At 35.5% G+C, this 72089-nt stretch overlaps 1 protein-coding gene across 2 annotated transcripts; it reads right to left on the bottom strand.

Moving 5' to 3' along the window:
- Positions 1 to 26733: 26733 nt before the first annotated feature.
- Positions 26734 to 60564, bottom strand: LOC136031900 (eukaryotic translation initiation factor 4E-like). Of its 2 annotated transcripts, none has more exons than XM_065711887.1 (5): positions 60428 to 60564; positions 45721 to 45902; positions 40103 to 40280; positions 29512 to 29651; positions 26734 to 26995 (listed from the first exon to the last, which is right to left on the bottom strand). In XM_065711887.1, the coding sequence occupies exons 1-5, from the start codon at positions 60533 to 60535 to the stop codon at positions 26881 to 26883; spliced, it is 723 nt and encodes a 240-aa protein (XP_065567959.1). In that variant the 5' UTR covers positions 60536 to 60564; the 3' UTR covers positions 26734 to 26880. The 2 variants fall into 2 exon arrangements, with proteins under 2 accessions (XP_065567959.1, XP_065567960.1); XM_065711888.1 differs by having other exon boundaries at positions 60439 to 60519.
- Between the last annotated feature and the right edge of the window lie 11525 nt (positions 60565 to 72089).

Genomic DNA, 72089 nt, shown 5'->3' with positions numbered 1-72089 from the left:
CTTGATGAAACTTATATATTTAAAATTAGCATTAAAATGCAATTCCTTTGATGTAACTATTGGTATCAAAATTCCATTTTTTAGAGTTTCCGTTGCTATTGAGCCGGGTCGCTCCTTAGTACAGTTCGTTACCACGAACTGTTTGATTCTGTTACTTTAAAGTATAAATGAGTTTATTTATTAATTAACAGGTATTTTATGAAATATCCAATTTGCAAATTAAAGTGAACAATCCACTACAAATTTAAGGGTACTGTAAATTACAAATTACAGGTCATGTTATTTTATGAAATCCTTGACGTTAAAAAAAATAATCTTTATATTTTATATACAGTCTTTTTAACTATTTTCTTATAGGCATTTCAGTATGCTGCCACAAGGATTTGTGTGCTGCCACTACACTCAAAAGTAACCAGCCGAAAATATACTTCCGCTTGCTCCTTAAAGTTTTTTTTAAATGAAAGTAAGGAGCGACCTTTCCTCAACGACTTTTCTTCCTCAACGCCCCGCTCTTTACGCTAAAGTTTTTTCCTTTTTTAAAAAGTAGAGCTAAGAGAAAGAGTTAAACTTTAGCGTAAAGAGCGGGGCGTTGAGGAAGAAAAGCCCCTTTCATATACGGAGTAATTTCTGTTCGTTTTAAGTTTTAATGTCGCTCCTTACTTTCATTTAAAAAAAAATTGTTTTTTTTTATTTAATTTCTGGACGTTTTTTAATTCATGCATGTTTTGATCTTGGCTCTCCGCACATAAATAATTAAAAGGAAATTTGCATATTAATTTTCTTTTTGGCTAAATGGTTTTCTCATAGTTTTAATCGGAAGATTTTGAAAAAAAGGAGAGAGGGAGGAAGCCTAGCTGCCCTCTAATTTTTTGATTACTTAAAAAGGCAACTAGAACTTTTAATTGTTTTACGAACATTTTAATTAGTAAAAAATATACGTAATTTACGAATTAACTTACTTAACGAACTTCTATATTCGTATTTTTTTATTGCGTATATGAGGGAGTTCACCCCTCGTCGATACCTCGCTCTTTACACTAAAGCTTAAATTATGTCCAATTCCTTAAGAATGACCCTTGAATCACAAAGGCCGTAGAATAAATAGTTGGAATTACTAAAAATACTTTCGCGTAAAGAGCGAGGTATTAAGAGGAGGTAAACCCCTCATATGCGCAATAATTTCTCCTCGTTTTAAGTTTTAATGCTGCTCCTCACTTTCAGTAGAAAAAACTTCTCATATTTATTTTTTCCTTGTTTTTTTAAATAATGCAAAAAATCCTGCGCCCCCTTCATTGAAAGTCTCTTCCCCCATGAGAAGTTTTTCCATGGAAAGATCCTCCTGCTTAACCCCCCCCCCACCTCAACTCTCCCTCCCAAACAAAATAATCACCCTGAAAACGTCCGTACACTTCCCAGTAACCATTACTATATGTAAACACAGGTCAAAGTTTGTAACTTGCAACCCCTCCCAGGGAGACTGCGGGGTAGTAAGTCGTCCTCAAAGACATAGTTATTAGGTTTTTTGACTATGGTGAATAAAATGGCTATCTCAGAATTTTGATCCGGTGACTTTTGGGAAAAAATGAGCGTGGGAGGGGGCATCTGATGGTGTGATTTTCGTTAAGATTGTATGACTTTTATGGGGTGTTTTCCCCCATTTTCTAAAATGAGGCAAATTTTCTCAGGCTCGTAACTTTTGATAGGTCAGACTAATCTTGATGAAAGTTATATATTTGAAATCAACATTAAAATGCGATTTTTTTTATGTAGCTATTTGTATCAAAATTCCATTTTTTAGAGTTTTAGTTACTATTGAGCCGGGTCGCTCCTTACTACAGTTCGTTACCACCAACTGTTTGATAAATGAGAACAAATTTATCTTATTTTAGATGTAATTTCTTTTTGTTTTATTTAATTGTTGATTTAAAAACTGTGTTGTGTATCTTGAATAATTGTATAGCTAATTATTTTCGTATAGTTTATTTGATGTAGTGTTGATTATTTTACACAATTCCTGTATATTTGATGAAATATTTGTACTTAATTTGTAGATAAACATCTAGTTTACATATTGTAACTAAAATATGCCACTAATGCATTAAAATACTAGTTTTCTTCATTCACCAAAGGTTATTCCTAAATAAATCGAATTTCTTAATAATTTTCAGGAATAATTGCAAACATTAAAATGGATGCAAGAAATTTTACTAATGATAGATTTATTAATCGTTGTAAGTCAGTTAGGTACTTAGAGTAGTGTTGGATAAAACATTAACTTTTAATAATGATATTAAACCAGTGTCCAGAAATCTGGATCGGAAACTAGGTGTGCAATGGGAATTTGGATATTCTTTTTTTTTTTGTACTCCCTTAACTTTATTTTTCTACTATCCATCCTTGTAGTTTGTATTACGAATCAGGATATCTTAGAACATTTCTGATACATTAGGAATCTGTTAGAGTTACCGAAAATAATGCAGTTGTCTTGTTTAATAAGTTGTAAAAGGTCCGGTAAGAAATGCTCGTGAACAAGATAAAAACTTACCATTAGCTGGCTTTATAGACTGTTATGTATTAATATTTATTTTTCAATATTATGAACTGAAATTAGCTAATTATTTTTCAGATGCCTTTCCTATGCTCAGGATAAAGACTAGTCTATAGGATAGCCTTTGTGCTCCTCGAGCCGTCACAATCTTCATTTCTATAGAGTACAGTTTTTCAAACTGGGAGGCGCACCTCCCTAGGGAGGCACAGACTAGTCTAAAGGGAGTCACAAAAATTAGTCCGAGTGAACGATTTTCAAATAATTACTGAAGTTTTGTACGTAAAAAATGAGAGAAAAAAAGAAAAAAGTACCATCGTGCTTTATCGGGTATAGTACAACTAAACATTTCGTAACTTAGCACCCCACCCCGTATCTTCATCATCATTCCTTCAAAATAAAAGTTTACCATTCCATTAAAGATAATATATACGCATAATACCCTGACACCTTTTTTGTCAGCATTCCCTTCCGGCTTCTAAAAGCCAGACGCAAGACATCACATCCTTATTACAAATTCAGATTGAAAGTTAACGAAAAATATAATGGAACTTTGCTTATATTATGGAATCACAATGAAAGTTGCCAAGCAGACAGGGTGAATTTTGTTAGTTCAAAAAATTCAATCAAGAAGAAGGATCTTGCAGTCAGACAGAAGTTTAGCCTAATTGTAACTGTACACAGAGCCGTTCATTGGGTTGGTGGTGTTTGGGAAAAAATTATTTACTGCGATATTGCAACTAGGCTATGAAAGGCAATAAAACTTATAAAATCATTTATGCCAACTATATAAATAATAGATATGCTCCTATGCCAGAGATTTAGGACTTTGATAGTCTCAAGGGAGATTAGTGGCTCTTCACAATTATGTACTTCCACCCTGACCCTCTTCAAATGGCACTGACCTTTGATAACCTTAGAAATTCTGATCTTACAATACGTTGGAGTAAAATTATGGAACACTATTCCAGGTTTTATTTTTGTTTTATATTCGATAAAGCCGAAGTCACTTATAAACTATTGGTCATCTCCCAAAAATGGCATCTGTGAGTTCGTTATCACCTCTTTCTTTCATTACATTTCTCAATACAAGGAAATACGACTTATCCTAGATATTGTTCGGATTAACTAGTATTATTAACGATACTGTAAAAAAAACAATGTGTTTATTGTGTTCCAAAATTTTGGCTGCTGATAGTATGAGACCCGGAAAATTGAAACGGCATCTTGAAACTATTTATTCTGAATACGTTGGTAAGCCCCAAGAATTAATTTTTAAAAGAAAATTTAAGGATACATCTAAAGCAAGCAAAATTTCAAAAAAAAAACTGTTCATGTTCCATCAAATGCCTTACTAGCATTGTACAGAATAGTGTTGTACGGAATAGCGCAATGTAAAAAAAAAACATACAAGAGCAGAAACCTTAGTTTTTCTAGCAGCTATTGATATGGTCAAAACAATGTTTTGCCAATCTTATTTGAATCAACTTCGAAAACACAATTGGCAAAAGAATTGATGATATATCTGAAAATCTTTTGACCTATTAGTTTCTCGGATGCGTTCTTCAAAATTCTCCATACCAGTATATGAAGCTATTGATTTGGCAAAAGACGCACATTAAATTTCATATGTTTGATATGTTAAATATACTAATATAGTTGAAGTTATCTTATTTTGCAAATCGATTCCTGATGGAGCCACATCCAGGGAAATTTTCCAACTAACTGACAGACTTTCAAAGAGAACGACAGAATGTGGAGTGATTACAATGGGCTCTGTGCTGACGGTGCACAATCAATGGCAGGACACAAAACTGATCTTCAAACACTAGTTAACTCAAGGTTGTCTGGACGAGCTGCATTTCTCACAGAGCAGCTTTCGTATCAAAAACTATAAGCGAGCAACTTAACACAACTTAACAATGTGTTACAAAGTAACTAAAGTTATAGTTTACATTAAAAACTGTCCATTAAAAGCAAGGTTGTTCGCAAAACTGTGTGAATATATGCGACGCTCGCATATCTTATTCTTATATCGTATCTTATCAAACAGTTCGTGGTAACGAACTGTAGTAAGGAGCGACCCGGCTCAATAGCAATCGAAACTCTAAAAAATGGAATTTGATACTAAAAGATAGATCAAAAGAATTGGATTTTCATGCTGATTATAAATATATATATATTTCATCAAATTTAGTCTTTGTCATCAAAAGTTACGAGCTTGAGAAAATTTGCCTTATTTTGGAAAATAGGGGCTAACATCCCCTAAAAGTCATAGAATCACACCACCACATTCAGCATATCAGAGAACCTTGTTGCAAAAGTTTCAAGCTCCTATCTACAAAAATGTGGAACTTCGTATTTTTTTTTTCCAGAAGACCAATCACAGGTGCGTGTTAATTTTTTTTCCCCAGGGGTCATCGTATCAACCAAGTGGCTCTAGAATGTCGCAAGAGGGCTCATTCTAACAGAAATAAAAAGTTCTAGTGCCCTTTTTAAGTGACCGAAGAAATTGGAGGGCACCTAAGCCCCCTCCCACGCTCATTTTTTCCCAAAGTCAACGGATTAAAATTTTGAGGTAGTCATTTTTTTCAGCATATTCGAAAACCATGAAAACTATGTTTTTGGGGATGACTTACTCCCCCAAAGTCCCAGGAGGGGCTGCAAGTTACAAACTTTGACCAGTGTTTACATACAGTAATGGTTATTGGGAAGTGTGCAGACGTTTTCAGGGGGATTTTATTTTTTTTTTTGGGGAGGGGAGGGTGTTGAGGGGAGGGGGCTATATTGAGAATCGTTCCTTGGAGTAGTATGTCAAGGGGGAAGAGAGACTCAATGAAGGGAGCGCAGGATTTCCAGCATTACTATAAAAAAACAAAGACAAAATAAACATGAAAAAAATTTTTCAACTGAAATTAAGGAGCAGTATTAAAACTTAGAAGAGACAGAGATTATTACCGCATATGAGGGGTTCTTCTCCTCCTAAATACCTCGCGTATTTAGGACCATATCGACGAGACGATATGGGTTTTATTTTCTTTTTTACGATGGACTATAGGTTTGAACTTCTGACATGATAAATAATTTTGAACTTGAGCAAGTTGATTTTCCATGACTGGATATATTTTTGTAATAGCGAATATTGTAATGGAATGGTGTTGGCATCACTTATTGTAAATAGAACTAACACTGGCACCACTAATTGGAGTGGTAATGCCTCGCAGCCACAACTATTGCAATATATATATATATATATATATATATATATATATATATATATATATATATATATATATATATATAGCGAACATTGTAATGGAATGGTGTTGGCATCACTTATTGTAAATAGAACTAACACTGGCACCACTAATTGGAGTGGTAATGCCTCGCAGCCACAACTATTGCAATATATATATATATATATATATATATATATATATATATATATATATATATATATATATATATATATATATATATATATATATATATATACCACCTCGACCATGGGTACCACTACCTGGGTCACCACTAATATCTATAGCTATCTTTTTGGAGGATAAATAGGCCCCTCTGTTAATATAATAATGACGGTATTTCTCGCAAACTCTTTTCCTACCCTGCCTGGATTCGTGGAAAATAGTCTAACACGGTTGTGGAAAATAACTGACTTGTATTCTTTCGACGTGTTCAACAAAATATGTATCTATCACTTTTAAACGAAACTCTCCACAAAGACTCTGAGCATGAATTCCATAAACGGAGTCTCAATATAGACAAAAATAAAATCACAACCTGTGTTCATAGAACTTTTTGTAGGCGTGAACCCTGGATTGACCCTAGATAATCCTATAAATGAAAGCTACAAATACAAGGCATTTTGTTTATTATTATCCTTCAATGGCCTAGATCAGGAAGACAGAAATAGAATTTAGCTTGAAAGTCTACTTATTACAAAACCACTAGCTTAGAAACGAGACTTGAACTTATCACTGAAAATTATACTATTGACAAATCTTTGCAAATATAATTACGAAAACAAAAACAGGTTATTTATCTGAAAAAAGAAAAGGAAAAAGGGATGGAACCCCAATAGCCGAAATTGCAGAATCTTAAATCCTAAATTTGACATTGTCAGTATTTGAACCAATCCCTCAGTTTTCTTATCACAGAGGATTAAAATTGTTTTTTTTTTATCCTTTTATCCTAAAGAGAATTCAATCTGAAACATTCCTCAGCCTTATTTAATTTTTGTTAAACGCTTTTCGTTTTTTGGGACCTACACAACTTCAGAATAACTGATATACAGCATAAGCTGTATATCATATAGCTATATATATATATATATATATATACTAGCTGTTGGGGTGGCGCTTCGCGCCACCCCAACATCTAGTTGGTGGGGGCGCTTCGCGCCCCCCCCCCCCAAGCCCCCCCGCGCGCGTAAGTCGTTACGCGCCATGTTAGTTACGCGCCATTGTAGTTGTGTCCCTATGTCCCACCTGTGAATATAAATAGATATATATATATATATATATATATATATATATATATATATATATATATATATATATATATATATATATATATATATATATATATATATATATATATATATATATATATGTTTTTAACTACGTAAAAACTTGCGGATATACAACATTCTTTGCTGTCCCATTGTCTGTGCATATAAATAGATTGTCAGGTTTACCGACTCTTGAACATGCAACATATAATGGTCCATGGGAAAACAATCCGTATTCAGATCTATACCTCATGATTCTAATGATTGCCCTTGAGCTTTGTTGATGGTGATTGCTAATCGACGATTCCCTGTGTCGCCGTCGTCATTTATATATCCCCGTGTGCCCCCCGGTGTCCCGGTCGTCATTTATATTCCATGTGTTCCGGTCGTCATTTATGTCCCGGTGTCCCAGTCTGTGAATTCTCTTTGAGGGTCCCGGGCGTCATTGATATTCCTTGTGTCCCGGTGTCCCGGTCGTCATTCGTGTCCCGGTGTCCCAGTCTGTACATACATTCGTTTTTGAATTGGTTTTTTTTTTTTAGGTTTTAGTTTTCTGCCTTTTTTTTAGTTTTTTTTTAGTTATACCTCATGATTCTAATGATTGCCCTTGAGCTTTGTTGATGGTGATTGCTAATCGAACATTCTCTGTGTCCCCATCGTCATTTATATATCCCCCTGTGCCCCCCGGCGCCCCCGTTGTAGTTCTGTCCCTGTGTCCCGGTCGTCATTTATATTCCCTGTGTCCCGGTCGTGATTTGTATTCCGGTGTCCCAGTCTGTATATACATTCGTTTTTGAAATGGTAAATGATGAAATAAATTTTGTATTTTTCCCCTTTTTTTCTTTTTAGTTTTTTTGGTTTTTACATTTTTTTAGTTTTTTTAGTTTTTTTTTCTTTTTTCTTTTTAGTTTTTTTTTATTTTTATTTTTTTAGTTTTGTTTTTCTCCTTCATTTTTTTGTTTCCTTTTTTTAGTTTTTTTTATTTTTTAGTTTTTTTAGTTTTTTAGCTTTTTAGTTTTTTTATTAGTTTTTAGTTTGTTTTTTTCTTTTTAGTTTTTTTGTAGTTTTTACCTTTTTTTTTAGTTTTTTTTTTTACTTATGTCCTGGTCGTCATTTATACTCCCTGTGTCCCGGTCGTCATTTGTGATGGTTTGTTGACGGTGTTTTGTTGATGGTGATTGCTAATTGAACATTCCTTGTGTCCCGGTCGTTTTCTCTTTGAGTGTCCCGGTCGTCATTTATATTCCCTATGTGCCGGTGTCCTGGTCGTCATTTGTGTCCCAATGTAATTTCGTAATTTCATCAGTCGAAAACATGACGTCAGTCAACACAGAAACATGACGTCACCTGATCCACAGACACACAGACAGACAACTTATTTTTATATATATAGATATATATATATATATATATATATATATATATATATATATATATATATATATATATATATATATATATATATATATATATATATATATATATATATATATATATATATATATATATATATATATATACATATATATATATATATATATATATATATATATATATATATATATATATATATATATATATATATATATATATATATATATATATATATATATATATTAAAATTTCAATATTTTTCAATATTATATATGAAAGTTGTCTTTCCAATATATATATACATATATATATATATATATATATATATATATATATATATATATATATATATATATATATATATATATATATATATATATATATATATATATATATATATATATATATATATATATATATATATATATATATATATATATATATATATATATATATATATATATATTGGAAAGTCTACAAAAATAATTATATATTGTGAGAAGCAACAGAATGAAGGAGCCTTTTCTAGATTTTTTTTTCGGGTTTTGGCTTCTTGTAAAAACCCCGATGACCAAAGAAAAAATTTACACGGAAGTGAAAAGATAGAAGCTATGCACTTCAGCATGTTTTTTTGCTTTTTTTTTCTTGTCTCTTAGACATTACGCAATGCCGAGAAGCAGAGCGTGATGCAACGGCGGACCATTTTGTTCTCTTGGGAAATAGGAGGGGATCAAGTTTTGATTTCTCCTAAGATTACAAAGCATAAACCTAAATGTCGGTCAGAACACTAAGTTGTGTGCCATTTTATAATTTTGACATTGTGGTAGTAGTCATAAATAAGCACGGGATGCAGTAAGTCCGGGATGCACTGCACACTTTACAATTTATGTTTACACACGGGTTAAAGTCACCGGAGTAAACAATCAGCAAAAGAAACTTTTCAGGCTTGTTAGTATCTTGCTGTCGAGGCTCTTACTTTAATTGTCCATTACCTCGAGACCCCAAGAAAAAAATAGAACTATTTGAGTAAATTTCTTCTTCTTTTTTATTTTCTCTTCTTTTTTATTTTTAAAAACTATGCTTTTTTAACAAATGAATAGACTATTTTAATAGACGATTTTTTAATAGACTCGTAATAGACGAGTTTTATGTTGCTGATTAATCCACCTCGTTTATAATAAAAACGATTGATTTATGTAAGGAAAATTAAGAATGCAAAAATCAAATACAAAAAAGGCCACAATTTTGAAAGCCGTTTTTATAAGAATAAAATAGCACTGATGGAAAATCTTCGACTGTTTTGCATTTATTGAGCTTCTTTAAACAAAATGAACGTAAAACTTCCAGCTGAATCAAGACCACATCGAAAAATAGGGTAGTATAAGTTTTAGTTCAGGGGCCTACTTGTGTTGTCGTTTTTTTTAGAGACCTTACATTTGTTTTAAGTAAGGAATGAAACTGTTTTAAAACATTTCATTACTAGATAATTCACTTAGCTTAAAATAAATCTAGAAAATTTAGGACTACAAAAATCAAATATAAAGGGATGGTCCCAATTTAGGGACCTAATTGACTACCGTTGGAGAATGAAAAATTAACAAGAAAAAAAAAAGAATAACCAAACAAAAAGACGCAAAATACATTGATACTTTCAATGATTTCATATCTGACCAGTATTTGAACCTATTTAAACCAATCTTCGATAACACTTTAGATGATTGGCTTTTCATCAAATTGGAAATTAAGGAGATGAGTGAATTTGACTTTCAGGAATATTTTATGAGCCTAAATTACGTCGTGGGAGGCCGGATATCCATTCACGAAAATGTGGGTGGGAGGAGGGTAGGGGTCAACACATATTTTTTTTTATAAATATAGGGAAGATTTTTTTCAATCTTTTCAATGACAATATTTAAAAAGATTTATTTTTCAAAATCCAGGGGGGAGGGCAGACAATTTGGGGAAGAAAAAGAGGATAAAGTTACCCCTCCCAAAATTCTGAGTTGTTTGTCTTCGTTTTGAAAATTTAAAATAAAATGTTCCATCCCACTCATCCCCACGTGTTTGGGATATGGTACCCCTGAGTATAGAAAAAAAGTTCAATTTTGCAGATAATCTTAATTAATTTCGTAAAAAATCTTAATTTTGGTCTAAGTACTTTTATTCAAATCTTGATCTCGAAAATAAAAGTCTAATGATTTGATCAAGACTTCAAATCACATTAATAATTCTGAAATTCTAATACACATTTTGAAAGACTATTTAGAACCATAAGAACCAGGATTTAACAAAGGTTCAAGGCTAAAAATATTTTTCTGCTTTCGGTCTATTTATGAAAGTTTAAATTTTATCATAGTTCGTCCCTGATCATACTAGTTTATTGTCATTTGGGGAAGCAGGAGCTGGGGATAGATGCTTCAAAAGACTTCCAAAAACACAATTAGGGCTCTGGATTCATTCTTGAAGGTTTATTTAATCCAAATCAACTGCTTTCGCAGACTTCAAAAATTCTACCATCCGGAATTTTACTCAATGTTTTGTGGCAAATTATTCATCATTTTCATAGTTTTTTAAGTGAAAAGCCATTACCTAGTTCGATTACATTTACGTCGATGTACATGATTAGAAAATATCAATGGATTTAAAAAAACCGTAAAGCTTCTAGACCGTTGATTAATAATTTCCTGAAATTTTAAACAATGGCTCCTATGTAAGATCCATAAAATTACTATAAACATACAACACCTTACTGTGCACTGGGCAGGAAACTATTATTTTCTTTGAAAAAATTGGCTGCACCTCTTTAAAATGAACAAAAGAACAATAAAAATCAGACAGCGTCTATGTTGGTTTTTCCGGCAAAAACGCCGAAAAGTATCAATATATCTCATGACGTTTTTTAAGACATTAGTAGTAAAAGTGTAAGGACTTATGTCAAAGCCCTATCCTACCATTCCCAGGAGAGCCATATCCCACAATTCCTGTGAGAGCCCTATCCCAACATTCTCGTGATATTCCCACCTTGAGAGCCCTACCGTGACCTCCTTCTTTCAGAGATTTTTCCAAGATGCAGGTGTTAATTACGTAAATTTCTTAGGGGTGCGGGTGTTTGTTGCGTAATAGAGTGTTTTTTCTTAAGAGCCCCGTGAGGGCCAGAAAAACCTTCGGGGCCCACTAGTGAGGATCCTTCAAGACATGGGACCCCAGCAAGTAATTGCACCAGGTCCCTAGGCATCCCATTCTAAAAGGGGTCCTTAGCAACCAATTCCAATATGATTTAGCATCTATTTCCATTGGGCGTCAAAGCATCCGATTTCACAGAGCCTATTAACATAACCATCGGGGCCCCTAGGATCCAATTTCACTGGGGGATCCTTAGAATCCAATTCCACTGGTTGACCCTAGCAACCAATTCCAGAGGGCAGCCCTAACATCCCAATTCCCTAACTAGGCCCCTAGTCTAACCTAACTACTGCCCCTCCCCCAGTATCCTACTTAATTGGGAACCTAGCATCCAATTCAACTGGGACCCTACAAGTTTCACCGACTAGGCGTTTTTAAAACGTTTAAAGATTTCTTAAGTTCTTAAGGAATGTTCAACAGTGTTAAGGATAACGCATTCCAACGTGAATTTTTTCTTCAGGGCCCGTGGGGAATCCCCGATTGTGAGTGAGGAGAAAAACACGTGGGACGTTACGTAATGACAATGTACAAGCGGAATGTTACATAATAATTTAAGAGATTTCATTTTCTTTCACGGCGGTTTTTTCTTTCAAGGTATTTTTTTAGATTTCATTTTCTTTGAAGACGTCTTTCTCAAGGAACCTTTATAATCTAAAAATTTTACGTCCACATTAGGATATGAAAGGGATTCCCCCTCAATGGAATGGAGCGCTTACCCCTTGGACTATGAAAGCCTTTTTAATATTAAGATTTGGAGAATAGTTTCTACTTGTTAAGCTGTAGCATGCAAGGAGAAACCCTGTTCGCGCGTATGCGTGATTAAATAAATTTCGATAAATTGATTAAATGAATTGCGTGCCCCCATATGGTTGTAATAATTGACACGCAGAGGGGAAAATTGATTACTAGAAATTGCTTACATTCGGTATGCACTTGCATGTTTAGTAATGGTTTAAAGTGTTATAAGATAATATTGGGACTTGTTCACAATATATTTTTTTTTTTAGTAATAGAGTCTTTTACTTGATTGAAACTTGAATGTGCTATCGGAGATGAAATAAAAGCGAGAGTATAATTATGGGTAGAATCTGGAACATCTTCATTCACAATCAAAAGTTTTTCTTTTCCTCTTCAAAACAAAGAATTTTAGTTTAAAATAATGATTGCATATAATCTTTGTTATTCAAACATCAACTTGTTTACTGAACGATCATTAAAAAGCGAAGATTTCTGTTAAATAAATAATACTTGTATCTTTTAAAACAGTTTTACGGTGTTTGTTAGACTCTGCTCTCTGATTCTGTGTGACTTTTTTCTTTACTTGACGCTCATTAAAAGCAAAGATATTTTGTTAAATAAATAATTTTTGTATCTTTTAAAGGGGCTTTACGAGGTTTGAGAGCCTCTGTTCTCTGATTCTATGTGGATTTTTTCTTTAATTGACGCTTATTAAAAACCCAAGACTTTTGTTAAATAAATAAATCTTGTATCTTTTAAAGAGCCTTTACACGGTTTGAGAGACACTGTTTTCTGATTCCGTGTAGTTTTTCTTTATTTGACGCTCATTTAAAAACGAAGATTTTATTAAATATACAATTCTTGTACCTTTTAAAAGGGCTTTACGAGGTTTGAGTAACATAGTGCTCTGATTCCGAGTGGTTTTTCTTTCCTTAACGCTCATTGAAAAGCGAAGATTTTTGTTAAATAAATAATTCTCTATCTTTTTAAAGGGCTTTACAAGGCTTAAAAGACTCTGTTGCCTGATTCCGTGTGGGTTTTTTCTTTACATAGCGCTCATTAAAAATTTATTTATTTATGTTAAACAATTAATTAATATATCTTTTAAAAGAGCCTTCCGGTGCTCAATAAAATATAATTTTATTTACAAATAAAAGAAACTTGTTATATTTTTGTTTCTTCTTCATGAAATATGCTACATGTCGACTTTTCTCTTCGCGAAACATGTACATTTATTTTTCCCTCGTGAAATCAGTTCTGTTCGAGGAACTTCTTGCTTGCTGAGTTTTTGGTTGTGAAACTTAATTTATCTTGATATTTTTCTTTTTAAAACTTGTTGAATGTTGATTTATTCTATCGTGAAAATCAATTCATTATAATGATTTCCCTTGTGAAACTTGTTGCATGTCGATTTTTTGTCGTGAAAAATGATGCAAGCTTTTTTTCGTGAAATTTGTTGCATGTGGATCGCTCCTTCAAGAAACTACATGTATCTTGATTTATGTCTTCGATAAACTTGTTATGTTTTTATTTTTCTTTTAGAAAGTTGTTGAATGCTGTTTTATCTCTCTGTGAAACGTGTATATTTATTTTTCTCTGTGTGAAACCAGTTTTATTCATGGAGCTTCTTGCGTGCTGAATTTGTTCGCGAAATTTAATTTATCTTGATATTTTTCTACGTGAAACTTGTTGTATGTTGATTTATTCTTTTGTGAAACTTTATTTATTATTATAATTTTCTTCGTGAAACCTGTCACATGTGGATAATTTCTTCAAGAAACTTAATGTATCTTGATTTATGTCTTCGAGAAACTTGTTTTATTTTTTTTCTTCTTCATGAATCTTGTTGCATGCTTATTTTCTCCTTTTTAAACTTGAACATTGTTTTTCTGCTCATGACACCGTTTTTTTCCTGAAACCTGTTGCATACAGGTTATTTCTTCCAGAAAATTAATGTATTTTGATATATTCTATCGTTACACTTAATTTACCATGATATTGTTCTTCACAGAACTTGCTACATGCTTGTTTTTTCTTCGTGAAACGTGATGCATGTTTTTTGTTCGTGAAACTTGTTACATGTGGATAACTTCTTATCTAACTATCCTAACCTACCGTGTGTAGGTTAGGTCGGTTATATTATGTTAGGTTAACCTAACCCAGTAGCATGTAAGAAAAAGGCGTACAAGTCTCACGAAAAATCAACATGTACTAACTTTCTTCAGGAAGAAATAAAAATATCATAAGTATCTCGAAGACATAAATCAAGATAAATTAAGTTTCTTGAAGAAATAATCCACAAGTAACAATTTTCAAGAACAAAAATCAGCATACATCATGTTTCATGATAAAAAAACCCCATGCAACAAGTTTCACGAAGACAAATTTCATGATAAATTAAGTTTCACGAACAAAAATCAGCACGTAAGAAGTTCCACGAACAAAACCAGTTTCACGATAAGAAAAAGTCATATACAAGTTTGAAGATGAGGAAAATCAAAATTCGGCAAGTTTCATGAAGAAGAAATAAAAATATAACAAATCTCTTGAATATATGAATCAAGATACATTAAATTTCTTGAAGAAATAATCCATATGGAACAAGTGTCACGAACAAAATCCGAATGCATCATGTTTCATGAAGGAAACACAGCATGAAACAAGTTTCACGACTAAAAATATCATGATAAGTTAGTATCACCGTAGAATAAATCAGGATACATTATGTTTATTAAAAAAAATAATCTACATGCATCGGGTTTTACAAACAGAAAAGGTTTCAGGGGGAGAAAAAAAATGTATACGCTTCGAAAAGAGAAAAATCAGCATACAACAAGATTCATGAAGATGAAATAAAAATATAACAAATTTCTCGAAGACATAAATCAAGTTACTTGAAGTAATAATCCACATGTAACAAGTTTCCATAAGAAAAACCAGTATTCAACATAGTTCAAGACGAAAATAACATGATAAATTAAGTTTCATGATATAATAAACCAAGATACATTATGTTTGACGGAGAAAAAGTATCAAGACAAAACAACTTTAACGAACAAAAATCAGCACGCAGCAAGTTCAACGAACAAAACTGGTTTCAAAAGGAGAAAAATCAATGTGAAAATTTCATGAAGAGAAGAATAAACGAGCAAGAAGTTTCATGAAGAAGAAATAAGAAAATAACAAGTGTCTCGAAAACCTAAATCAAGATATATTAAGTTTCTTGAAGAAATAATCCGTACGAAACAAGTTTCACGAACAAAAATCTGCATGCATCATGTTTCAAAAATAAAAAACCAACATACAACAATTTTCGTGAAGAAAAATATCATAACTAATTAAGTTTCACGAAAGAAAAAATCAACATACAATAGGTTTCACGAAGAAAAACATCAAGACAAATAAAGTTTTACGAAAAAATATCAGCAAGCAATAAGTTCCACCAACAAAATCGGTTTCATGAGTGAAAAATCAATGTTCGAATTTCACAGAGAGACAAATCAACATGAAAAAATTTCGTGAAGAAGAAATGAAAATACATCCAAGTTTCTCAGTACACAAATCGTGATACATTGAGTTTCTTGAAGAGATAATCCACGTGCAACAAGTTTCACGAGCAAAAATCAGCATGCATCATGTTTCACGAAGAAACAGAAAACCGGATGCAACAAGTTTCACGAAGGAAAATCAGCCTGTAAGAAATTTCACGAAGAAAAAATTAACATACATTATATTTCACGAAGAGCAAATCAGCATGCAAAAATTTTCACGAAAAAAAAACAACATCCAACATGTTCCACGAAGAAAATGCCACGATAAATTAGGCTTCACGAACAAAAATAAGCACGCAAGAAGTTCTACGAATGAAACCGGCTTCATGTGAAAAAAACAATGTACAAGTTTCACGAAGAGAAAAATCAACATGCAACAGGTTTCAAAAAGAAGAAATAAAAAGTATAACAGCTTTTTCGAAGACATAAATGAAGATACATGAAGCTTCTCGAAGAAATAATCCAAATGTAACAAGTTTCACGAAGGAATATTAACATGCAACTAGTTTCACGAAGAAGAATCAAAGTGCAACAAGTTTCACGGAGAAAAAAGCAACAAAGAGTGTTCCACGCTGGCGTCAATTACTAGGAGTCATCGGGAGAAAAGCTAATGGGAATTTTCCTTTAAGTTATAATATTTTATTCAAGTGTAAACGGTTATTTTTGTAGGAAAATGTCTGAAAATACTTAAGGTGTCACAATGCATGTCAGATGGTATAATAGCGACTGTGTGCCATACTGGCGTCAATTGCTAGGAGTCGTCAGAAGAAACGCTAAAGGGAAGTTTACTTTAAGATGGTTTTTAGTGTAAACGGTTATTTTTTTTGTAGAAAAATGTCTGAAAATGCATTAGGTGCGACAATGCATGCCAGTGGGTGCCATATAATAGCCATTGAGTGCCACAAACTGGGAATTGTCATGGAACATTGGAATCTAACAATCAAATGGAAAGTTGCCGTCGTTAAAATAAAAATAATGTCATTTTTAGTTTATAAAATTATTTTATGAGGAGAGAGGTTGAAAAACCCTTAGGCGTGAATAATGAGCGCTTAAGGGTATCATAGTGTGGCCCATTGATGTGAATTGACATGGTGTGTCACGGAGGGTTGAGTTGCGAAAACAGGAACTGTTGGGTTTAATGCTTGATTTTATCATGAAAATATTTGGAAAATGTCTTAGGAATGATGAGGGGCTGTCAAAGGGTGCCAGAGGTTCAGTAATAGTGTGACACGGTGGTACCAACTGAGATAGTGTATTACTGAGGGTTCGCTTACGAAAACATGAACCAATGGATGTAATGTATGATTTATAACACGAAAATATCAGAAAAAATTCTTAGGAATAATAATATGTATTACTGGGATGTTGTGGGCCAGGCACATATTGCCATGGTGGCGTGAATTGCTTGAAACAACTTCTTCTACAGCTTCAAGTTAAGGTGGGAGATGTTAAAAGAATTTTTCAGCGGAGGGAGTCTGAAATTTAACACCCGGTCAAAGAAACAAGTCATTTTCATAAAGAACTCTCAGAAATAAATTTTAATAAGGTTTAAATTTACCACTAATAACACCCCCACCCTCTGGAATTTATTGCTAAGGGTGGATCAGTCACATTTTCTCACGGTAGCGTGAATATGTATAGTCTTGAATCGAATGAAACTTGGTATTTTCACAACAAAAATCTTCGTTTTTCAATGAACGCCAAATAAGGAAAAAACACAAGGAATCAGAGAGCACAGTCTCTCAAACCCCGTAAAGCTGTCTTTAAAAGATTCAAGAAATAATTATTTAAAAGAAAATTAACGATTTTAGATGAGCGTTAAGTAAAAAAAACATACAGATTCAGACAACAGAGCTTCCAAAACCCCGTAAAGCTATTTTAAAAGATAAACAGTTATTTGTTTAACAGAAAATCATCACTTTTTAATAAGCGTTAAGTAAAGAAAAACCAAACGGAGTCAGAGAATAAAGTTACTTCACTTCGTGACGCCCTTTTAAAAGATACAAGAATCATTTATTTAACAAAAATCTTTGCTTTTTAATGAGCCTCAAATGAATAAAAAATACGGAATCAAACAACAGAGTCTATTAAACCGTTTAAGGCTCTTTTAAAAATACAAGAATTATTTATTTAAAGAAAAGTCTTCGGTTTTTAAAGAGCGTCAAGTAAAGAAAGAACCACACGGAATCAGAGAACAGAGTCTCTCAAACTCCGTAAAGCTCTTTTAATTGATACAAGAATTATTTATTTAACAGAAGTTTTCGCTTTTTTAAGCATTAAATGAAGACGTTGATGTTTGAACATGAAGAAAATATGCAATCAGTGGTTTTTCTCCTTCAAGAATATCCTTTATATAAGTGTAAAATCCTGTGTAGTGAAGAGGAAAAGAAAAACTTTTGATCATGTATGAAGGTTTACCCTATTCCACCCATAATGATACTCTCGCTTTTATTTCATCTCTGGTAGCACACTCAAATTCCAATAGAGTGAAAGACTCTATTACTAAAGAAATATATTATGAACAAGCCTCAATATTATCTGATAACACTCTAAAGCATTAATTGACATACAGGTGCATACCAAATTTAAGCAAATTTCTAGTAATCAATTTTCCCCTCTCAGTTTCAATTATTACAACCATATGGGAACACATAATTCATTTAATCATTCTATTATGCACGGAAAGGGGATTCTCCTCGTGTGCAGTCAAAACGCAGAAACTATTCACCAAACCATAATATAAGAAAGGCTTTCATACACTCTGTGGTTAGCGCTCCATTCCATTGAAGGGGAATCTCTTTTGAATCCTAATGTGGACATAAAATCTTTATATTATAAAGGTTCCCTGAGAAAAACGTCTTTAAAGAAAATGAAACCTTAAAAAGAAAAAAAAAACACCTTGAAAGAAAAAAACGCCGCAATAGAAAGTGAGATCTCTTAAGGTATTATGTAACATTCCATGTATGTATTGTCATTACTTAACATCCCACGTGTGCATTCTCCTCATTTACAAGCGGGGATTCTCACAGGCCCTAAAGATACAAGTCACGTTAGAATGCATCATCCTGACACTTGTAAACATTCTCTATTACGTAAGAACAAAAGAAACGTCCTGGAAAATGTCTTGTCGGTGCAATTAGTTGTTAGGGGGCCTCTCGACGGAATTCAATGCAAGGTTTCCGTTGGAATCGGTTGCTAGGGATCCCTGCTCAAATTGCTCGCTAGGGCCCCGTTTAAATTGGATGCTAGGGTCCCGGTATTTAGGTTAGAGGACCTGTTAAATTGGATACTTGGCCCCCCATGGAATTGGATGCTGGGGCCCAACGGTAGTTAAGCTAGGGGCCCGGTGAACTTGGATGCTACGGTTCCCTATTTGGATTGAATGCTAGGGAAGCCCAGTAAGATTGGATGCTTGGGGCCGAGGTGGTTAGTTTTAGGGGCCCAGTGAAATTGGATGCTAGGGCCCCCCAAGGAATTGGATGCTAGGGTCCCATTGGAATTGGTTGCTAGGGGCTCCCGTTGGAATTGGATGCTAGGGGGCCCGGTAGAATTACTCGCTAAGGTCACGCGCCTTGAAGGTTCCCCAGTAGCAAGCCCTGAAATTTTTTTTCTGGTCCCTGCGGGTTTTTAAGAAAACACTCTATTACATAATGTGCCCCCGCATCCCTTAGAAAATATTCCCTATTACGAAATTAACACCTCGTCTTGGAGAAATGACTGAAAGAAGGGTGTCACGGTAGGACTGTCACGGGAATGGTGGGATAGGGCTCTTACGGGATTGGCGAACAGGGCTGTCATGAAAGTCATTCTACTGTTACTACTAATATCTTAAAAACGTCCTGAAATGTCTCGAAAAACGTTTTGAAGAAAAATGTCCGGAAAATATCTTAAAATGTTTTGAAACGTCTGGAAAAATGTCCTGTAGAAAAAAAAGTCTTAAAAAACGCCTTGAAACATTTTGAAAACAACTTGAAGAAATATTTCGCATCTTCAATACGTCTTCGAATGTCTTGCAACGTCTTGAAATACATCTTAATGCAACTCCCCCCGCTTGACTACTGGACTCTAATATGTCCTATTACGTAACAGTAAAAAACTATGATGTAACAACCAAAGTAAACCCTCATTAGTATGTAATTAACACCTGCATCTTTTAGAAACGTTCTCTATTACGTAAAATGCACTTGCGCCTTAATGGTATCGCTGTTAAGCTTCTTCGTGTTTCACAGTGAAGAAGAAAAGAGTAGCTCATTTGTGCCGGTTTAAATCCAAAGGGGGATCACTACTCCCCAACTTTTGCTGAGTATAAAAATTATTGTTAACTTCACATAAAGTGTCATAAAAACTTCAATATGCATATTTCAGCCCGACCTTCGGTAAGATCACCCCTTGAGAAAAAAAAAGCAAAGACAAATATAAATTCTTTTGTTAACCTCGTTAACAGGAAAATCACCAACTCTTAAGCTAAAGTCTAGGGGTATGAATTCTCTGGTAAAGGGTTTTAGACATTATAAACTTGACGTTTTAGTTTTTAATGGGCAATTTCTAGCTTTACGGAGTTCTACATGTTCGGATTCAACAATAAGAGCAGATTCTTTTAAATATACGTTGTAATCAAATTACATTTTTTTTTTTTGGTCTCGATTTCAACTGGCAAAGGTCGCTTCCTAGTTACCGTTCGTTACCATGAACAGTTCTTTAACAAAAAATTGGGTACAATAAAAGATTGGCGCTAATAAACTAGACGTTTTTGAAAAAAGGATATTCAGAATCAAAGGTTACTGACCAGCAAAGCTAGTATAAAAATCTATTTTTACATCAAATTAATGTTGCTATACTGAATTTTTAGTGCATTACTTTTTGTGCGTCTAAGAGTTCTTCGTTGACTATTTTTTATTTTTCAATGCTTACCTTTGGTGATGCGTATCTCAGATATTAGCACAGTAGGGCACTTTATGCGATGAGTGGAATTGCTTAACGACAGATCTAGTCTGCCCCTTGACATATTCTAAAGAATCTATCCAGAATGTCGGTGAGATGCACCCAGCCAAAATTTTAACGCATTCTGAAAGACATGGTGCGATGTACATGCTACACCGTAGGTAGCTTTCTGGAAAGCAGAGATTAGATCAGTCAGTTGGTCTTCGGATGCAGCAAACGGATTTGGTTAAAAGGCGACAGATTGTACACGTAGTTTGGTGACCGTACACTGTTTCGACACGCTACTGGGGAACCAAGTTGATGCATTCAGGAAGTTTTTGTGGAACAGGGATACGGGAATCAGAATCTTAAGAAAAAGGACGACCGTTTTTTTCTTCAGGCCTTAGAAAATAGTTTGCTCTTTTTTTAAACAGTATATTCTTTTTTTATGCCTTTCAACCGCTAGGCTCCTTAATTACCTTTTAAGAAAAACTAAAAAGAACTTGAGCAGAACATGTTCCTGCTTGCTTACTCTGATTCTTCATTTTCCTCCTTTTTTCAAGTATTCCAACTACGTTATTTTATCTATATTGTGACGATAAAGAGCTAGAATTCACACTGTTCAAGTGCTGTATCATGGATGAGTGGTCAGTTTCTACCCTCCAGATAGCATATGAGTAACACCATATAATTCTCTTTAGCAAAGTTGAATTTATTTTTTCTTTTTTTAACTGATTTTTTTTAAATATCGAGTACATATTTTAGTCTATGAGCCTGCAATCTTTTCTTACACTGAATAGGAAAAAAAAAGATTGTCGAAAACTGAGGAAATTTGATAATTTAGAACAGTCGAAGGAGCCATACATGGGTAGCAATTATCCTGACGCAAAGCCTATACCATAAGGCACTTAACTTTCATCTTGTTTAAAATAAGTCTGTCCATAATCTCTTTTTAATTGCTAATTCGTACCCATATTAACTTGGGAAGGTCAACAACCGCTTGTCAGTATCTTGTTTCCTAGTCGTCTAGTCTCATTTTAAATCTCCCATAAAGAGGAAAACGTTTAGTCCCGTTAATCGTGAATGAAAAAAGATTGTCTAAACAAAACTAATGTTTTTATTAAGAGCCAACATCAGTATATTTTTAAGTAATTTAATGTCCACGGCTTGGTAATTTTAGAAAATTAACATACTTAGTTTCACCACAAAGAATCCCCTTAATAGTAAAGTGTTTGTTGAGACATTGGAATCAAAGTATTATTTTGTGATGTTACCAGTTTAAGGCTACCGGTTAAAAGTTATGAGCCTGAAACAATTTTTCTGATTCTTAAAAAAAAAGAGGCAGAAACACCCCCAAGAGGTTAAGTAAATCTAATGAGAACTACACAATGAATTTCAGCGCATCAGAGATCTCTATTGCAGAAGTTCTAAGTTCCGATCTACAAAATATGGAATTTTCCTTTTTGTCGGAGAAGGAAGATCGCGGATGCATATTTTATTTGTTCTTTTTTTCCTAAAGGTAAACGTATCGATCCAAGAGTCCTTGGGAATCAGAAAAAGGCTCATTCGAATAAAATAAAAGAAGTTCTAGAGCTCTCTTTTAAGAAGCTTCAATATTTGTGCCAGGGCAAAGTCGTGTTTTCTGCCATTTTGCGACATAAAGCTACCATTTTACTCCAAAGAGGGCCAGTTTCTATTGATTCAAAATTTTGAGACAGCCAGTCAATTTGAAACAATATAAACACTATATATTGAGGTTCCCATTTTAAGAGGCGCTAATACCACGTTTCGGTACATTCAATCTAAACAGGTTACGTAGATAATTCACAATAAACAGTTCATAGACATTTATTTTAAAATTTCGTTTAGCTCATCAGAGGTTCTAACCTCATCCTATCCCTCCTGCACTGCCATTCTCTCACCTAATGTTTTCAGTAAGTTCTGTGATTTTACGGCCACTGTGAAATAGGTTAGTCACAACTGAAAAAGTATAAACACATCCTAGCACCACCAAGAAAACAAATGCTTCAAGGAAGAAAGTAGGGCAGAACAAAACTGCTCATTAATACTTCAGTGATGGCCAAGATTGAAGCTGTCTTTGCTAAAAGGAAGGCAAAGAAAAAATAAAGCAGCAAAGGCAAGCAAAACAAAGAAGCAGGCTATGAGGAGATTTGTTGAGAAGACAGCACTGAGGGCGAAACTGAAACTGAAAAGGTTCAGACTGTGATTGTTTATGACGACTTAGGCAGTTCTCTTGGGTTAGATTTTGAAAAGGAATATGAACTTAGTTTTGATTTTGGTTGCAGTTGGCAACTATGTAAAAGTCATCTATGAGGGCCATGAGGGAGAAGGTAGAATTTACTGAAGAGGTCAATGTGATAATTATGAGTGGGGGGATACAGTGGGAGTCAATGTGTGACAGTCGCTGGAACAGCCAGATCATATCTACTACATGAAAGAGGATTTAAGGTAAAAAAAAAAAACAAACAAAAAAACAACCAGTATATGGACAGTGTGTGATCTTGGACAAATGTTATACAATGTATCTTCCCTAAGCAAGGACAGCAGGTTCTTAATCTTGGACCTGATGCTGATACTTGGGATTGACTAACTAGAATCTTATAGCCAAGCCTATTTAAATATGATTGCTCTCTTTCACAAGACATATTAGTGATTGAATCTGTCCATGATTTGAGATACTTCAACTTTTAAGATCATTTGTCCAATATTGGGCTGAAGCATATTTTCCAAGATTAGACTCAAGCTAAAAATCTGCAATTACAATTAGACATCTACTGTTAACTGTCAGTGCATTTAAAGTAGTTACCATTGTATATGGGTGAAATATTCAAACTAATGAAATACTTATTAAGAAAATTCAGACAGAGCAAGAAGAGAAAAATTAATTTTCAAGGTGGTAAAATTGATATAATGGCATGTTAATAAATTGAGAAGTAGTCAATCCGGATTTGTCCTAGTTAAAGATAGGATCGGAGCCTTTTAGAAGGAAAGTATGAGCAAAATGAATGAAATAATTGAGGCTTTGCGAGTTCAAGGTGCTAGAATAGGTCTAGGAATAATTGAAGAAGGAAAGGTAACGTTGGGTAACAATAAGTTTGATTAGGTGAACAGCTTCACTTACCTTGGTAGTATTATTAGTAAAAACGGTGGGAGCAGTGAAGATGTTAAAAGTAGTATAACCAAGGCTAATTAAAATTAGCCTTAAGTAAGAAAATTTTAAAAAATTTAAAAGTGAGTTAAATTTTTTTTTGGAAGAATATGAAGATAAGTCTGCAAACCAAGATTAGAACATTGGAAGCTTCAGCGATGACAGTAGTCAAATATGGATATGAGGCATGGGCGCTCCGAAAAGCGGGTGAAGGTTTGGTAGAGGTTTTCCAGAGAAATTGCCTATGGATTGTACTGGGTATCTAGCTGACAGACCGTATTTAAAATAGTAGGCTGTGCGATAAGTGTGGTTCAACCCAGCTTTCTAGGACTTAATCTTTGAAGATTGAGATCGCTATGCCACGTTCCGTGAATTAGGGAGACAGAATGCTGATTATTTTTTTCGAACAACCGTCTAGGGCTAAACAGAAAGCAGGTCGTCCACGATTGGGGTGGGAGGATGTAATAAAAAAAAGATTCAAGCGAAATGGGAACTTCCTGGGATGGTTTAAATAGAGAGGCTTTGAACGGATTGGAATGGAGAAGGAGCGTGGATAACAGTGTTGGGCTCAGGCGGCTTGGTGATGCAGTGGGTTTTAAGTAGTAGTGGTATAATTGATATAACTACAGAGATGGTGATTAGGGAGACCTGCATTTGTAGTTTCCTTCTATTCACTTTTTTTGATGTCTGAAAAAGTCTCCTGTAATTAAGACGCCCCCTTGTCTGCTCCTCGTTATTATACATCCAGTTGTTTTATGACAAATACGGAAACACATTAATTGTCCGCAATATTAAATTCAGAATTTAACAGTTAGGAACTTGAGAATTTTCAGAACCTCCCGTTTCAAATAACAATACAATGTCAGGGAATCAAAACCTCAGTATTTATAAACACCTGCATAAGGCAAGGACTCAAGAAATATTGATTCTTTGCTATACCAAGGTGTCTTGAAATAGAGAGGTCCTTGAATCTTAAGTTCCTACCAGTAATTTAATCCTGGTAAATTAAAAACTAGTGCTGAATAAAAACTCACCCTGAAAGCACAAGGAATTCTTGCAAACCATTTGTGTACGCACTTTTTTTGCTTAATTTTGAAAACCGCGCATGATTTCTAAGCAGGAAAATCCAAATTTTTAACCACGCGAGAAAAGAAAACCTGTAACATTATAGTTGACGCAATAAAGAATTGGCGCAAATTAATTCAAAGTCAGCCGAACGCCGCCAACTCGTTTGGCGACAGCGCGCCGGCGGTGTTACAACATTTAGGCGGCGGTCGACTGGTCGTCTCGTCGGTTGCGTTCGTAGCATACTCCGACACAGTGCCGGGGTCTAGTTAGAAGCAGTAGTTTACAAGGCGAACCAGAGTGCAAACCTTCCGCTAAAAAATTGATTATTCAGAGAATCAAAATTCAACGTTCTTTTCGCAACTAAATATAGTTCTCAGATTTTGTTAAAATAAAGTTAAAATAATAATAGCTACATTAAATTTAAAACACTAAGGAAGATCATTATTATTTACATACAATAAGTCCCTTTTTTAAATCTTTGATTTCAAATCATAAACAACTTTCTTTTAAAACATATAGCTTCTTTTATAAATTTTGGATTGTATTCAGAACACATATTGTATCTTTCTGGTTAATGCCATCAGCCCATTGAAAAGGCACTAAAATGAATCATACAGCTGTAGAAGTTTGCTAGTAAACACTGCATAACGTTGTCTTTTTTTTTCAGAAACCTACTTGAATGTCCAGCCTTTTTCTCCGTAGTCTTTGTTACGCGAGTTTTTTTTTTTAATTTGTAACTTAAAAGATGCTGTATTCAGGCTCTTTCTTATGTTACAATGGTAACACAAATTATCATTTAATTCAGCTTTATTATGATCTTATCAGAGATTGAACATCACAAAAAATAATAGCTAATTAAACGGAAAAAAAATATACCTGTTTTGAAACCTCACTGGAAGTAAACTCAAGCCCAAAGTGGACGAGTACCACAAACCATGAACATAGTTTCAACAGCCATCTAAAATCAAAACGCATTATATGCTCAAAACGAGCTCGAGTCAGTTGGATTTTTAAGTTTCCAAGGCCTATGGAAATATATGGTACGCTATGAGCTTTGAATCAGGATAACTATGATGCATGACCTCTAGGGGCTCTATAGACCAGTAGAAATATATATAATAGAAACCGTAAAAATTCTATATAATGTGCTTTGATCTTGGACAAACGAGCTCTGTTACCTTATCCACACGACGGTTGAAAACTAACTTGAAATGCGAAACTAAGCTAATGGAACCAAATTTTTCAATGTATATTGACTATATTTATTTCCAGGAGTTAAACTCCATGATTCTATTTTTAAAATACGCTTCAGCGACTCCAAATTCCTACATATCTATATGTAGGAATATATGTATATATAGGTTCATACATGTCTCGCCTCCAGGAAGTCAGGGGGAAGATTCTTCCACAATAGGACAAGAGGGTCAAAGTTCTTCAAAATTTGCGTATGGGAACATGTTTTTCAAAGTTTCCCAGGAGTACACTCTTATGGAACCCTTTTGTTAACTAATACAAAATCACGACTTGAGCGCAAGAGCGTTTTTTCAAAGATTAGTCAAGAGCTGGTACTAAAATCCATGTTTTTTTTTTATAGAGCCCTAAGGTCAACCCTTGAGATCTTCAACCAGGGATAAAGATACAGATAAAAAGAGCTCAAGTATTAAACCTCAAATAAGAGCATTCTTGTCAAGACAACGATTATAAAACAAAATATTTGGAATCTACTGAACATATCACATCACAAAAATGATCCTTTAATATGGTAAGTTGCAGCATTAATTGAAATAAGCCTAGAGGGAAAAAGAAATTAAATAGAGAACATATTTTTCGCCATTGAACCAGTCTTGTTAGCCGCATCTTTATGATCTTCATAGACTATAATCATTTTGGGTGGCAACTCGAGAAACTCTTTGATTTTATGCCTAAAAGTAAGAATTGTTAATATACACAAAATAAATACTTTTATACACAAAATAAGCCACAGTTGTCAGTTTATAAAGGACTTTCTGCCGAAATTCTTTGTATAAACTAGAAGTAGTGAAAATAAAAGGTTTCACCATCGCCCCATCCAAAATTAACGTTTGCACTAAATATTACAAAGGCTATGAGGTCTTCTTTGGAACTCAAATAAATTATCGATTGGAAAGCAGGCACACAGTCACAAAAGGAAGAGGATCATTTACAGAGAAACAATAGTACTTTTATAGGCCTGATCTCAAACCATCTAATATCAATGGGCTTCAAGAAATACATGGATCATCAGGACCTGACCAGAAAAAAAGCTTATGGATGAAAAACTGAGGTCTTAATTCCTTAAGCTGTTTTTTCTTCTTCTTTTTTGAAAAGGAAAACCTTAATATATGTTGACCAAATAATTGCCCTATAATCAACAAGTTGTGGAGGGAGGAATGAAGGAATTTACCACTTATCTTCTAAAATAACAAATTATTCAAAATTCTTTTTTATAAAGGTAAACCCCTTTATAGGTTTGATTTCTCACAACCTCTTAACTGATTTTTAAATTCAGATAAAAATCTATCAAAAAAGGAGAAGTTTATACATACAATAACAGATAACGCCAACCAGTCCTCAAAAATGAGACAGTATCGTCACTGCTGAGAAAGGAAGCAAGAAATTCTGCCTAACAAAGATAGTAAAAAAGAACAAAACAAAAAGTAAAAAAAAAACATCCTGAAATTTAGCATTTAAAAACTTAAAACAATGGATTTTTAATTTTTCAGGCCATTGGTGTTTTCAATCCGTGTAAATGTCTAACGTCAAATTTTGTTTGAATTCTGATTTAGAAAACAGGTCTGCATTTTTATGCTTCATTAGTTTGCATTAAATAAGTACCAATTAACTTTATCTCTCGAATTATGATATTATCCATATAATTTAAATATAATTTTCCTAGGGTGGGGCCGAAGAAGCTCGAATTCTGTTTCAACATTTGTGACAATAAGAGAACCAGGGTTTTGTAACAGGTCTACATATTCAATGACACCAATTCACAAAATTTTAGGAAGAAGGTCTTTATTTCGGTGAAAATACCAAAAAAAAAGGCATTTTTCGATGATAATACCAATAAAAGATATTTTTTTTCAAAATCTAGCAGGGGGACAAATGCCCCTTCCCCACTGCCCCCCAACGCAATTGGCACCACTAAACATTTCAAATTGCAACAAGGCTTTCTGCCATAAATACTATAGTAAATCAAGGAAATAGCGCCAATTTCAACACTGACATATATTATACAGAAACGATTAGAAATGAAACATATTTTAGACTATTGTTCCCAAAAGTTTTTTTTTTCAATTTATCCAACTACTTCAATTTAATTAAACGATCTCCTCCTCCTACCGCCTAGGATAAGCTGTAATATTTTATTTTGCTGATTACTAAATTATATATACACCATAATAAATACTTGTACAGAAATTCCTTCTACAATCTATCTAAGGAATAAATCCCATCCCCACGGGTATGCATGGATAAATCCGTCCCTCTGTACATTGTGAGCCCAAACATATCACCTATTTTTCATTAAATTTAAAGATCATCTAAAATCTCCATCTTGATATTTTAAACTTCATCAAACTATATCAAACATCTATCAAACATTATTATCTATATCAAACATTTTATAAACTATATCAAACATCTTGATATGTGAAATTTACGAAAAATTATCGAACCATGGTTGGGAAATTAATCCAGTTGGAAGTGAGCTACACTTGAAAGAAATTCTTCACCGTACGTGGCAAAAACACTAGGCAATAGGCTACTAAGGAAACATCAGAACTTCAGGTTGAATCTAAAAATGTACAGTTTTACGATTTAAAAATTAATATATTTGGATATTATGTGGGTCAAAAATAAATTATTATTATTCTTATTATTTTCCTTCCTTCTATCATCAAAATGCATGCCTGATTCAAAATGCAAATTTAATTTGAACATTTCAACTTATTCATTCTCTAATAAATCCCATGATCCTTTTTTTTATCATTTACCCTTCAACAAACGAACGTACAGAATTAATCTGAGTAGTTTTGTGTTTTTCAGAATTTGTCATGCGCGAGCGGTCTTACATAAAAAAAGACCTAGCTGTTCGAGTCCAGGGTTAGACATTGTCTCTACGAATATAGTACTAACGTTCCAAGCAAATTTACACTTTGTTTCCAACATGGATGTACGAACAAAATGTACACAGGAATTGGAGTCATTTGGCCCACCCTCAACACTAAGTCTTTAGATTTTACCCGTCTGTAATTTTTTACACATTTTCATATAATGGGCTATTTTTCACGCTTTCCTTTCGAATCTGTTAACGGCCACTCCCACAAGACAAAAGGAGAAAATTCCCACAAATGTACATGCATGTGGCTAGAACAAACATTCAAAATGATGTAATTTTTAAAGAGTAAAGAAAACTTACCCGATTCTCAAAACTGCTTCTTTATTACCAGTGTTACCAAGCCATATGGCTATTCTTTCACATTTTGGTCGGACTTGGAAAACTGCACCACAGATATCGTCATTGTCATCATCGTATAATTCACCAATCATGCTCAAAACCTGAAATCAAAAACTGTATGTATTGTTTTATGAAAACAAGAAAGGAAATAATAAATGAAAAGAGAAAAACCAAATAGGTGAAAAACGAGGACTTTGTCAGCCAGTAGCAAAATATGAAAAGGAAAATCAAGCAAATATTTCAACAAGGACCTCCGCCAAGTAATCCTCAGTATTCAAAGAAATAAGAAAGAGGAAAAAGAACAAAGAAAAAGCAATAACAAAATCTAACCTTCTCAAGTGAACTCTATGAGAGGAGAAAAGACACTGAATCAAACAGTTCGTGGTAACGAACTGTAGTAAGGAGCGACCAGGCTCAATGGTAACCAAAACTCTAAAAAATGGGATTTTGATACCTGTAGCTACCTCAAAAGAATCGCATTTTAATGCTGATTTTAAATATATAAGTTTTATCAAGTTTAATCTTACCCATTAAAAGTTACGAGCCTGAGAAAATTTGCCTTATTTTAGAAAATAGGGGAAACAACCCCTAAAAGTCATAGAATCTTAACGAAAATCATACCATCACATTCAGCATATCAGAGAACCCTATTGTAGAAGTTTCAAGCTCCTATCTACAAATGTGGAATTTTGTATTTTTTGCCAGAAGGCAGATCACTGATGCGTGTTTATTTGTTTTTTGTTTGTTTTTTTTTCCCCAGGGGTGATCGTATCGACCCAGTGGTCCGAAAATCTTGCGAGAGGGCTCATTCTAACTGAAATGAAAAGTTCTAGTGCCCTTTTTGACCAAAAAAATTGGAGGGCACCTAGGCCCCCTCCCACGCTACTTATTTTCCCGAAGTCAACGGATCAAAATTCTGAGATAGCCACTTTATTCAGGGTAGTCAAAAAACCTTATAACTACGTTTTTGGGGACGACTTACTCCTCCACAGTTCCCGTGGGAGGGGCCACAAATTACAAACTTTGACCAGTGCTTATATATAATAATGGTTATTTGGAAGAGTACAGACGTTTTCTTGGGGATCTTTAGGTTGGGGGGGGGGGGTTGAGAAGAGGGGGATATGTTGGGGGAGCTTTTATTGGAGGAATTTGTCATGGGGGCAGAAAAGTTTCATGAAGGGAGAGCAGGATTTTCTAGCATAATTAAAAAAAACATGAAAAAATAAGTATGAAAAAGTTTTTTCAACTGAAAGTAAGGAGAAGCATTAAAACTTAAAACGAACAGAAATTATTACGTGTATAATCGGCTCACCTCCTAATACCTCGCTCTTTACGCTAAAGCATTCTTAGTAATTTCAACTATTTATTCTACGGCTATTGTGATTCAGCGGTCATTCTTAAGAAATTGGGACAAGATTTAAGCTTTAGTGTAAAGAGCAAGGTACTGACGAGGGGGTGAATCCCTTCATATACGTAATAAAAACATTAGAATACAGAACTTCGCTACGTAAGTTAATTTGTATGTTACGTATATCTTTTATTAATAAATATTCGTAAAAAATTATAAGTTCTAGTTGTCTTTTTAAGTAACCAAAAAATCAGAGGGCAAATAGCCCTCCTCCCCAACTCCTTTTTTCTCAAAATCACTCAATCAAAACTACGAGAAACCCAGTTAGCCAAAACAAATAAATATGCAAATTTCGTTTTAATAATTCATCTGCGGAGAGCCAAAATCAAAACATGCATTAATTCAAAAACGTTCAGAATTTAAATAAAAAAACAAGTTTTTTTAACCGGAAGTAAGGAGCGACAGTAAAACTTAAAACGAACAGAAATTACTTCGTATATGAAAGGGCTGCTTCCTCCGCTCTTTACGCTAAAGTTTTTACTGCTTTAAAAAGTAGAATTAAGAGAAAGAGTCAAACTTTAGCGTAAAGAGCGGAGGAAGCAGCCCTTTACCAATTAGATTGAATAAGTATCCTTTGCGTTGCAACAGATTTTGCCCGTCTACAATTTCGGTTTTCATTAGATATGCGGACAGGCTGTCCTAAACTAGACTGGGCGAAAATATTCATAGAGTCCTTCAACATTAATTTGTTATAAACTGGGCTTATCGGATTGTTATAAATACTAATCCTACACAGTAAATATTAATCCTACACTAGAGCAGTCTTACCATTAAAGGAACTAAAGCAGTCTAATTAGATATCTACCTTTTGTTAGTCTTGGTAAATAGATAGCTCTTCGAAGAAACTGGGCGCGCTGACTGCAGCAATGATAATGATAGTAGCTCGGAATTAAATGATCCGGACCTGTTCACACGATTAATTTTAAAAACTTTAAAATAAAGAGCTTTATTAAACCCAAAATGAACGTAAATAAAGTCAAATAATCTCCCAAACGTAAAACTACCACAAATGACCATTAATAAATAAATGAAACCCGAAACAAACATAAACTACAATAAATAACAGAGTCGAACTCAAAGCGAGAAAAAAATAACATGAGTAGGGCTGATAACCCCCACGACTTCTCAAGACCCGTGCATAATTTCCACTTTATTGAAAAAAAAGACAAATGACCATGGATTGTCAGTTTAATATACATATACAGATACATACTCTTTAAAAGTTTCAGTATTTATTTATTCATTAAATTAAAAAAATGAAAACGTCTTGAGTTTGACTCGATTATTTATTGTAATTTCTGTTCATTTTGGGTTTGATTTATTTATTGATGGTGATTTGTGATAGTTTTACGCTAGGAAGATTATTTGACTGTTTCTGCTCACTTTTGATTTAATACATCTCTTTACTTTTCTTTGAAAAACTTATTTCGCAGAAAGTTTTTGTTAATTAATTTCAGTCCCTTCTTTACTGACATAGTCTTTTTCGTGGATTTATCTTCACGATTTTTCTATCCACAGTTTGGCTCGCTATTTATATATTGGAGAAACTTTTACACCAAAATTTAATCCTAACAAATAATACTCTTTAATTTAATCTTACACCTCCCTAAGTTGACCTGAAAAACAAAACTTAGTATTCTTCCCGAAATTTTCTTTCTAAGCTCTATGACAACTTGACAACTTGGATACACTTGCACTCTTTTGATTTATTTGAATTGTAAGGACAGAAGTAGTAATCATGCTTCCCCCAAAAGTTTCAGCTTCATACCCACAGTGGTTTTTGGTATATTGCTAAGGTGTCTTGTCTTATTGGCAATCATACACACAGTGCCTTTTGATTTAGTTTCAAAGCATAATGGGCCGATTATTTAATTGTGGGGGGCGAGTTGATATACCCAATGATTTTAGAGACATGATTACTGGAACGTTCTATTATGCTTAATAGAATGACTGTCTAAAAATTTTGCCTAGAAGAAATTTAGAAAGGAATGGGATTGGAGGAGGATTGCTTACCCTCCAATCTTTTAACTCTTAAAATTGGGACTAGAACTTTTTGATTAGTTCAACTTCCACCTAAATATTCTTGAAAGCTTCACCTTAATACTCTTAGCTTGCGTAGTAGCAATAGTTGTAGTACCATTAGTAGCAGTATGCGCATAGCACCTTTGGTTTCTTCAACATCCCCTTCAATACATACTGAAAGTTTAAACTTAATACCATGAACCGTTCCTGAAGCATTTCTGTTACGTCCTCGTAACAACCTTTGTGGGCATAGCGTGTTTCGATTTAGTTCTATACGTTTTCAATATTTCCCGAACTTTCCGCCTTAATATCCTTGGTTTTAGTGGCAGCAGTAGTAGCAGTAGTAGCATAATTAATAGTAGTAGATTTGGCTGTAGCGGAAGCAGTAGCTAAAAGATGCAAATATTTTCTTTTGGTCTGTTTAGCATAACCCACAACAAGCACTGTAAGTTTCAGATTTACACGCCAAATTGTTCTTAAGATATTGATGTTACGCCCTTTCGACAACCTGCATACAGACGGCGTGTTTTTATTAAGCTGACCTCCCCTCCCCCCATAAACTTTCACCTTCATACCAATAGTAATACCAATAGAATGAAACAGTATGTAATCAACTATTACTGTTGATACCAAGTATCAACAGTAATAAGGGTATTATTAGTATCAGCAGCAGTAGTAACATGCTGCCTTTACAAGAAGTAGGAATAGAGGCAGTAGCTGTAGTAATAAATGTAGCAGTGATAGAAGTATTAGTAGTAGGGTGCACATATTTGCCTTTTGGTCAATACCTTTCATCCTTTTAGCATCCTCTGAAAGTTCAACTTAATACCCATATAAATTTTTGATATACACTCTTTTTACAGTGTGGAAGCATAAAGCGTCTTTTGATTTAGTTCAATTTTTCCCTCAATATTGTAAACGGAGTAGTGGGGTAGTAGTAGTAGTATTATTAGTGGTAGCCCGCAAATATTCCCTTTTTGATCATCTCCCTTATCATTTCCTGAAAGTTCTAAATTCATAAACCTAGTCATTTATGGGTTACACCCTTGACAAACAGTATACATAGATAACATGTTTTGGTTTAGTTTAACACTCCCCTCAACATTCTCGGAAAGGCTCATCCGAATTCCCTTCGTATTTAAAAAAAATTTAGTTGGAACATGAATATTTTCCTAAAAAACATATACTATATGTAAACAATGAACAAATTGCCTACCTTACAGCCCTTAAACTGAGGACTTGACATCCCCAGAGACATAATTACTGGACTTTTCAACAATGCTGACCAAAATGGTTTTCTTACTTGATCAGATGTGTTTTTGGGGAACGATAAGCTTGTGGGGAAGGTGTTGGTTGCCTTCCATTTACTTTTGACTCTTAAAAAGGGCACTAGTTCTTCCAACTTACAATCAAATGAGCTCCGTCCTATCCAAAATTTATACGACCATCCATTCCATAAAACCTTATATACCCGAGATATAGCTTACAACCCTTGTTCCTGGGCCCTGGAGGGTTGTGCCCAACCTGAAGGCATTGTTCTATGCTCTTGGAACTATTTTGAACAAAATGGGTATCTCACAATTTTGATCGGATGCGTTTGGGCGTCAGGGAGGGGGGCTAGTTGTCCTCAATCCCTTTTGACTCTTAAAAGAAAACTAGAACTTTGAATTTTAATCAAATAAGCCTCCTCTAACGTTCACACAACCATTCCTCCCCTTCCATAAAAACTTACATGCCCCAAAGGCACAACTTGAAATCCTTGCCCCCAGACTCTGGGGACTGTGTCAACTCCGAAGGCCTTGTTATGCTGCGTTTGGACTGTTATTGGAAAACTGGATATCTCAAAATTTCTACCGGATGCGATTGGGGATAATATACCGTAAGGGGGGGGGGGCTAGTTGACCTCAGACACATTTGACTCTCAAAAATGGTACTAGAACTTCTTATTTACAATCCAATAAGTCCACTTCGAAGTCTATACGACCACCCTTTGCATAAAACGTGATATGGCTGCGGGGCATAGCTTAAAACCTTTACCCTGAGAACTGTAAGGGAGGGGGGGGGTGACAAAAAAAGAGATACAATTACTGGACGTTTCAACAACGATCAACAAAATGCCAATTACAAAATTGTGATTGGATGCATTTGGGGAAATGACGGGCACAAGAGAGGTGGGGGGGGCAGGTTGACCTCCAATCACTTTCGACTGTTAGAAAGTCACTAGATGTTACAATTTCCAATCGAATGATTCCCTTTAGAAGTTTCTACGACAACTTATATACGAAGTGCCCTGGTCTAAAACAAAAAAGAGGGATAGCTGCCCTCCGATCACTTTATATCTTTAAAAGGAGCATTAGAGCTTTTGATTAAAAGGAGCATTAGAGCTTTTGATTTTTGAGCTTTGATGAGCCCCCTCGAAAGCTAATACGACCACCTTTTCTATCAAACCTTATATGCCCCCCCGGACGCCTTGTGTTTGCTGACAACTCCTATACGAAGTATTGGAGTTGTTTCTAAAAAAAAAAAAAAAAAAAAAAAAAAAAAAAAAAAAAAAAAAAAAAAAAAAAAAAAAAAAAAAAAAAAAATGTACCCACGTCACTCAAAAAGCGATTCTAATGAAGTATTGACGCTGGAAGCAGCACTAAGTAAAACATAATTTAGGTTAGAATCCTGAAATGATCTCCCCAACGATCTTTTTAAGCTATCTGCAAGTCACAAAATCTTAGTCCATCCGAAAAAAAGGATACTCGAGTGTTCGTAGGAACAGCAACCTTACAAAGATAGAAATAGACGGTGCTCAAAAAGAGCCACTGTGAAACTTCCTCAAAACCGTCTTAACGCTAAAACTAGAGAGCTTGAACTTTATAACTGTGCGCAGCGAATCGAGAATAACGTCATTGAAGTTCTTCGCACGTTCCAACAGACAACTATGATAGTTCATAGGTACTAATATTCTTTTGGCAAGAGCAGTTGTAATGATGATCATTGGATTGCAGTAGTTTTATCAGTTAATCAATGGCCTGATGGAACTTTTAGCTATTCAGCTCAGGAGACATTTTTTGGCCAGTCCCAATTTTCATTTCACACATTCCAGAAGAGCTGGCTCTTTGGACCCTGTAATTTATGAAAAAATAAACCATACAGACAGAGATTCAGTTCGTCAGTACATCTCCTCGCTTCTCCAGCAATTCGCTTCCAATCAGAAAAGCACAGAAGAACTACCTCATATCCAATTAAACCTAACATTTTTACCCATAGACGTTGCTCCTACAAAGGCAGGGACTAACCAAAATGGAACAGCAGAGATTCTTGATCAAGAAACTAGCTTGCTTACGAAGTTTCTCGACATAACTGCGCTACGGATGAACTCTTCGAATACAAAATAAAACAATATAAGAGATTTAAGCACAGCCCGTGTAGCAGTAAATACTACACGGGCAGTAAATACTCAGGGCTTATGAGGAAAGCTCCTTTCTTCTTGAAGAAGAGTCAAAGATCGAGAAAAAATAATTCTGATTTAATAGAATTTTGGGAGTGACAACTTTTACGCTTACTCAGAGCAAAATGAAATTGCATGCATCCGTCTCTCTATGCAGCAACTTCAGTACCCAGTGAGAGTTCATTTAGCATTGCTGAGTACTTCACGCAAAAGCAGTGCTCAAGAATGACTGCAAAGTTACCTCAAATTTGCACGTTTTCAAGCGATATATTATAATTTATGTGATACTTTTTGCATTCAAAAACTTTACTTACTTTACTCGCATAAACCTAAGTAAACTGAAACAGAACAGAAATATCTGTTAAAACAGTCATTTTTAAGTGAAGACAGGTCACTTCTGTTTTTTTTGGGAAAAACGGAGAGCCTGATAGAGATTTACGTTCTTTTTCACCGTTTTTGTTCCTGTACCAATTTTTATTGCCGTTTTGGCTGTCAACAGAATATACGCCGACCCCTAACATGGATAAAACTCAACGGTATTCGTCTTCTAGATACTATACCACACCAACTAGGTACCTTGATATTTCCTTCGAATCAAAAGACCCTCCCACACTCATTTACACAAATTACTTCAACAATGGATCATATCTATCCACAAGTGCACGTTGTCTTAAAAGTTTTACAATTCATTTTATTTTTATTTTATGCTGTTGCATAGCTGGCGGAAATATCTGGAATGGTAATTCTTTTAAATATGACACGAGACTCAAGAAATGGAATACCTTTCGAGTTCTTTGGGCTATGTTCACCTTTTCGTATATTTATGCATGAGGCTAACAAGTAGCATAAGCGACCCATCTACGACATTTCCGTAAAACATTGAACCGAAAAAAGAAACAAAAATCAATAGCAGAGCAAATAATTAAATTCCAACTGTTTTGATTAACCGATCAACAATCGTTTATTTATTGATAAATTATTTTCAATGCTCCAAAGAATTTAAATAAACTAACTGATATAGTTACAGCACTTACCTAATTGATAACTTTATTTACTGAAAAATAGATTTAAAAATAAATAACCCACTGAATTTCAAAAAAAACTGAAGTTTATTAAAAGAATTTCAAACTCTAACAAAATTTAGCCTTTTTTGAAAGCAGCTCTTTTTTGAGTAACTATACACTTTTAATGCCAATAATTACTTTAAATTCCTATTAAACCTACTTTAAAGCACTTCACTTCCCTCTTTTATCATTCTTTTGCACTCTTTGTGCTCGTCTTGACTACAAGAAAACTACAATGGACAGAAGGAACATAAACATAAAACTAGGAATTTATAAACCCGATTCTTTTTATAAATGTGGTTCTTCCAGCTATAGTTCACTGTTCAAAGGGAATAAAATCTGAGAAGTCAAAAATGAGAGAGCAGTGAGGGAAGATCAATTTTGTAAGCGAAGGATGGTGCCTGTACAACAGTGAAAGTTAAGAACGTCTTTGTCACAACCGCTAAGGTTCGAAAACTGAAAAATTCTTACTCAGAGCCTTAGGCATTGGCTCTTGGTCTTAAAAGGAAGAAATGGTAGCACTATTCGATGCCGGAAATGCACTGTGGAACATTCTCTATCAGCATTTTAAGGAAGCCCACTGAAATTTTATGTCTAAATTTTGCCTATACCTCAGGCGGACGGTTGATATACATGCACCGCTTTCTAATTCACCCAATATATTTTTTTGTGTATTTTTCATGCTACCTTAAGCCAAGAGTGTTCTTTACACTTGGATATGCTTTGACAGGGTGAGACTTATGGTCAACTCTGAGCTGTGATAACTTTTCTGCAGCCTAATCAGGGTCTTCTGCATGGAGGACTCTCCGCTTTTGAAAAGCAATAACACTTTCGCAATGTCTGTTTTGGTACTCCAATCAGTGTTGGTACCATAAATTTCCAAAACCTGTGAATAAAATGCCCAAAAACAATTGAATTTCCTCGAAACGTGACCTCTTTTAGAACGTATTTTGACTTTCTTACTATAGTTAGTTTGTCTTCATTGAGGTTCCAGAATCACGACCAATGAAGGCAAGTCATTTTTGACAGGTCCATCAACATACTACCGGTATTCTTTATCCAAGAATATGTAAATGAAGACTGAACTTTTTGTTCTCTGAAGCAACAACACTAGGAAGTCCTTAGTTACTGTATTAGGTGCAACAAGGTCTGAAGGACTGTAGTAATGAAACGCTTATTTTGCTGGATCTGCTGGACTGCAATAATGTCCACCTATTCTCAGGTGATGATGGGATTTGTAACTTTCTCCAACTACAACAACTACATATGAACTAGCAAATTCACAAGCATACACCTTAAAGGAACAAAGATTATCTGTAAGGAAGAGGTGAAGACTAGATGTTTAACTGGGACCTATGCATATACAAGGGTCATACTGACGACCTATTTTGGTCCATACTTAAGAATGGTATACTTCTGACCCGACGACCCGAGAATCTTTGATTTTCATATGAAGGAAGATACAATGGCGAATATCAAACCCCAGGGAAGTACAATTACAGACATTGGATAATTTCCTCTAATATATGATCATGATCTCGCGTATCAACTTACCTATATAGATCAGGTTGAGGCTTTGATATGTTCTAAAAAAGATAAAATATACCTCTAGACTAGGGTAAAAACTGAGATACCAAAATTAAACTAGGACGGGACCGCAAAAACAGAACATACATTTTAAAAGTATTTAACAAGGTGGCCAACATAGAATATTGAGGAAGGTTGGCGGAGAAGTGTTTGTAGCATGGTGAGTGGAGGAGTGTTTGCCAGCTGCGCGGAAACTAGGACAAGTTTACGGTAGTTGTCTGCCTTGTGAGATTTTGAAGGAGTTTTTGATGAGGATTTTGCATTGTAAACTTCTTTGCTTTTCTTTATCTTCTTTGTAATTTATTTCTTGTAAAAGTTTAAGAAACAAACTTGTCTAAAGGTAATAAAAATACCCGTTTCTAATCAAGCGAGTTCAAGACAGCAATTCACGTGCAACAAAAGGACAAAGATTCTCCAGAGCCATTACTGGCACATAGGGCGTCGAGTCGACGTTTCAACTACTGGTTCGTTCTTACAGGGACAAGTAACAACCTAGTTGCCCAACCTAGCCAAGTTCCTTGCATATGCATTGACTGATCTGTTAAATTCATTCCTGTTTTGATCAGGTTGTCTAAAGTTTCACCAATCAGCTTGGTTGTGCAATAAGCTCTTATACTTGAAAACTCATTTATCTGTAGGGCCGCGTGCGCTATGTTATTTTCAATATAGTCAGCTATTATTGGAATATTTCTTTGTCATTTATATAGTGGCTCTTCTTTTTTCCTTAAGCCAAAAGAATTAATTTCTTTAAATATAGAATAGGCTGTTTTCAGCAATGGTTGTAAATTCAATTTCACCTTCGCTTTTATTTTCACTTCCATCTTTCCCATTCCCTCAGTGGGAGGGTCGTTTTTACAGGGACAAGTAGCGACCTAGTCGTCTAACCTAGCCGAAGCGTGGATCGATCCCTGAGTCCCATATTGCCAAGCAGAGAATTAATCAATGTGCTACCGTAGGGTACTAGTGCAGATGAAGCTGAAATAGTCTTAATCTCTCCATTTTATATATCTTTATTACAAAAAAACTACTTACCAGCTCGAGCCAAAGTTTGTCATTTTCAGGACCTCTTCGTCTCTTATCAAGATTAAGGACCCATTTGCCTCCTTTTATATTTGATGGGTCCTCCCACATGGGCTTAATACCCTCCTTAAACAAATTAAAATCAAGTCCCATCTGTAATTCACTTGGTGGTTTGATATGATTATGCAATCTAAAAATAAGAAGTATTACAATTTACATCATTTTTACAATCAACAAGAAAAAAAAGCATTTGTTTAGAAACTTAAAAATGTAGCAGCTAGGAAACAACAGTTTTTTAACTAATTGTGTTTGCACAGAAAGTCTGCCCATTCAAGACGTGCGCATTCAATTTTTTAGATTTCCACAACCCAGAACCTAGTCATTTGGTACTCAAGTTGAATCATCACTTCAAGAAGTTGTATTAAAAGTATCAGACATGGCCTGACACTACTTGAATTTTTTTTTTGGGTACATTTTATCGTGAAAAAAATTGACAAACATTTTTTATAAGTTCTAACCATCAATTTAAACCTCCTTGTTAAAACTATTTAATTGGCAATTTTGTCAGAATTATCATGACTTGTGGTACTGATTAATTAAATTTTCACATTACACTGCATTAAAAGATACTTGTGACTACTTCAAAAAAATAAAAGCATTCCAACAGACCTACCTTGTTGCATCAGTCATCGTTCACAAACCTTAGTACAAATTTACCCAACCAGGGCAACAGAGAACTTTAAGGTATCAGAGTAACAGAGACCAGGGTAACTTAGTACAAATAGGGGAGAGTGGGGCTGGTTCGGACGTGGGGTGAATCAGGACAAGCGCATTTCTTTCCAGCCGTATGCTAATCATGAAAAAATCACTGTAGACCTGCTGTCTAGGATTCTACTTGCGCATGTAATTTTGTTACCTTAAGTGCAGTTGCTTTGGAAATATTTGAAAAAAAGCCTAAAAAAAAGTTCAGGCGTCCGGTATCTTCTTTACTTTGATATTTAATCCAGTCTACATTAATACACATTGAGCTTTCCTAATGCATGACACGTATTACTTAAACTTGGTTAAGTTTTTTCGATTTTGGTTTTTGGCACCATCTGAAGTTCTGAGGCACAGTTGAGGTTTCAGTCTTTTTCTCTCAGGTGGGGATGGTTCGGACAGCCACAGTGGGATGCATTCGGACAACTATTTTGTCCCTTCCAATCGTTTTTCTTATGATGTACCTTTTATGGTCTTTATTTTTACCAGTTTCGATTTTTTTTTTTTAATCGAGAATGTTTCAAGTGCGCAAAAGAAAGCGGCAAGACCCTCCTCCTGACCAAGAAAATATGAATAAAGTAGTTGAGGCTTATATTAATAAAGAAGCCACGTTGAGAGAAATTGCAGAAAACTTCGGTATTAAAAAATCTACACTACTGGACTACGTCAAGCGATTGAAGCCATCAAGGGAAGAAATTTCAGCAAGTGCCAATGAAGAGCCTCAGCCACCCTCTATCAACTTCACGATTAAAGCCAGACACAATAGGCAGGTTTTTAACATGGGACACGAGAGGAAACTTGCAGAATATTTCCGAACCTGTTCTAATATAAACAACAGACTTACGACAAAAGAATCCAGATGTTTGACCTGTTCTTACGCTTGTGCAATTAACATTCCTCTGCTAGAAAGTTGGACAGAAAACGAAGTAGCGTCGAAGGACTAGCTTCTCGCATTTCTTAAGTGGGATCCAGACATTTCAATCAGGAAGCTGGAACCCAAGTCAGACAAGACCCTCTGGCTTCACTAAACCTGTAGTCCAGATGTTTTTTAATAAGCTGCTTGATGGCTATGGAAGATTTGGAGTCAAGCTGACACCCGATCGTATCTGGAATGTGGATGAGACTGGCATATCCACGTTGCTTTCACCACCTAAAGTCCTAGCGCCGACTGGACAAAAACAGGTTGGTCGGACAGTGTTTGCGGAAAGAGGTCAAAATGTAATTGCTGTCTGTTTCGCATGTGCGTCCAGAGCAACTATCCCTCCGGTTTTAATTTTCCCACGAGTGAAACTTGTAACTATAATAATTAATGATGGCCCCCGGTTGGCTGGGACTTCCTCATCCCAGTGGATGGGTCAATGGCGACTTATTCTTGGAAGCTGTGAGACACTTTACTAAAATTATCAAGCCAGATTCAGACTCCGATCCTCCTGCTAATGGACAATCATGACAGCAATCTCGATGTATGGGTGATCGTACACTGCAAGGAAAATTTTGTGACACTTTCGACATTTCCGCCTCACTGTTCACATAAACCGTAACCACCAGACGTAGGTGTTCTTTCTACTTTCAAGAACGCACTAAAAGGGTGCTTCAATGAGTGGCTGCAGTTACATCCTGGCCTGCGTATTTCGATTTATGAAGTATCTCCACTCAGCAGGGTTCCCTTCCTATAGAAACATAGTGCGTCGAACATTATATCTGCGTTCCGATTCACTGGAATCTTCCCTTTCAATAGTGACATATTTCCGGAGGGAGGCAGGCTGCTAGATACAACAACCGTGTCACCAAGGTTGCAGGCTGACTCTGAGTCCAGACCCTCACTAGCTTCTTCCATGATTAGGTCTCTGGAAGAATTTAAACCCTCCCCCTGAGTTGAAACTAGCTCTGTTTCGGGTCGCAGGAATTGGAATCGAGGCAAGACTCGCATTTTTACATGCACACTTGAAAAGGAAGAGATTGAAGCTAAAAAGCAGAAAAAGGCCAGACCACCAAAGCAATCAGCAAAGAAACGCAAAAACAGTGCGGCCCATAGTGACGGCGACGAGAACGACAGAGCGGAGCTTTATTCCGACTTGGCTGCCTTGAATGATTCATCAAGCGACGAGTCTCTTCACTGTGCAGGGCTTGAAGAGGACGTCGAGCCTTTTGACATAGAAAAAGCTCAAGTTGAAAGTTTTGTTCTTGTGAAATCCGAGCTTATAGATGTTTTCTATATTGGCCAAATCAAAGGAAAAAGTGGAAGTGACGTGGAAGTCTATTTCCTGCGCAGAAATGGAGCACGGTTTGTCTTTCCAGATATCAAATAATAATAATAATTTATTTATAACCCACTATACAGGAAATGAAGTGGAGTAGCACAAGAAAAGACAGAGAAAAAAATACAATTAACATCCAACACAAATAAATAAATATTACACTCAATGCACTATAGCTATCCGGATAAGAGGGTGGTCAACATCCAAGGTGGCACAAATATTCTCTTGAAGACGGCTACTTTGTCTGACAAAACAACTTACAATAACTGGAGCACTAATAATCCGCACAATCTTTCTATTATTGTATCTGCAAGGCAGAAACAATAAAAAACTTACAATATCGGAAATACAAAATTCTAATATCGCTAATGTCTCCTGGTCGAAAAAGGATATGAAGGCAAGCTGGGAACAAATCCGCATGGTCACAAAAAGTCGAGTACAATTTAGCTAATAATTTTCTGTTATATTTTCCCCTGTTGGGGACAATTTTCGCGTACCCCAGTTTAAGCCTCTATTTAATATCACTCAATGCCCTGAAACGAAATAACGTAAGCGATTTACTTATATTGATCCCAAGCCATCTTAAAGATTTGACAAATTTTCTGGAAAATAAACCGCAATCAAGCAGGGTTGCAGAAGATTTTAAATTAAAAACTAAATATTCGGATTTATCAGTGTTAAGGCTTAATCCAGTTTCCCCATATAGCCACGATACTAGTAGTACAGACTTCATAAAAGTAAACTTAGACTTGCTAACAAGCAGAAGATCATCCGCATATGCAATATAGGAGACATTTGACAACCCTGAAGAGTAATAAAACAGTATCTTATTACGAATATTCAATAAGTAAGCTTTAAAAATATGAGGTGAATACACACCACCCTTGTGTCTTCAGACACAAAGCATTTCTGACTTCAGATGTCATTGTTCTTGTGCTTCCATCGCCTGCTGGTACCAGAGGGACAGAACTGACAAAGCGAGGTCTCACTTCTTTTCATTACGACCTCAGCTGCTACAATGTGAGATAAAGAAGGTCGTACATATTATTTGATTTTCAGATTTCTATGTATCTGAATTTTTAAGTATATTGCATTTTATTGAAAATCAAGTGCTGTCAGAACTGACCCCCCCTACAGTCCGAGCTCAACCCACATGATGGAGTGACTATGGACATTTATGAAACATGAATTTTCGCTATAGCCAAGAATAGAGCTAAAAAAGTGATTGAAATAGAAACCACAACCAACCCAAAATTTCTGTCCGAACCAACCCCACCCAACCCTATAACACCTGGATAATAATTTTTCCAGTTTGTGAAATCTGTTTTCAAAGGTGTATGATAAGGCTAGGAATCTTATCAAAAGGACTAATTGTTCAATATTCTATCATATACAAACTCCAAATTTTTTCAGCCTTGCAGTAATCATCCCTAGACCCAGAAGTTACATCCCATATTTCATATTATCAGTCTAATCATCATCTTCATAACTTGATTAATTTTCAAATCCCTTTCAGTACATTAGAATCAAAAGTTTTAGTTTTCGAGGGTAATAGCTACGTATGTTGAAAAAATGAAGATATTAGACTATTTTATGATTGCAAATGGTAAAGAATGTGATTAAAGGCTCTTTTCCTATTTCAAAAGTTTTAGTTTTCGAGGGTAATAGCTACGTATGTTGAAAAAATGAAGATATTAGACTATTTTATGATTGCACATGGTAAAGAATGTGATTTAAGGCTCTTTTCCTTTTTCAAAAGTTTTAGTTTTCGAGGGTAATAGCTACGTATGTTGAAAAAATGAAGATATTAGACTATTTTATGATTGCAAATGGTAAAGAATGTGATTAAAGGCTCTTTTCCTATTTCAAAAGTTTTAGTTTTCGAGGGTAATAGCTACGTATGTTGAAAAAATGAAGATATTAGACTATTTTATGATTGCACATGGTAAAGAATGTGATTTAAGGCTCTTTTCCTTTTTCAAAAGTTTTAGTTTTCGAGGGTAATAGCTACGTATGTTGAAAAAATGAAGATATTAGACTATTTTATGATTGCAAATGGTAAAGAATGTGATTAAAGGCTCTTTTCCTATGTCAAAAGTTTTACTTTTCGAGGGTAATAGCTACGTATGTTTCACTTACCTTCCCTGTTTTTTTGTTTTTTTTTTGTTTTTTTTTTACTGTGGATTGATGTTTTTTCCATTAACAATTTTTTCTGGTTGTTTTCATGTCAACAGTGGTGCCAACAGTTTAACCTTATGTTAAATAAATATTTGAATTGTTTTTTTCCCTATGCTGCAGGAAATCAAGCATTTTATCAGACATTTGCTAGGTCTTCCATTTTTTATTACTTATGGCATTCTGAATAATATCATCTCTCTCTCTTCTCAAAAACCAAAAATTCTCTTCAAAAAACTTGAATTAAAACAATTTTTGTGCTTTTAATTGGTCATTCAAAGCTATAGATCATAAAAAACCTTTGATTTTCAAGATCCCTAACCCTTAGCACATTTACAAGAGGCTCTACAATACACAACTCTTTAAAACGCTCAATATTTGTTCTTAGATTTTTTACATCAGGTCAATTATCTAATTTGGAATTAAAGTAGAACTTACGCCCAAAATCCTTCCACTGTGTCAAAGTCTGTGACTTTGTGCAAGTTTTGTTCCCATGGAAGACTCTTGTCAGGCTTGTAATACCAGAATGTCCACTTATTCTGCAATGGATGTGACATAAGCAATTCTGGATCATGGTTTGAATCATCATGTGCTTGAACAGGATCTAAAGTTGCCATCGCCTGAAAAAAAAAAGGTCAAATAAAAGACGAAGTCTAATTCAGCTGAGAAACCAAGAGATCCATGTCCCTGCTTTTGTTCAGTTTAGTCTGACTACTAGGCAGACAACTCCTCCCCATCCCTCATTTGGGGGCAGTTGACACGGTTATTTCTGCATAAATCTGTCCGGATTATTAACTAGTCTAGCTTACAAATTGATAAAACAAATCTAATTCCATATAAGACTACATGAGATACATGGATAAATATGGGTCTGACCCTTCTTGGAAGGAGGTGGGATGACCATCATTGCAGGGTTCCTACAGGTCGGTTCGTTTCAAATTATAGGCTCTGTCCTATTTTTATAGGTTTCCCGGGCCCAAATATAGGATTCGGAAGTCCTCTGGATCAGATCTTGGTAGATGGCGTGGGATGCCTGGTCACATTGTCACTTCCCGAGTTTCTCCTTTTTTTATACAAACTGTACAAATAGTAAAAAACAGTAAAAAAAAAGTAGATTCACATACTGTGCCAACAATTGACTGATACAGGTAAAATACTTGGAATCACTCTTTCTGCTTCTTGGGCATCAATTTCGACATGAGGTCAGTTTTTCTCTTTGAAAGAAACTGCTCCATTCTTGCAGATTCCACCATCTGCTCTCTTTCACGTTTTCTGGACTCCACAGCTCCTTCGAGCAAAGAAACAGCTAGGGCAATGTCTATGGAACTCTTGGATTCGGTAGCCTTCTTCATTCTGTTGGTCGTTTCCTGAAGTAGAGTATCTGCTACTGTTCTCTTTTCTTGCTCTGATGCTCTAGATTTTTTTTTTGCTTTCCAGGTCTTCTATTTCTTTCTTTTTGTCCTGGACCTCCTGCAATTTCTGCCTGTTGTCCTCTTTGAAAGCTGCTTTCTCCTTCTCGGATAGCTCTTTTTTTCTTTTCATTCAGATATTGTTGATGCCAAGACTGTGCAAGATTCAACAGCTCTTTTGTAATAACAACCATTATGCTTCTTGAATCTTTTATGTTGATCAGACTCAAACAGCACAAAGTCTTTAGAAAACAATCCTTTTTTAGAGAACATTTGTTCAAAATATGGCAAATACTTACAATAAAATGTTTTAGCACATTGACATAGAAAATGGCCTTGTCATTCAGTGTTGCTTGCACACAGAAAGCTCATTCCACATTTTCTAAAACTATGGGCTTTTCTGCAAATTTTTCAGCAAGGTTCAACATTTCTGGTGAGAAATTTTCAGTCTCGGTCACGAAATCTAGTGTAAAGACCAGTCCACAAAGCATCACAACTAGTCTTTTTATCTCTTAGTGCAGAACATGAACGAGAGGCTCTTCTTTCTGGAACAGTTGGGTGAAACTCATGAACAGTTCTACTGAGGCTAGAACAAACTCAAGTTGGGCCTTCATCGTTGCACTTCTGATATAAGTCACAATCTTCAGATATTTAGGAATGTACAGAAGATTCTTCAGTTTTTTCTCTCTTGGCAGGAAGTTCAGGAAGTACTCTAAGATTGCAGGCCACTGCTGCATGATTCAAGCAAAGGCACGTCTGATTGTCAGCCAGTGGCTTGGGACAAGCCTTATGAAAGCATTCTCTGGCAGTCTCACTTTCTTTTAGCACTTTTGATAGTCTTCGCAACATGCGTCCAGCTGTCAAAAAATGAATGCACAAGAACAAATAACAAAATCGGAACTTTCTTTTCCAAAGACCTGAAGACCTTTCAAGAAAGTGTTATGGATTATATGGAGTACCTATGTTCAACATTCCCTTTTCCACCAGTTTCTTTTTTTTAGCATTGAACTTGTTCCAAACGCTTTTGTCGACGTTTGGTCTGTAACGTCCAAGTGTGATCAGTTTTTCAAGTGGCAGCTGATTCTGCTCAATGACTGACATAATCTTCCTATACAGGTCATCACTTGTTGCGTGGCCAGTAAAACTTGTGCATAAATGTCTGTTCTGGATTTTATTTCTGTGTGAGGACCAATATTGAACACATATCTGTAACTCTTTCATACGAGCGTTGTTGGTTGTCTTGACAAATTCTAGTACAAAATGTGACTGAGAGTCATTCAAAAGCATTTGCTTACAGTAAGGATGCAGTGCATCAGTGATGAGATACGTGAGTTTCTTTGCACATAGGGACATTCTTTGGGGGATCTTACCAGGGAACATTACAACTAAGATTGCAATAATATGACCTGAAGAGTTAGCAGACATGCAAATCTGTACCATCTGAAGTGCCCATTTTAACTCAGCTTTATAAGCGGCATCAGGCTCACAAAACATGTTTGTACGAACTAATGGTTTATCCTTGGTTGTTTTATCAACTCAAGATTATTTGGTCAGGTGAAGCTGTAGCGGACATAGTTGAGCAGTAACTGTGGCTTTGTGTTCTGCAGATCGCACATGTTTGTTTAGATGAGTAGCCCCAGCTGTTCAACCAAGATTTTTCAAGCACAGTTTGCAAAAGAACGAGTACTGGTTGTTCCCAGTCTTACATCATTTGCCAACTTTTCCACCACTGTAATCCATCTAAGCAAGCCATGAACTATTACACTTGGTATGCCCCATACTTAAGTACCAAGCATCCCTGTCAGAAATGTTTCAAATATTCTAAAAAGGTATTTTAACGTTAAACTTTAAAATTTTCCCTGGAACCCATCTGAAATTCAGTGAACCACCTTGCCAAGATGTATAGTCTATGAGAAGCAGACTCTAGGCTAAACTTTTATTTTCAAACAGAATCTCTCGAGTCTTACAAGCAGATACAGGGCCAAAGTTGGAGCTAGAAAACAGATTCACAGCCCCTGATTTGTGGTGCAGATCTATTCCTGAAAGTTTCTAGGCTTCAAAAACCATGCAACTTCATGATTTGTAGCAGGAGAGATAGAACTGGCCCAACTCTAGTAAATAATTCTTTTCTGGGGCAATAGAAAGCAATCCCTTCTCACATATGTTGATCATGATATTTGTGTATTGTACACCAATGCCTATCACTCATGTACAGTAGGATGGAGCTTATTTCAAAAATTTTGGAAATATTATTTTCTTACCCCTCTAAGTTGTTCCATATCACATGAAAACATTGTAGAAAAAGTTTGAGCCATTTATAATAATGTTTAGGGGTAGCTCAAGTACCTCAAAGATTAAGAAAAAAGAAAAAAAAAGGATTTCGATTAAAAATTTTAAAAATTAAAAATTTTGGAAATATTATTTTCTTACCCCCCTAAGTTGTTCCATATCACATGAAAACATTGTAGAAAAAGTTTGAGCCATTTATAATAATGTTTAGGGGTAGCTCAAGTACCTCAAAGATTAAGAAAAAAGAAAAAAAAAGAAGGATTTCGATCAACTTGTATTTTGCTTTAAAAAAATATAAACAAAATTGTTTAGTTCCTATTTATGGTTGACCTGAGAGAGTCTGCTTCCTGCGGTCGGGATAAACTCTGCGGTGTTCATTGACAACTTGCAGCAGAAATTGCAGCTGCGACTCATCTTGGGTTATAAAACTGCTGTACTCTTGAATGAGTGCCACTCCTCGCTCAGCGTGGTCATTGACGACTTTGAGTGACCTCACGGTTTCTGACGCTAGCTTGTAGTCGTGTCTATCTTCCCACAAGTCTGGATCAACTGTGAGAAATCCATCCGGAAGATCCATCATTTGAAAAAGTTTTGCTGACTTTGCTGTAACAAAATGTTCCAGGTTTTTATTCTTGGCTGAATCAAGATCAATGGTGATACGCTTGGTATGTTCCTGTTCCTGGTCGTCTTCACTCTGCATGGCACTCACCATCAGTCTCTTCGTCGACGAACTGACGCGACTGTCGAAGAAAGCCAAGCCAACGAGTTCGGGTGACAAATACCACAAGTTACCGGAAAACTTGTTTGATGTGGCCTTTGAGATTGCCAAATGGATGGACGAGTACTTGAGCAGCGACTTCAGCAGTAGTAGGTCACTGTACGGAGCACCTGAGGCTAAAGGTGCAGAGATCCAGGCTTTCAGGTACACACGTACTGCAAACACACACACGTCATGCAAACCTCTTTCTTCTGTGAGAGTCAGTCTAAACTGAGCCTTGAACATCCAGATCTTTAAACTGTATATCACTTTGCTCATCCATCTGGCATGGTGCATCGCTCCGGGTGACATGAATCGTACTCCTCTCGCAGGAGTAGCACCAAGAAAGATGAGCACAAGTTCCAGGAATTCCTTGTAATCATCCCTCGGCTGGCCCTGTTCAAGGTGCTTGTTAGCAAAATCGATGGTACTTTGTTTGATGTCATCCACTAGACGCGCCACATCATCAGCTGCAATTCCTGTTTCATATTTATCTGTATCTATGAATCTCCAATAGTCCTGGAAGCGTTTGAAGAGTGGAGCCTCAGGAGAAGATGTCGATCCCATGCACACTCGAAACACAGCACCAATGACGAGCTCCATAATATGATGTCTACAAGCCAGTGACAAGAGTTCCTTACCTAGCTTCTGCTCCAACAGAACACAAGCACCAGAGATCCTGCCAGTGTTTGAGCTTGTAGTATCGAAACACATGGCTCGGATGTTGCCGGGTATGCCACAGTCTTCAATAGCTCCGAAGACAGCAGAAGCCTGAGCCTCGCCTGTTCCGGATGGAAGCTTGGCTACTGTGAGTAGCTGTAAAACTTCTTTTCCGGAAACCAAAACAGGCAGACGATCAACCTTCTCTTTTCCAATGAGGTCAGGGATCAGTTTGCCGTCCCAGTGGACAACGAGGGGAACATCACTCTGAAACTTGGCTCTGATGCTTGCAGAACTGTGAATTCGATGTTTTGCTCTGAGTCGGCGAACTGAATCTCTATTTAGAGCTAGTTGGTCAATAGTCATTCCTAAGCTTTTGGCAGTTTCTGCTATGACAAAAACAGCCTTGCGGTCTGATACTTTAGTACGATCAAGAGCTGCTGCTAGTTCAGGTGTAACTACAGCTTTTCGGCCCCTCTTTCTTTTTTGAGTTCTGCTTCCTCCAACAGCCCCCTCACTGTCAACGTCTTCTGCTGCGCTGATCTCTCAACCAGATGTGGTAAGTTCGGCTGTGGAAGCCTCTATCTGTTGTATGTTCTCTGTTTGCTGTCGTCTTTTAAGTGTTTGCTGCTCTCTCTCAGACACCCTTTTCTCCTTGCAAGCTTGTGTTTCATCTACGCCAACCATTGACCCCCGTCTCCCTTTTTCTCGCTGGGCTAACAAGAAATCTTTGTCTTCTTGTATTGACATCGTGTTCAGGGCATCGGCGTGAGCGATGTCAAAAAGATCCTCGAGCCTAGATACGAAGGCCGCCTCTCTCGCCTGTTGAGTTGATGACTTTCGTGCTTTGTTCTTCTTGAGAAGACGCCATTCTTCAAATGCCTGCTCAAGCTTGGTTTGACAGTTTTGATGATCTCTCATTGGAATTCGAGCTTTCCGCCAAAACTTTGCTAGTTCGGTTACAGCAGCAGCCGACGAGTGCCTAATGGTCTCATTCAGTTCAAGGTGGAGATGAAGGAAGAACCCAAGAGCCATTCGCAATGAAGGCAGCTTGCTACCTCTTAATTCAGACACAGAGCTACCAATGAGATATAACTCCGTTTGAGATCTAGTTGCATTTGCTAACATTTTCAGTCTCAATTGGGTCTGAAATAAAAAGAAAACAGAATTTATAATCATGAACTTAGGTAGGGTGAATTTTTTTTAGAAAAAAGAGCAAAAATTGTTCAGCTCATTGCTTCTCCAACAAAAGAATAGGCTCAGTTACATTCAAATTCGTCAAACAACGCTCAGTAGTCATTAACGTTATAGAAATCTACTGTCTTGAGACAAGTTAATACACAATTAGCTTATTATTGTAAAAAAAACAACACTGATAACAAAACAGAACTGATACAATATCGCCTCGAGCAAAAAACTACACCAGACTGAGTCTTGGTGTCCGAGACTCTAGTAAGCGCAACCGGTCAAAAGCAAACAGGTCTGAACACGTTCATCTCTGAAGGATGGAAATTTTGCATTGCCAGCTAAATTATGTCTGGTTCGGCTGCCAGTTGTCAATGAACACCGCAGAGCTTATCCCGATAGCAGGAAACAGACTCTATCCGGTCAACCATAAATAGGAACTAAACAATTTTGTTTATGTGTTTTTAAGCAAAATACAAGTTGCTCGAAATCCTTCTTTTTTACTTTTTCCTTCTTTTTTACTTTTTTTCTTAATCTTTGAGGTACTTGAGCTACCCCTAAACATTATTATAAATGGCTCAAACTTTTTCTACAATGTTTTCAGGTGATATGGAACAACTTAGGGGGGTAAGAAAATAATATTTCCAAAATTTTTAAAATAAGCTCCACCCTAATGTACAGTACTCAACGAATTCTACTTTGAAGAGTTAGACTCACCTTATAAGATCATTATTTCTGAATTATGCACTCAGATAAACCTATTTGCAGATCAACAGCCTCTGAACAATTACTAGATGGCATAAAATGCTGCTTTTGGTGGATGAATTGCTATGTACATACATAGCCTACTCCTTGAAAGTTATAAATTTTCAATGAACCAGTTAGAAATACACAAGTGTCTGGCACTAGGTGAAAAATTAACTGCTTATTGTGTTTCCTAAAGATTTGTCATCACACTACAGTTAACCATGACCAAAGAATTTTGAGAGGTATAACTTATTTAGTGTAACTGCTCTACAAAACTGCTATAGCTAGGTTAACTTCTCAAATACTGATTAGATACTACATTCTGCAATTACAAGTACGCATTTCTATGAATACACTCTCCTTCAAGAGTCCAACAAACTATTTCTACATAAGCAAATTGTTGAGCTCACATGCAAATGGCAGAAAAACAATTATCACTTTTGAATCTATTAATGTCAAAGAACCAACAATATAAGAGGTTTAAGAGTGACAGTGTCATATTATTAAGCAAACTGAATTTATGTCCAGATTTAAGGACAAAAGTTCTATGAGGTATGATTATTCAATTACAAACTGTGGATGTTATAAATTTTGCTCTAAAAGGAATTTGTCACTTCTACAGTCTTTTTCAGACAAAAAATTTTGTTTTGAGAACTGATGACAAAATAAAGGAGTTCTTTTCAATAAAGTCCTTAAATCAGTTTATAATAACCATGTAATTTGATCATAACTTTTGGATCCAATAGTGAAATTGTTATTCTAAGAGTCTAGCTTCAATTCATCTGGTAAAGGTAAAGGTAAAGGATACGGCATTAGACTTTACAGTCCCTACCGGCGGTGCTGATCTCCGTTTCTTGGCCCTTAAGCCAGGAAGTGCAATGGGGGGTTGGGGGCCAGCCATCCTGTGCTTTCACACACCCTTCCTGTTTACCTTCCCCAGATTTCTCCAGGTACCCATTTAGAGCTGGGTCGACTCTGGCTAAGCTTACAGAGTCACGCCACTGACCCCCGTCCCAACTGAAGAATTGGGTACACTGGGATTCGAACCCGCGTCCTCTCAGACAAAGGATCCCGAATCCAGCGCACCAACCAACTCGGCCAGGACGGCTAAAATATTCCGTTGCACCGTGTGGGATTGAACCTGAGAACCTCCAACTTGTAGGCCCAGTCACTTCCACTACACTGGCCCAACGGTTACTTATTTGCTCAATTAATCTCTCAATATTGGAACTTGTTCAAAATCTTGAAAAAAAAGTCATTAAACCAATATGAAAGAAAGGCCCCAGTCCTTTTTTAATTCCAGTCTGAAATAAACTTAAGTCTGTTCTGACCAGTGCTACAACAAGTACTCCAAATTTTTACTCAAGTATCAAATATTAAGTACTTTCCAAATGCTTACTTAAGTATCAAGTACTTGCCAAAATTTTACTTAAGTAGTACTTCAAGTACTACTTTAAGTACTTATTCTATATATTTTCACACAGCTTATATATATATATATATATATATATATATATTATATATTATATTATATATATATATATATATATATATATATATATATATATATATATATATATATATATATATATATATATATATATATATATATATATATATATATATATATATATATATATATATATATATATATATATATATATATATATATATATATATATATATATATATATATATATATATATATATATATATATACTAGCTATATATATATATATATATATATATATATATATATATATATATATATATATAGCTAGTATATATATATTTACACTGAATTTACATTATTAATTTACTATATATTTACACGCAATTTACACTGAATTAAATGAAAAACTCAACTTTTTCTTAGCACTTAAAGCCCTCTCCCCAAACCTCAATTAAGCTAGGGTCTTCATCTCCAAACATCATATGTCTTATGGTTTTTGGCATCTTTGGCATAATTTTCATTGAGATCCATTACTTCATTCACAAGTTAAACTGAGTTAAACAAAAAAGTCAACTTTTTCAGCACTTAAAGCCCCCTCCCCCTCGACCTAATTAAGTTAGGGCCTCTGTCCCAGAACTCAATACTTATCATACTATTAGGCATCTATATTCAATTTTCATCGAAATTCGTCTCTCCATTTGCAAGTTACACTGAATTAAATGAAAAACTCAATTTTTTTTAAACTTAAAGCCCCTCCCCATCGCACTAATTAAGTTCAATTTTAACCCAAATAGTTCAATTTTAATCCAAATCCAACCAGTGGTTCTCCCGCTATACTCGATTGCAAAGACTGGCAGATGGATCTCCAAACCTATCTTGATGGATTTTTTCCACCATCCAAATAGGTGATGATGCCTGGATGATGATATACTATCCTTTCCTTTTTTGGGATCCAAAGAGCCAACATGGCTCCCTAAGACGTTGCAAAACTTGTCCGTCCGTCTGTGCAATTGAGTATAGCAGGAGAACCGCCAGCCAGATTTTTGATGAAAATTGAACCATAGGTGCCAAGGACACATAAGATGAAGACCCTAGCTCAAATAGAACAATAGGGAAGGGGCTTTACCTGCTAAAGAAAAGTTTTTCGTTTAATTCAGAGTAACTTGCGACTGGAGTGATGGATCTGAATGAAAATTGAACCAAAGAGGCCTAAGACCATGACATGTATCAAGTCTTAGGATGAAGACCCTAGCTCAAATATAACAAGGGGGAGTGGTTTTAATCGCTGAAAAAATTTAAGTTTTCTTTTTAATTTAGTATAACTTGCAAATGGAGAAATGGATCTGAATGAAAGCTAGACCAAAGATGCCTAGGATCAGGGCTCATATCAGGTTCTCGTATCACAAACCCTATCTCAAATAGGGCGATGGGGAGGGGATTTCAAGTTTTAAGAAATTTGAGTTTTCCTTTAATTTAGTAGGGCCTATAACTTATGAATGGAGTGACAAATCTGAAGTCGGATTTGTCTGAATACCTGAATTTGCTGGAATGAATTTGACAAAATACCCCTGCATTGGATCCAGCTAGAATTCCACTAACTTGTTTATTGCAGACAACATTTGGATGGGAAAAGATTCATAGCTTTCTGTAGTCTTACCAATAATATAGTCCTGAAGATGATGAAATGGTAGAAATCTGGATAATTTGACAAGATGATAAAACTATGTCAGAAATATAAGCCCAAATGGACTACAGTATGCAACATTTAGCACAAAACAAAGGATGTTAGCTCACTGTCGACCAGTGAACTGTGAAATAATTTAAATTTTTGTATTACCATATATAACTTTTAAACAAAATTAAACCAAGTGATAATCATACTATAATTTTTTTCATCATAAACAAATACCTTATTTCACATCCAAAGATACGACATGGAGCTATATCTGAGTTTACTCTAAATCCAAAGGCGATGTTTTTTTGTACATTGCCAAAGCACACACACACAAAATTTTTGTGTCAAAGGTAAAGTATTTGAAAAACAAGTACATTATCAGTATCTTAAGTAATAAGTATTTCGTAATCTTACTTAAGTATTAAGTAATAAGTACACCCTAGAGGTTTTACTTATGTACAAGTAATGGAAAATTTTACTTAAGTAGTACTTCAAGTAAAAGTACTTCAGGTAAGTGACAGCACTGGTTCTGACCCACCTGAGAACTGACTTAGTCCATTTCTGATATAAGTCAGAACTGACTTAGGTCCTTTCTGACCTTAGGTATTTTCTGAATTTATGAGAAGGCTTGTCACTAATCCTATTCACCTTTTTTCCAATAAACCCCCCCCCCTCAATTGGCACCATTAGATTGGAAACTATCTCAATGAAAGATCACAAGCTATGCACTTTGGAATTCACAAGTTATTGATTCCAGAAATTTTAAGTAGTTTTCAGAAATTTTAGACACCCTTACTTTTGGCTATCTTGGAAAGGGGTTAGGTTAGGGAAATGAAACTATCAGTAATGAATCCTGGGCCAAAAACATACTCAAGCAAGGTATTGCCAAGCTACTATGTTAACTTACTTCTAATTTCTAAGTCTAGAAAATTTGCCTATGTGATCTATACCTATAGGAATTTTGACAAAACAAAACTATACCTCAATTTTCAGTTTCTTTTTCTCTGGTTATAGTTTTGAAAAAGAAAATCCTGTTATTTGAGCAGAATAATAAGCCATATCAATGTTTTTTTTTCTAAATTTAGGAACTGTATCTGCAGTTATTTGAAACTACATAAACTATAGCCAAAAACATGTTTTTGTACTTCATTTAAGCAGAAGATTCATTTTGCAAAGCTTCACTTTTATCCTAAAACACAAATACTTTCAAAGGTCATCCAAAGTCAGTGTCCTCAAGAGGGAGGCGTGGAGGTAGGTAGGGATACTTAAAAATACCTCCCCAGGACCTATATTAGTCTATAGATCCATAACTGAAAGTTTCATTTTACTAACCTAACCTCTTTCTAAGATAGTAAAAAGTAGCTGGTCTAGAATTTTATCCTGCCCAGCCTTCTGCTTATCAACCCTAACCAGTGAATCTAGAGAATTCCTAGAAGATCTGTTGACAAACCAGTAACCACAACGAATGTTACCACTTCTACTTAAGCTGTGTTGCTACACTTTGAAACTCTATAATTAGTCAAGCCATTCAAATTCAAACCCTGGAGTCATTCAAGTGACATATAGACAGGACTGGGAACAGAAATCATGTCTTCACTGGGATACCATAGAATTCCAGGGATTTCCCTTTTAAAATGGGGATTTTGGATGTCTTTAAGGGGCAAACTTTTTTTTATTTAGGGATTTTTACAATTCTTCAGGATTTTTTAAGGAATTTATAGCATTTTGGCCCAAAAAATCTTCTTCCAATGCAAAAATTAAAAAAGGGAGGGAAGTAGTATTCTGCCCCAATTTTCCAGAAACCTAATATTCTGAATGTGCCATAAAGGGAGTTAAAGATCTTTTGTGCAGTCAATTCCAAAGTGCATTATGTTTGAATGCTTCCCTATGATAGACAGAGCCTTCTAGGAGACAACAACAACAACTAGATTGACCTAGAAGTCAAGAGAAAAGGGGTTGGAAATTCCTTTAACACTACTTATCATTTGGAGAAAACCTGATAAACGTTTAGACTAAGGACACCTGCTGTCAAGAGTGGAGCAGTACTGCTCGGGTAAACGAGAAGTTAAAGGAGGACTATATGAATTCAACAAATGTATTTCAACTAAGTATGAATGACTGAAGTGTTTACCTTTCCCTTGAAAGTATTTATTTGGGTCCAAGTGAACAGAACTCTCTCTTGGCACTAAAATCAGATCATGGTGTGCCCTATTATATGGCTGAAAAGATCCTTGAGTTGCACAATCTTTTTGCATTGAAGCTGTGCATCAGATCCAAACTCAATTTCATTTCAATGATGATATTTATAAATATACTGAAATGGTTAGCCCTGTATCAGCTCAGTCATTACAGTCTAGTTCTATCCAGCCCTTTGTTTGAAAGAATGGGAAAGTATCATGGGATGATACACTTTTTCCAACATTTTATTCCAGTAAAAATCATGATAATGGAAAGACAGACAGGGCTTAAAAAAGAAACATTACATGGAATTCTGAAAGCAAAATACAGCATGATGCAGATGCAATAAAGCTGTCCATACATTCATGTAAACAAGAAGCTAATGCTGCACATGAAAAGAGTCAAGGCTTCAGCTAGCAATGGACAAAAGATAAAGGTGTTGAATCTGATTTAGACCAAAAATAATTTTAATTAATTTTTGTTTGTCAATATAACAAGATTCTGAAGCAAATAATGGATTATTCACATGGGTGTGACAAGCAGAGTGGTATAATAGCCCAAATTCCCAAAAATAACAATATAAAATAAATATTTATCAATTTTAACCACCATATCCACTAACATACTAACACAACCAAATAAGCACTCTGATTGGCCATGCATAGCAGAAAACAGAAATTAAAATCTATATCTCTTACTCATCTTGCTATATCCTATATGCCTTGCTGCACTTTACTACACAAATGTGAACAATTCCTAAGAATTTTTTAACTTTTCATTTTTTCTGTATTGCTAAAAGTACATCTTAAGCAGCTTTTAACCCTTAAAATTCAATTTTCAGCCATATTTTGACATATCTGTGAACAGATAGCATTTTCTTTTTCTCAAGCATTGTTATTGACATAAGCAAAACTCAATATGAAAACAAGTCAAACAAAAATAATGCTTGAAAAACAACTGGTTGGATATCATTAATGCCAATTCATACAAAACCAGGGGTATTGCAAAAATAGTAATAGAGATGGAAAAATAATAAATATCTTTCAGCCTATGGTCCAGAATCTGAAATCTGGCACCAGAATCTATAAATCAAAACCAAACTTACTAGTTGATATGTACAAAGCTTAGTTTTAACCATGAAAAGAAGCTATTTTGGTATAAGTAAAGGCCTTGAGCTGCAAAATAAGTTGTCTTGGACAAATACTATTAAAAGTCAGCATAAAAAGGCTTTACTAGTGATTTGGAAAGAAGTCAGAAAACAGGAAAATCTATAAGGATTTCAGTAGGGTAAAAAAAAGGTATCCAAATGAGTAAAATTGTGCAAAACTAAAACCCTCACACCAAGGAGGAATTGAGAAGAACTGTGCATACCACTGAATAGCTAAAAATCTAAGCTATGCATCAATATAGTTATGGTCAATTTTTGCACATCATATTATTGACTTACAAATAAAGTGAACATACCAATTGATCCCTTTTCTATGTTCTTTATAAATATAATTATTGCTTCTATTGCAAATTCAAATTTCAGTACTTTTTTAAGTTCTTGAAAATGACCAAATATGGGGTATAAAAAGGCTTAAAACATTGGTCTCAAACTTACTGTTTCATTATAAATCCATTTTTTTATGTTCTATGATCCACAAGCACTGATTTTCCATGATTAAGTTAAACAAATAAATTTTATTTTGCCATTTATGCTATTTCCTCCTTCATTGACACCAAATTTTCTACTAAAGTAGCCTATGTATTTTCAGTTGTTTTTTTTTCTTAGAAAATAATACTACATTTTCTCAGCACCAAATTATTTATAGTTGGATTAGGTCAAAAAGTGCTTAAATTTGAATTTCCAATAGAGGCAATTATTATATTTGTAAAGAATATAAAACAGTATGTCTCAAGTGGTATGTTCACAATATTTGTAAGTCAATAATATGAACTGCAAAAAACTTACCATGGTTATTATTTAAATTATTTAGGATCAAACATTTGAATTACTAATTATACTATTTTGGTGCATATATCCTTTTATTGTTTTAGTTTCCTGCACATATTGACAGTCTGATTCTAATAATTTTAATTTTATTGCTATTGATTCTATATATCACAAATATTAAATATAATTTTTCTCTCCAATTGCTTGTCAAAAGAGACCAAATTTTTAAATTCTGCTGACAAATTCACAAAGAAGGCAGGGCTCTTGTTACTACTCTCACATTGTGTCATGATGTGGGACTAGTAGCCAAAGATAAGAGTGGTCCAAAAACCCATCTCTACTTTTCTGGAATGCCAAATAAAAGTGGTCTTTTACTCTAATCAAAATGAGGATTTCTAGGGATTTCCCACTAGCCTTTCAGGGATTTAAAAACAATTGGTCAAAACACTGCTAAAGTCCTCAACTAGGCTAAACTTTAAAGTCAATACTGGCAGGAATTCCACAAGAATCCACCCTTATATTGCTGAATTATGGAATTTAGGGTAAGATATTTGAAAAAAAGAATGAAATAAACAATCTAATGATATGGTACAGTTCTTATTATATTAAGATGTTTCCTTCTGCTAAGCTGCCCAACTAGAATGTTTCTGGATGCAATTGCAATAACAGCAATTATTATAGGCAAATTGGAAAGAAAATTAAATGGAGATAACCTAATAATGGTTGCCTAAGTCTAGCTGTCTTTTTTTATGATCAGACTCCTGCTCTAACTATATTAAATCTTTTTCAACAATAGTAAAGCTACCAAACAAATAGCCAGTCACTAGCATAGTACTTGAATTGAGGATAAACTTACAAAATCTTTACCCCCTTCTAGTCTAAACTCTAAGGACACAAGATAGCCTGTAGTTGAGTTCCTTAAGCAATCAAACGTTTTCTTAAGAAGAGAGAAAAAAGCTACCATCTCTGTTTTTTATATTATTTATCAAACAGTTCATGGTACCGAACTGTAGTAAGGAGCGACCCGGCCCAATAGTAGCCAGAACCCAAGAAAACGGTATTTTGATACCAAGGGTTACATCAAAATAATTGCATTTTTATACTGATTTTAAATATATAAGTTTCATCAAGTTTAGTCTTACCCATCAAAAGCTACGAGCCTGAGAAAATTTGCCTTATTTTAGAAAATAGAAGGAAACACCCCTTACAAGTCATAGAATCTTAAAAAAATCACATCATCAGATTTAGCACATCAGAGAACCCTACTGTAGAAACTTCAAGCTCCTATCTACAAAAATTTGGAATTTTGAGTTTTTTGCAAGAAGACAGATCACGGATGCGTCTCTATTTGTTTGTTATTTTTTGTTGTTGTTTTTTTCCCCCATGGGTGATCGTACCGACCCAGTGGTCCTAGAATGTCGCGAGAGGGCTCATTCTAATAGAATTTAGAAGTTCTAGTGCCCTTTTTAAGTGACCAAAAAATTGGATGGCACCTAGGCCCCCTCCCACGCTAATGTTTCCCAAAAGTCACCGGATCAAAATTTTGAGATAGCCATTTGATTCACCATAGTCAAAAAACCTAATAACTATGTCTTTGGGGATGACTTACTCCCCCAGAGTCACCGTGGGAGGGGCTGCAAGTTATAAACTTTGACCTGTATTTACATGTAGTAATGGTTATTGGGAAGTTTACAGACGTTTTCAGGGAGATCTTTTGGTTTGGGTAGGGGGGAGTTTTAGGGGGGCCTACGTGGGAGGATCTTTCCATGGAGGAACTTGTCGTGGGGGAAGAAAATTTCAATGAAGGCGAAAGGAGTTTTTAGCATTATTTAAAAAAAACAATGAAAAAATAAATATGAAAAGTTCCTTCAACTGAAAGTAAGGAGCAGCATTAAAACTTGAAACAAACAGAAATTGTTACGCATATGAGGGGTTTACCTCCTCGTAATACCTCGCTCTTTACGCTAAAGTATTTCTAGTAATTTCAACTACTTATTCTACGGCCTTTGTGATTCGTGGGTCATTCTTAAGGAATTGGGACGGAATTTAAGCTTTAGTGTAAAGAGTGAGGTATTGACGAGGGGGTGAACCCCCTTATATACACAATAAAAATCTACGAATATAGAAGCTCGTTACGTAGGTTAGTTCGTTAGTTATGTATATTTTTTACTAATGGAAACGTTCGTAAGAAAATAAAGTTCTAGTTACCTTTTTAAGTAATCAAAAATCAGAGGGCGACTAGGTCTCCTCCGTCGCTTCCTTTTTTCTCGAAATCTTCCGATAAAACTATGATAAAGCCATTTAGCCGAAAGAAAAAATTAATATGCAAATTTGATTTTTAATTATTTATTAAAATAAATTTGATTTTGGAGAGCCAAAATCAAAACATGCATTAATTAAAAAAAAGTTCAGAAACTACATAAAACTGCAATTAAGGAGTGACATTACAACTTAAAACGAACAGAAATTATTCCGTATATAAAAGGGGTTGAACCATCCTCAACGCCTCGTTCTTTACGCTAAAGTTTTTTATTGTTTTAAAAAGTAAAGTTGTGAGAAAGAGTCAAACTTTAGCGCAAAGAATGAGGCTTTGAGGAGGGTTCAACCCCTTTTACATACGGAATAATTTCTGTTCAGTTGAAGTTTTAATATCACTCCTTACTTGCAGGTAGAAAAAAGCTTTTTTTTTCATTTAGTTTAAACTAAAGAGCAATATTAAGAGAAAGTTTTTCAATGCATCAGTTTAAAAAGCATCTTTCTTTGAAAAACAGAGTGTTTACAGCAATTGCTACTGAACACTTTTTTCTATTGGTAGTTGAAAAAGTGTTGGTTCTTTTTCTCGGTGATGTCGAGTCGGAATAGATAGGTGCTAAGGGTGGAACCCCAGAAGGTACGAATATATCTGCTCCACTTTCTCTTGTTGTCAGCAATTATCCCCCTTCTTGATGATCTGTTTAAATACATTGATGATCTCCGAGCATTTCTTAAGTGTTTTTTTTGGAGACTTCACTGGCTATGATAAAGTTTGAACCATTTTTTTGACGACTTTAAAATGCAGTGCACAACAACCAGAGGCCTGTTTCAGTGTTAAAACAAATTCTAAAATCCCAATCTGGATTGTAAATTTGCCGCTACACTTACAATAGATATGGAAATTTATGAGCAAACCAGAGGCAGGGCTTTGTAACGTTCAAAGAGTTACTTCATGCTTTGGTGAAATTTTTGAAAGACCGAGGGGAATTTGATTCCTGAGCTAGAAGATCTGATTTTGTTATTCGTGTAGATATTATCAAAAAGCATAATATCCTTAGCTTGCAGCTTTAAACATAGATAAAGACATTGGCGGAACCATTTTTGATCTGGTATCGTTCACAAAAAGTTGGAGCCGTGGGAAAAAGTCTTACTGAGACTAAATACAAACACTTGCTCTGTTTAAAGTGGACCCTTGGCAAACAGGAACCTTCACAGTCTAACAACAAAGAAAATGTTGGGATTCTTTCAGACTTGAAACCCCTTCCCACCCTCCTCGGTCTGAATTACTTCAAGCGTTAGGCTTGAAAAGGTAAGATTATCATTCTTCAGGCATTATTTAACTTGAACGCAATCAATGTGGGGTGGAGGTTGGCAGTAACGAGTGTTCGCTGTCAATAGAAAACGAAATTTTAAAAGTCAGAATTTTCATTGTATGCAACTCAAATGATTTATTTAGTTAATAATTTGTCTAACGTTGCAAAGTGCCAGTTTCTGGCATTGTCACTTTCAAAACACCTGTTTTTCAAAAACGGGGAAGATATGCTATCAAGCATAAGTCATGACGATAGTCAATCAGCTTAGAACTGTTGAAAGAATGTTTATAGAGCTTCCTATTGCCAGAGCCCACACTGGCCCACTGCATAACATACATAATTTGCGAATAATGAGTGGTAATTAAAAACAGTTTGTGCTATACAAGTATTGGTTGAAGCATATTTAATAGCTCATCAAAAGCTATTAGGGTGGATACCAGCACACTTTTTATGAGGGAGGGGTACTTCAGGCATCAAAATTGTATTTTTAGGCTCATGTTCTCTAGCTTTCTGTGAGAAGTGCATCAAAGAAATTTGACGGGTACAGAGAAGAATGTGAATTTAAGCTATTTATAAGTGAGCAATAATTGTCTATGTATTTAAGTATTTATTTTTTCTTAAAAACGGTTCCAAGCTTTTTCAGGAAAATTTGTATTCATGGACTTGCTGGCCTATAAAACCGATCTGTGTTGGTCAGAACTTTGGGAAAATTCATTAAGACCCTTAATTTTTAAAGCCGAGGAATCAAAAGAACAGCAAGGAAACAGGCTTGAGGCTGATAGAGAAAGAAAGAACAGAAAGCGTGCCGAGGAATCAAAAGAACAGCAAGGAAACAGGCTTGAGGCTGATAGAGAAAAAAAGAACAGAAAGCGTGCCGAGGAACTACCAGAGCAACGCGGAAGCAGACTTGCTGCTAAAAGAGAAAGTGAAAAAAGAAGGCGTGCCGAGGAATTACAAGAACAGCAAGAAATCAGGCTTGCTGCTGATAGAGAAAGTAAGAAAAGAAAGCGTGCCGAGGAATCACAAGAACAGCAAGAAATCAGGCTTGCTGCTGATAGAGAAAGTAAGAAAAGAAAGCGTGCCGAGGAATCAGAGCAACCTGAAAGTTATCGCCTGGCATTCAGGTACAACCCAGTCGATGATTATAGCTTGAGTAGATGTGTTCAAATCGGGACAATGTCTAAAATTTGTCCCTATTGCAAGGCCTTGAAATTCAATGGTGAAACAATGGGAATGTGTTGCGCCTCAGGAAAAGTTAAACTTCCTCTATTGGCTGCACCACCAGAGCCATTGAAGACGAATGAATGCTTGCCTGAAAAATTCTAATTTATGGGCACACGTAAAAATATTAAAATTAACTACAAATATGCGTGTCCGATTGCAAAACGATGACTCTGGTCAAACATTTTCAGATCAATTGCTGACAATTGGAAACGGAAAGCTCCCAGTAGACTCAATTTCAGGACGTATACAACTACCTGCTGATTTCTGTAATTTAGTGACGTCCAAAAATGAATTGATTGAAAAAGTATTTCCGAATATTCTAAAAAATTATAAAAATAATAAATGGCTAAGTGAAAGAGCGATTCTCGCACCCAAAAATATAGACGTCCATGAAATCAACAATATTGTTTTGACCAAGATTCGAGACCAGGCAGTCCTTTACAAGTCAGTCGACACAGTTTTGGAACCAAATGAAGCGGTTAATTATCCATCTGAATTTTTAAATTCCATACATCTTTCAGGGTTTCCACCACACGTGCTACAACTAAAAATAGGCGTACCAATAATACTTTTAAGAAATATAAACCCACCAAAGCTTTGCAATGGCACCCGACTTGCCGTAAAAAAACAATGGAAAACCTAATAGAGGCCACAATCTTGACAGGGCCTTATGAGGGTGAGGCTGTTCTTATTCCTCGCATTCCCATGATTCCAACGGATCTGCTTTTTCAATTTAAAAGATTGCAATTCCCAATTCGATTAGTATTTGCAATCACCATTAACAAAGCTCAAGGTCAATCATTAGAAAAATGTGGTATAGATCTTAATACTGATTGTTTTTCCCATGGACAATTGTACGTTGCATGTTCGAGGGTCGGTAAACCTGACAATGTATTTATATGCAGCGACAATTGGACAGCGAAGAATGTTGTATATTCGCAAGTTTTACGCAGTTAATTTGTATTGTATCTATCTATCTATCTATCTATATAAAAACGAGTTGTGTGGATGCATGTTTGTTTGTTTGTAAAAAGAGCGTTTGCATATGACGTCATTATTAGTACATACGGCTTTGTATATGCACAGACAATGGGAAAGCCAAGAATGTTGTTTATTCGCAATTTTTACGTAGTTTGGAACACATATATAAATCTATCTATATTCACAGGTGGGACACAGGGACACAACTACAATGGCGCATAACTAATATGGCGCGTAACGACTTACGCGCGCGGGGGGGCTTGGGGGGGCGCGAAGCGCCCCACCAACTAGGTGTTGGGGTGGCGCGAAGCGCCACCCCAACAGCTAGTATGAGATATACGGCATTACACAGATGACCTAGCTAAGTATAAAATACCAAGTGTAATTAGTCTATTCGCAAAAGGCGTTTCAAGGAGTTTCGTAATGCATAGAGTAAGTAGAGCAAGTAAAGAGAGTAAGTACAATACCTAGAGGACAAATGAAGAACTTATACCATCAAACTTGATAAGAAAAATCCGATCTGACCGGATCTTACCAATCCGAGGAGCTAAGATAAAGGATGTTGAAAAAAAAATCTAAGGTAAAGATCAACAAAAGTAAAGAACAAATAAATATACAGTCAGAATACTTGCGTCAGCGAAAATTACTTATTAACTGAGTAAGTAAGTAAGTAGTTTTTGCTGACGCAAGTATCAGGGAAAGTTACTTACTTACTTATTAAGCAAGTAAGTAAGTGATTTTCAGTGGCGTAAGTATTCTAACTGTGACAATCACAACAAGAAAAAAAAGTGAAGAACAAAGAAATATCCAGTTCGAAGATAATTGGTAGCAAGAATTAAAACAAGTTAAAATAAAAGTGAAGATCAAAGAAATATGCTGTTACAATACACGCGGCAATAGGGAGCAGAACGAATAAAAAATGAAAGTGAAGAACGAAGAAATATTCGGCTAAAAGATATACCACAGCGAGAACAAAGTAATATGCGGTTAGAAGATAAGCGGCAGCACAATTTACAGGCGACAGCGAGAAAGCGAGTATGAGTGGCCACAAAAACGATCTAAATAGGTTAGCACTTTAAGGAAGAATTTGCATTTTTCCAAGGGTGGGTGTAATGAGCCTGTGATAACGTCATGGTAGTAAGAAGAGGCTCACCTCTGTGGTAAGAAGACAAGCGACAATGAGAATCCATACATAGAAACCTGCCACGTGCCAGGGCTCAGTACTAATTTAAACTAGCAACTGTGTTTTTATTCATGTGTATTTTTTTTAAACGGCTCCATATTAAAAAAAATTGGAATTTTCTGGCCTTAAAAAACGATCAAGATGGGTCACGAGTTTAAAAAAAACCTGTTTAAAGTCTTAATTTTATGAAAAAAATTCTCGTGAGTGACATCATATTTATGAGCTTATTTTAAGACCATAAATTATATCTTTTCCTCCTCCTCCCCCTCCCCCAGGAGTGGTCGTACCGTTTTTAGTATCTTTATCCATGGCGCCTGCAAAATTACAAAAGATTAATAGCTTTTGAAAACGGCATGGACTGCCAAAACTTTGAACAGCTAAAGTAAAAGACGTGAAACAAGAAACAGCAAATACTGCACTGAATGGCGATAGAATATGTTGCTCAACGACATTTGCATGGAATGAAGAAATGTGTTAGTTTAGCATGTTTAAGTCTGCATTATAAACAGGAATGAGAAATTGATTTTTATTATTTTTATTGGTGGGGGCGCTTCGCGACCCCCCCCCCCAAGCCCCCGCGAGCGCAAGTCTTTACGCGCCATATTAGTTAAGCGCCATTGTAGTTGTGTCCCTGTGTCCCACCTGTGAATATATATATATATATATATATATATATATATATATATATATATATATATATATATATATATATATATATATATATATCTATATATATAAAAATAAGTTGTCTGTCTGTCTGTGGATCAGGTGACGTCATGTTTCTGTGTCGGCTGACGTCATGAAATTAGTTGTCGTCATTTTTGCTTTGACGGTGACGTCATTAACGGTATTTAAGACATTTGTTCACGGAAAAATGTTTAATTGTAAAATGACTGAAGAACCTACAATGGCAACAGCCGAAGAAGCTGCTCAAAGAGTCTATGCCAAAAAACTTGCTGCTGATAGAGAAAGTAAGAAAAGAAAGCGTAACGAGGAATCACAAGAACAGCAAGAAAACAGGCTTGCAGCTGATAGAGAAAGTAAGAAAAGAAAGCGTGCCGAGGAATCACAAGAACAGCAAGAAAACAGGCTTGCGGCTAAAGAACGCAAAACCGCGCAGTTAGATGAAAATCCGCCTGGAAAGCGAGAGTCAAAACATATCAAAGACCGACACAGAGGGAATATAAATGACGACCAGGAACCTCAAAGAAAAATTACAGACTGGGACACCCGGACACAAATCACGACCGGGAACATAAATGACGACCGGGACGCAGGGACACAACTACAACGGGGACGCCGGGGGCACAGGCGGGATATATAATTGACGACTGAGACACAGGGATTGTTTGAATAGAAATTACAGACCGGGACACAGGGACACAAATGACGACCGGGACACTGGGACACAGGGAATATAAATGACGACCGGGACACTCAAAGAGAAAATACAAACTGGGACACCAGGACACAAATGACGACCGGGACACAGGGAATATAAATGCTATTTATATGCACAGACAATGGGACAGCGAAGAATGTTGTATATTCGCATGTTTTACGTAGTTAAAAAAATATATTTATATCTATCTCTATTCACAGGTGGGACACAGGGACACAGCTACAATGGCGCGTGACTAATATGGCGCGTAACGACTTACGCGCGCGGGGGGGCTTGGGGGGGCGCGAAGCGCCCCACCAACTAGGTGTTGGGGTGGCGCGAAGCGCCACCCCAACAGCTAGTATATATATATCTATATATATAAAAATAAGTTGTCTGTCTGTGGATCAGGTGACGTCATGTTTCTGTATTGACTGACGTCATGAAATTAGCTGTCGTCATTTTTGCTATGACGGTGACGTCATTAAAGATATTTAAGACATATATGTTCACGTAGAAATCTATTAATGTTTAAGTTTAAAATGACTGATGAACTTACAATGGCAAAAGCCGATGAAGATGCTTTGTACGTTGCATGTTCGAGGGTCGGTAAACCTGACAATCTATTTATATGCAGCGACAATTGGACAGCGAAGAATGTTGTATATTCGCAAGTTTTACGCAGTTAATTTGTATTGCATCTATCTATCTATCTATATAAAAACGAGTTGTGTGTATGCATGTTTGTTTGTTTGTAAAAAGAGCGTTTGCATATGATGTCATTATTAGTACATACGGCTTTGTATATGCACAGACAATGGGAAAGCCAAGAATGTTGTATATTCGCAATTTTTACGTAGTTTGAAACACATATATAAATCTATCTATATTCACAGGTGGGACACAGGGACACAACTACAATGGTGCGTAACTAATATGGCGCGGAACGACTTACGCGCGTGGGGGGGCTTGGGGGGGCGCGAAGCGCCCCACCAACTAGGTGTTGGGGTGGCGCGAAGCGCCACCCCAACAGCTAGTATATATATATATATATATATATATACTAGCTGTTATATATATATATATATATATATATATATATATATATATACTAGCTGTTGGGGTGGCGCTTCGCGCCACCCCAACACCTAGTTGGTGGGGGCACTTCGCGCCCCCCCCAAGCCCCCCCGCGCGCGTAAGTCTTGTCCCTATGTCCCACCTGTGAATATATATATATATATATATATATATATATATATATATATATATATATATATATATATATATATATATATATATATATATATATATATATATATATATATATATATATATATATATATATATATATATATGTTTTTAACTACGTAAAACTTGCGAATATACAACATTCTTTGCTGTCCCATTGTCTGTTCATATAAATAGATTGTCAGGTTTACCGACTCTTGAACATGCAACATATAATGGTCCATGGGAAAACAATCCGTATTCAGATCTATACCTCATGATTCTAATGATTGCCCTTGAGCTTTGTTGATGGTGATTGCTAATCGACCATTCCCTGAGTCGCCATCGTCATTTATATATCCCCCTGTGCACCCCGGCGTCCCCTTTGTAGTTATGTCCCTGTGTCCCGGTCGTCATTTATATTCCTTGTGTCCCGGTCGTCATTTGTGTCCCGGTGTTCCAGTCTGTGATTTCTCTTTGAGTGTCCCGGGCGTCATTTATATTCCTTGTGTCCCGGTGTCCCGGTCGTCATTTATATCCCCCTGTGCCCCCCGGCGTCCCCATTGTAGTTGTGTCCCTGTGTCCCGGTCGTCATTTATATTCCCTGTGTCCCGGTCGTCATTTGTATCCCGGTGTCCCGGTCTGTATATACATTCGTTTTTTAGTTTTGTTTTTCTCCTTTATTTTTTTCCTTTTTTCTTTTTTTTCTTTTTTAGTTTATTTAGATTTTTAGATTTTTTAGTTTTTTTATTAGTTTTTAGTTTTTTTGTAGTTTTTACCATTTTTTTTTCGATTTGGGCTCCAAACGACGTCATTTGGAAACATGAGTTGTATTGTCTGATTTTTGACAAAAAACGCTTAGATTCTGACGTATTTCCAGTAAGGAAAGTCTTCAATGGCTCTGGTGGTGCAGCCAATAGAGGAAGTTTAACTTTTCCTGAGGCGCAACACATTCCCATTGTTTCACCATTGAATTTCAAGGCCTTGCAATAGGGACAAATTTTAGACATTGTCCCGATTTGAACACATCTACTCAAGCTATAATCATCGACTGGGTTGTACCTGAATGCCAGGCGATAACTTTCAGATTGCTCTGATTCCTCGGCACGCATAATAAAACTCAAAATTATAAATATCTGTTATAAGGTTTTCGAATTACTTTAATCTATTGTCAAAATATATAGAAATACTAGCTGTTGGGGTGGCGCGAAGTTGTCTGTCTGTGGATCTGTGGATCAGGTGACGTCATGTTTCTGTGTTGACTGACGTCATGAAATTAGTTGTCGTCATTTTTGCTTTGACGGTGACGTCATTAACGGTATTTGAACGCAAAACCGCGCAGTTAGATGAAAATCCACCTGGACAGCGAGAGTCAAAACATATCAAAACTGAAAATGATAGCGATGTTGATTGGGTTTGGGATTTTGACTTGGATAAGGTCATCAATGCCTACCAGATTTAAGTTAAAAAAACAAAGGTTCGTCGATATGTACTTCATAGTGACTCTGAAAAATAAAGAAGAAAAAGAAAACTGAAAAAAGAAAAAAGGTAAAAAACTAAAAAAAAACTAAAAAGAAAAAACACTCAAAGAGAAATTACAGACCAGGACACAAATGACGACCGAGACAGAGGGAATATAAGTGACGACCGGGAACCTCAAAGAGAAATTACAGACTGGGACACCCGGACACAAATCACGACCGGGACACAGGAAATATAAATGACGACCGGGACACAGGGACACAACTACAACGGAGACGCCGGGGGCACAGGCAGGATATATAAATGACGACCGGGACACAGGGATTGTTCGAATAGAAATTACAGACCGGGACACCGGGACACAAATGACAACCGGGACACCGGGAAACAGGGAATATAAATGACGACCGGGACACTCAAAGAGAAATTACAAACTGGGACACCGGGACACAAATGATGACCGGGACACAGGGAATATAAATGACGACCGGGACACAGGGACACATCATTAGAATAATGAGGTATAGATCTGAATACGGATTGTTTTTCCCATGGACAATTATATGTTGCATGTTCAAGAGTCAGTAAACCTGACAATCTATTTATATGCACAGACAATGGGACAGCGAAGAATGTTGTATATTCGCATGTTTTCTGTAGTTAAAAACATATATTTATATCTATCTCTATTCACAGGTGGGACACAGGGACACAACTACAATGGCGCGTAACTAATATGGCGCGTAACGACTTACGCGCGCGGGGGGGGCTTGGGGGGCGCGAAGCGCCCCACCAACTAGGTGTTGGGGTGGCACGAAGCGCCACCCCAACATCTAATATATATATATATATATATATATATATATATATATATATATATATATATATATATATATATATATATATATATATATATATATATATATATATATATATATATATATATATATATATATATATATATATATATATATATATATATATATATATATATATATATATATATATATATATATATATATATATATATATATATATATATATATATATATATATATATATATATATATATATATATATATATATATATATATATATATATATATATATATATATATATATATATATATATATATATATGTTTTTAACTACGTAAAACTTGTGAATATACAACATCCTTCGATGTCCAATTGTCTATATAAATAGATTGTCAGGTTTACCGACTCTTGAACATGCAACATAAAATTGTCCATGGGAAAAACAATCCGTATTCAGATCTATACCTCATTATTCTAATGATTGCCCTTGAGCTTTGTTGATGGTGATTGCTAATCGAACATTTTTTATTTTTTTTTCTTTTTCAGTTTTTAGTTTTTTTAGTTTTTTAAGTTTTTTATTCGTTTTTAGTTTTTTTTTCTTTTTAGTTTTTTTTTGTAGTTTTTACTTTTTTTTTAGTTTTTTAGTTGTTTTTTCT

Source organism: Artemia franciscana, chromosome 10 (assembly GCF_032884065.1).
Source record: "Artemia franciscana chromosome 10, ASM3288406v1, whole genome shotgun sequence".
NCBI classification, from domain to species: Eukaryota; Metazoa; Arthropoda; class Branchiopoda; order Anostraca; family Artemiidae; genus Artemia; species Artemia franciscana.
This window is presented reverse-complemented; position numbering and strand designations above follow the sequence as displayed.

Excerpts from the sequence above, each read along its gene's own strand:
- LOC136031900 (XM_065711887.1), bottom strand. The coding sequence starts at position 60,535 with ATGGTAGCTTTTTTCTCTCTTCTTAAGAAAACGTTTGATTGCTTAAGG. Across the intron at positions 45,903-60,427 it reads TAGAAGGGGGTAAAGATTTT|GCGATGGCAACTTTAGATCC; the intron begins GTAAGTTTATCC and ends TTTTTTTTTCAG. Across the intron at positions 40,281-45,720 it reads ACAGTGGAAGGATTTTGGGC|ATTGCATAATCATATCAAAC; the intron begins GTAAGTTCTACT and ends TCTTATTTTTAG.